Source organism: Meriones unguiculatus (genome assembly GCF_030254825.1).
Source record: "Meriones unguiculatus strain TT.TT164.6M chromosome X unlocalized genomic scaffold, Bangor_MerUng_6.1 ChrX_unordered_Scaffold_30, whole genome shotgun sequence".
Classification (NCBI taxonomy): domain Eukaryota; kingdom Metazoa; phylum Chordata; class Mammalia; order Rodentia; family Muridae; genus Meriones; species Meriones unguiculatus.
Window position 1 is genome coordinate 13,663,393 of NW_026843706.1, and position 72,089 is coordinate 13,735,481.

General features: G+C 40.1%; 1 protein-coding gene and 1 pseudogene across 1 annotated transcript; both read right to left on the bottom strand.

The window, feature by feature from the left end:
- Window positions 1-17,259: 17,259 nt before the first annotated feature.
- On the bottom strand, window positions 17,260-18,802 carry LOC132651525 (heat shock transcription factor, X-linked member 3-like). Its single transcript, XM_060376778.1, has 2 exons — window positions 18,281-18,802; window positions 17,260-17,856 (listed from the first exon to the last, which is right to left on the bottom strand). Exons 1-2 carry the CDS (start codon window positions 18,800-18,802, stop codon window positions 17,260-17,262), a joined length of 1,119 nt encoding a protein of 372 aa, XP_060232761.1.
- A 9,375-nt stretch (window positions 18,803-28,177) lies between these two features.
- On the bottom strand, window positions 28,178-28,899 carry LOC110543761 (melanoma-associated antigen 10-like; annotated as a pseudogene).
- Window positions 28,900-72,089: the final 43,190 nt, after the last annotated feature.

Below are 72,089 nucleotides of genomic sequence, written 5' to 3' on the forward strand. Positions count from 1 at the left end.
ATCAGTTCTCATTAGGATTGGCTGCACTTTGTGGCCTAGTAAGACTGCCTCCCCCCAATTAGGGGGAAGTGATCAAAGAGCCTGCCACTGAGTTCATGTCAGAGACAGCCACAAGCAATCGTTTCAATCTTCTTGTATATGTTGAGGTTTGCTTTGTGCCCAACTGTTTGGTGAATTTCTGGAGACGGTTCCATGAGGTACTGAGAAGAAAGTATACTCTTTTGTGTTTGGGTGAAAGGTTTTATCAACATCTATTAATTCAATTTGATTTAAGACCTCTGTAAATGCCATTATTTTTCTGTTTAGCTTCTGTCTCAAAGATCTATCCCTTGGCAAGTGTTGAGTGTTAAAGTCTCCCACTATTTAGGTGTAGGGATCAATGTGTGGTTTAAGCTTCAGTAATGTTTCTTTGACAAATGCAGGAGCTCTTGTGTTTGGTGCATAGATGTTTAGGATTGTGATGTCCTCCTGGTGGAATTTTTCCTTTGATGAGAGTGAAGTGACCCTCTCCATGTCTTTTGATTAATTTTGGTTGAATGTCTATTTTATTATATGTTAGAATGTCTACTCCAGTTTGCTTCTTCTGTCCTTTTGGAAATCAATTTACCAGCCTGTTACTCTGTGGTAGTGTCTATTTTTTTTTCAGAGGTATGTTTCTTGAATGCAGCAGAATGTTGGATCCTGTTTCCTCAACCAATATATTAGTCTGTGTTTTTTTATTGGAGAGTTGAGACCATTGATGTTAATAGACATTAGTGACTAGTGATTGTTAGTTCCTTTTATTGTGGAGTTGATGGTAATTGTGTTTGTGTTTTGTTTTCATTTGCTTTTTTGATGTGATTGTGTCTTTATCCTGTGTTTCCTTGGGTGTAGTTGATCTCTTTGTGTTGAAGTTTTCCTTCTAGTATCTTCTGTAGGGCTGCATTGTTGCATATATATTGTTTAAGTTTAGTTCTGTAGTGGAGTATTTTGTTTTTTCCGTCTATGTTGATTGATAGTTTTGCTGGATATAGTAGTTTAGGTTGGCATCTGTGATCTGTAAGCTTCTGCTTGATAACCATTCAGGCCCTTCTGGCTTTCATAGTCTCTCTTGAAAAGTCTGGTGTGACTCTGATAGGGTTGCCTTTATATGTTACTTGGCCTTTTTCCTTTGCTGATTTTAATATTTTCTTTGTTCTTTAGATTTAGTGCTTTGATTATTATGTGGCAGAGGAGTTTCTTTACTGCTGTAGTGTATTTGGTGTTCTGTAGGCCTTTTGTGTGTTTGTGGGCATCTCTTTCTTAAGATTGAGGAAATTTTCTTCTATGATTTTCAATGAAATATTTTCTGGACCTTGGAGCCTGGAATCTTCTTTTTCGTCTATTCCTATTATTCTTATGTTTCATCTTTTCATGGTGTCCTTGATTTCTTGGATGTTTTGTATTTGTAACTTTTCAGATTTTATTTTTTTTCTTTGAGAGATGTATCAATTTCTGCAATTGTATCTTCAGCACTTGAAATTTTCTCTTCCACCTCTTGTACTCTGTTGGTGATGCTTACCTTGGTGGCTCCTGACCTCTTCTCTAAGTTCTCCAACTCCCGTGTTTTCTCTGTTTGTGTTTTCTTTATTGATTCTAATTTTGTTTTCATATCTTGTATCATTTCCTTCAACTGTTTGAATGTGGATTCCTGTCATCCATGATGGCCTCTATTTTTTTGTTCATTTCTTCTTTACGTACCTCTATATGTGCCTCAATTTTTTTATTTCCTCTTTATGTGCCTCGAATAACTGCATAATTGTAATTTAAGATTATTTTCCTGTGTTTCAGCTCAAATAGAATATATGTTGATTTTTGGAGATTCTGGTGAAGCCATGATGTCCTGGTTCTTGTTGCCTGTATTCTCATGTTAGCCTCTAGCTATCTGGTTGTTTGTAGCCTTGTCTGGAGCCTGTACTACAGACTGGATAGGTTTGCTGTCTCTGCTGGCACACTGTTTGTTACCCAGGTAGCTGGTGCACAGTTGGAAAGGTCTCTGTGTCTATAGCTACTCCAGAGTCCAAAGGGCTTCCTTAAGAAGGTAGAAGATGTCCAATCCCCATCCGGAAAGGCAAAGAGGATGGACATCAGAAGAAGAAGAAAACAGGAAACAACCTAGGAACCTACCACAGAGGGCCTCTGAAAGCCTCTGCCCTTCAGACTATCAAAGCAGATGCTGAGCCTGATGGGCAACTGTTGGGCAGAGTGAATGGAATTTTAGGTAAGAACTGGGAAATAGTAAGAGCTGGAGAGGACAGGGTCTCCACAAGGAGAGTAACAGAACAAGAAAATTTGAGCACAGGGAACTTCCCAGAGACTCATACTCCAACCAAGGACTATTCATGGAGATAACCCAGAACCCCTGCACAGATGTAGCCCAGGGCAGTTCAGAGTCCAATTGGGTTACATAGTAATGTGAAGAGGGACTGCCTCTGACATAATCTGATTGGCCTGCTCTTTGATCACCTCCCTCTGGGGGGGAGCAGCCTTACCAGGCCATAGTAGAGGACAATGCAGCCACTTTTGATGTGAACTGACAGACTAAGATCAGAAAGGAGAGGAAAACCTCCCCTATTAGTGGACTTGGGGAGTGGCATGCAAGCAGAGGGAGGAGGGAGGGTGGGATTGGGAGGGGAGGAGGGAGGGGCTTATGGGGGGATGCAGAATGAATAAAGTGTAATTGATGAAAAATTAAAAAAAAAAGAAGGTAGAAGATGGGATTTGGCTTCCAGACCTGGCTCAGGTATGCTGGGCTCATTGGCTGTGCTGGCAGCATTGTTTCTGACCCAGATGTGCTAGGCTGCTGGGGCACATGCAGAAAGATCTCAGAGCCTAGAGCTTCTTCAGTGCCCCACAGGCCTCCTTGGGGGGGGGCAATGGAACTTGGGTCAGGTGAGAAGATCAGCTCCACTGGGTTCTCTGTCTGTGCTGGGCTTGTTGTTTCTGGCTTATGTGAGCCAGGCTGCTGGGGCACTGGAGAATAGATCTCTTTGCCTAAAGATGCTCCAGTGTCCTACTGGCTTCCTTAAGATGGTGGGGAATTAATCCTGCGGCCCACACCTACCTCAGCTCTGCTGTGTTTACTGTGTGTGCTGTGCTGGCTGATTCTGACTTGGGTAAACCAGTCAAGAGAAGAGTTAGCAGAATGGAGCTGTGCCTCCCCCACAGTACCAGAATGTATCCTCTTCACTGAGCAGTGAGAGTGAGTGCCACTAGCGGCTATGACCAGCAAGGTGTCCACAGGATGTTAAGTGTGGTCTCCAGGGTTTGGAAACAGGAGCCTCTAGTACCCAGAAAGTGTCCAAAGGACTGTGCGAGTTGGCACCTTGGTTTGGAGTCTCCCCCACAGAAAAGAAACGTATTCACTTCACAGGCAGTGAGAGTGAGCACCCAAGGTCAGAGCTGCCCTTCTCTGGTTCCAGGAAGATATCCACAGTAAGTGGGCATGGGCTGTAGGTAGCCTAAGGCTGAGGGGTCAGATCCTTGTGAACCCCTCAGCTGCCTGTCCTGGAATGTATCCACAGATAGTGTGTTTAGGAGGGTGGGTGGCCTAAGGCTTTAGGGCAGAAGACCCATGTGCAAGGTGCTTGTCCCAGGAAAGTATCCACTGATGGTTTTGATGGTTGACATAGGGTTATGGGGTCAGAACAGATGCTCTAATTTTTTATTGTTAGTACTCATAGCAATATACATGATGTTTCTTTCCTGTTCTTTGCCATGTAGGTTAGAACCATTTGTCCCAGTAACTAAGATGAAGGTATATTTGGAAGATCACCAAAGTGGTCAATTCCCTAATTCAAAATGTGGACCTTCCCCAACACCTGGATTTTCTGCCCTCATGGATAAACCCCACAGTTCGCTACTCTTCTCAGTTACCTTCACAGATTCCATATCATTGGGGATGTCTAGTCTTCAAGCCAAACACTATTTTTACAGATGTAGATGTTATTAAGTGGATAGTGTATGGTGCTTCCTTCACTCTATCCCATCTAACTCCATCAGCTTAACAAGAAAATCCATATAATCTTAGTGAGTTTCCTTCAATTGTGCAAATGTCTGTACAATCCTCTAACTCAGACAAGTAGCTGAATATAGGCCAGCTTCCATAGCCATGGAATGGCTGGCTCCAGGTGTGCCAAGAACTCAGAAGCCACAGAAGCAGGCTGATGCAGAGACACCACTGGGGCCATTTTTCAAATATGTCCATAGATAGCCCTTCTCTGAAAAGGTGACATAACTAGTTCCAGGCATTCTACATATGATGTCCAAATATAATGCAGCTGAACAATACTTTGCACTGCTCATTGCGATATCCTTAGCATGGCTCAGTTGTCAGTCATCACTTGACAACACATTCTCTCACATACTGTGGTTCAACATAGCTCCACAGAACACAGGAAATTAATTTCCAGTCCCCAGTAGGAGCCATGATGTCTTCCCAGAATTGCATACAGGGCAGAGTCTTATGGACCACTAGAGTAGATAAAATATGTTGCTTATCCTGTATTATATATGGATACATCCATCATATAGATAGGAGGGATTTCTGAAGTAAGTTGGCTATCTGGAATGCCTCTGGTCCATTCATCAAACAGGCTTGCCCACAGAGATCTCATTACAGAATTGATGCTTATAATTCCCAGTCCTAACCTTGTACCCTGAACTTACTTCATTTCTTCCTCTTTTCTTTTCCTATTGTACTAGACTCTGAATATGTGGCTGGGTAGCAGGGAGCCTAGAGATTACCGAGTTGGTCATTGATATATTGTTTCTATCTGGATCCTTGCAATGTTCTTCACTCACTGAGATTTTCCTATCTGTTCTGTTACCCAGGCTCTTGTATATTGTTTTTTACAGAATTTATGTTACTCAAAGAAAATGTTATTCAAAGAAAAGGATGTTCTATTGAGATTTCGGATTGTAAATCACCTGTACGGGGACCCAAGATGGCGGGACGAGCTCACACTGTATCTGAGGGGCAGAGGATCTGAAACTCTAAAATTGGTGAATGGAGAGGCAACTGAAGCCAAAACATCTACACTGAGTCTTCCTGGGTGAGAGGGGACAAACTGTGAGCTGAGAAAATATGAATCCAGGTCACCTGCAAACTTCTCAGGTGACTGAGGGTGGCAAATTTTCAATCCCCCTGCACTTCCTCCTTGTTGGGCCTCCCTCCTGCTTCCTTGGAGGAGGTGGCCCACAGTGCCTGCACCTCCTAGCACAGAAATCTCTGCTTGGTATCTGAGACAGAAAAGACAAGCCTCCCAGTCCCTCAGTGGCAGATTGCCAGCTAGACGGGCCACCCAGGTCAGCCATCAAACCCAGGTGTACAGAAAGCTATAGGGGTCCCGGAGACTTTCAGCAAGTATCTGTACTAGCGGCCTAGCAGTTCTGCTGCTGTGACTGGATTCCCAATGAACCCTTATACCAGCCTCCAAGTTCTGTGACTGCATCACCACTGAGCTGACAGATCTCCTACACTCGCATTTGTCCCAGTAGGCCAAAATCTGAGAGAAGAGAACAGTGGGAAACCCTGTGCCTTCCAATTAGATCTGCTAGAGAGTGAGTGCACCTTTAAGTGAGTGCATGCAGAGCCCCAGATCCAGGGTAGCTCTACGGCAGCAGCCAGATATCAGAACCCCCACTCACAGCCCCACTGTGGGCAACACAGGGATTCTTGGGACAGCATTCTCAACATTGAATCCCCTACTCTGCTGGTCTACCAGTGGAGTCCAGGCAAACAACTCCTGGAGCCCATACAGATCTGAATACCTGAAGAGCAGTATGACAGGCCTGTAGACCACTGAGGTATTCAGGGAATCTGCGCGTGTGCATTGCACCAGCAAATAGCACCAGAGACTGCACCACTACCTGTGCGGAGCTTTACCCCTACTGCCACACATTCCCAGCATCTACACACTCTAGCACCCTGTACTTCAAGGCACACTTCCACACACATGCAGACACTTGCTCTCCCACATTTGTGCACCCACCCCTGCGGATCTTCCTCACTTAGGTAGAGCTGAAACACCAACGCACACTCTCAAACCAGTGGACCTCTCTCATCTTCCTGAAGAATACTCCAGACCCCAGAGAAAGACGGATCCAGTCTGAAGTATAGACTCCAGGAACAAACAGAGAAGGTTATGAATAAGCAGATGGCTAAAGGCCAGCATAAGAACACATTGAACAAAACTCAGGACATCATGGCTTCACCAGCAACCCCCAAAATCAGTGGACACTCCAATTCATCGGAAACATAGAGAAATGATTTAAAGCTTTGCTTATCCAGTTATTAGAGGCACATAAAGAGTAAACGAACAGATTTGAATGTGTAATGAGAGTCTGTCGTCTTAACATCTGTATCATAAAATGTTTCTCACTGCAGGAATTTAACAAAACTTTCTCTGTCACTCTCCTCTTGTTACTTCCAGCTGGCTTTGTCGATTAGGATTGCTCGCAGAGGACCTTGCCATTCCTGGTGTTTACAGCATTAAGATGTATTCTTGGGGCAGTCTTTTTAGTTCCCACGGCGCATTTTTATGACCCATGTATTTAGCATTATGGCAAAACTCCAGTCACTTACTCCTTTGTAGCCAGCATTGCTGTTGTCCTGCCTCATTCCCTGTTTGTCTTTAATGTTTTCCATCAACCTGGAAATGTTCTGTTGAAACCCACAAGTGGTAGAGCCTTGATTTCCAGACTCGGCTTCTCTGAGGGACTCAGGAGAGGGCTCTTCTCATCTGAGCCCTGCTTGTTGTCATGGAGGCCAACAAGTGGTCTGGGATGGGGAAATGTGTGAGACTGGGGGAATATGATGCTAACTGGAAGCCTGAGCTTTTAGAAATTTCCATTTTTAAATACATCTGAGCACTACTTTAATGTGCAGTATGAAGCCGGAGTCTGATTATGTGTTAATGTCCTTCAAAAATAATAATGTATTTATTCAATTATTTTAAATGGTATCTTTTCATATGCTAAATTTTGTACTTATGTATGCATCCATGTTTGAATACATTATACACACACTCTCATGTAGAATGTTATTTCTGAGCATTATCCCACCACTCTTTTCCATTGCTGTCTTGTGCTGGAACTCTTAAGAGAACATAATGTGAAGATTGTCTCGAGGATTAAACATGGGCTATAGCAGTGTACTGAGTGTGTCTGGCACACGGTGCTGATGAAAATTAACTATCAGTATTTTCTTTTAATAGAGTGTCATGTAAACATTAAATTATGTCTTGACAGTTCATCTAGTAAAACAAGAACATGCTTACAATGTATCATCAGTGGAAGAGGAAAAGATATAAAATTTTATGTAAATTTTATGATACAAATTAAGAAAAGAATCCTAATCAACATAAAAACCAAGACGATGTACACCAATGTTATTGGGATTATCTTTAGATTATTTTCTGCACTCCTTTGAGATCAACACCTATTTTGAAAATTTTAAAGATATCATATTAAAAGAATGTAATCATGGCTGGAAAAAAAAAAGAGTAAACGAACAAATCTCTAAAAGAAATAGCCACACAAATGGAGGCAAATAAAGTGAAAATGAACAAAACTCTAAAAGAAATAGCCACACAAATGGAGGAAAATAAAAAGGAAACGAACAAAGCTCTCAAAGAAATACAGACAAATACAGCCAAACAAATAAAGGCAGAAGTAGAGGCACAATTAATGGCAAATAGAGAGAAAATGAACAAAAAAATAGAGGCCGTCATAGAAAGACAGAAATCCAAATTCAAACAGATGAAGGAAATGGTGCAAGGCATGAAAATAGAATTAGAATCAATAAAGAAAACACAGAAAGAGAAAAACCTGGAGCTGGAAAACTTAGAGAAAAGACCGGCAACCACAAAGGTAAGCATCACCAATAGAATACAAGAGAAGGAAGAGAGAATCTCAGGTGCTGAAGATAAACTTGCAGAAATTGATACTTCTCTCAAAGAAAAGGTAAGATTGAAAAAGTTCCAAACAGAAAACATTCAAGAAATCAAGGATGCCATGAAAAAATGAAATCTAAGAATGATAGGAAGATGTACCACAACTACACAATGGAATATTACTCAGCAATGAAAAATAAGGAAATCATGAAATTTGCAGGTAAATGATGGGATCTAAAAAGGATCATCCTGAGTGAGCTATCCCAGAAGCAGAATGACACACACGATATATACTCACTCATATAGATATATAATATAGGATAAACCTACTAAAATCTGTACACCTAAAGAAACTAATCAAGAGGGAGGACTCTGGCTAAAATGCTCAATCCCCACTCCAAAAGGCAAAGAGGATGGACACCAGAAGAAGAAGAAAACAGGAAACAAGTTAGGAGCCTCCCACAGAAGGCCTCTGAAAGGCTCTGCCCTGCAGACTATCAAAACAGATGTTGAGACTTATGGCCAAACTTTGGGCAGAATGCAGGGAATCTTATGAAAGAAGTAGGAAATAATAGTTAGATCTGGAGAGGACAGGAAGTCCACAAGGAGAGCAAAAGAACAAAAAATTTGAGCACAGGGGTCTTTCCTGAGACTCATACTCCAACCAAGTACCATGCATGGAGATAACCTAGAACCCCTGCACAGATGTAGCCCATGGCAGTTCAGTGTCCAAATGGGTTCCAACAGGGACTGTATCTGACATGAACTGATTGGCCTGCTCTTTGATTACCTCCCCCTGAGGGGGGAGCAGCCTTACCAGTCTGCAGAGGAAGACAGTGCAGCCACTCCTGATGAGACCTAACAGACTAGGATCAGAAGGAAGAAAAAGAAACCCTCCCCTACCAGTGGACTTGGGGAGGGGAGTGTGTGGAGAAAGGGGAGGAAGGGAGCAATTGGGAGGGGAGGAGGGAGGGAACTAGAGGGGGGATACAAAGTAAATAAAGCATAATTTTTAAAAAAAAGAATGATAGGAAGAGATGAAAAAGAAGATTCCAGGCTCCAAGGTACAGAAAATATGTTCAAGAAAATCATAGAAGAAAATTTTCCCAACTTAAAGAAAGAGATATCCATAAACATACAGGAGGTCTACAGTACGCCAAACGGACTAGACCAGAGATAAAACTCCTCATGTCATGTCATAGTCAAAACACTAAATTTACAAAACAAAGAAAAAATATTAAAAGCAGCAAGGGAAAATGGTCAAGTAACATATAAAGGTAGACCTATCAGAACCACACCATATTTCTCAACAGAAACTATGAAAGCCAGAAGGACCTGGGCAGTTGTCATACAGACTTTAAGAGATCACAGATGCCAACCCAGACTATTATATTCAGCAAAGCATTCAATCAACATAGATGGAGAAAACAAAATATTCTTTAACAAAACAAACTTAATCAACATCTACACAGCAACCCAGCTATACAGAAGATACTAGAAGAAAAACTCCAGTCCAAAGAAATCAACTACACTCAATAAAACATAGGATATAAATAACATCACAACAAAAAATTAAAAGAAAAAAAGCAATGAAATACAGTATCAACACCAACTCAACAATATAAGAAACTAACATTCATTGGTCACTATTACCTATCAACATTAATGGACTTAACTCTCCAATAAAAAGACACAGACTAACAGAATGGTTGCAGAAACAGGATCCAACATTCTCTTGCATCCAAGAAACCCACCTCTGCAACAAAGATAAACACTACCTAAGAGTAAAGGGCTGGAAAAATGTTTTTCAAGCAAATGGACCCAGAAAACAAGATAGGGTAGCTATCCTAATATCTAATAAAGTCGACTTTCTACAAAAATTACTCAGAAAAGATGAGGAGGGGCACTGCATTCTCATCAAAGGAAAAATCCACCAGAAGGACATCACAAATCTGAACTATGCCAGAAATACAAGAGGTCCTACATTTTTAAATGAAACATTATTAAAACTTAAATCACACATCAATTCCAGTACCTTAAAAGTGGAAAATTTCAACACTCCACTCTCACCAAGAGACAGATCATCTAGACAGAAACTATATAGGAAAATACTGTCACTTACAGAGGTCCTGAATCAAATGGACCTAACAGATGTCAGCAGAAATTTTCACCCAAATTCAAATGAGTATACCTTCTTTTCAGCACCTCATGGAACCTTCTCCAAAATAGACCATATAGTTGGTCACAAAGCAAGCCTCAACAGATACAAGAAGATTGAAATAATCCCTTGTATCCTATCTGATCACCATGGACTAAAGCTGGACCTCAACAACAACAGAAATAGCAGAAACCCTACTCACTCATGGAAACTGAACAACTCACTGCTCAGTGACAGCTTGGTTAAGGGAGAAATAAAGAATGAAATTCAAGACTTCTTAAAATTCAATGAAAATGAAGGCACAACTTACCCAAAATTATGGGACACAGTGAAAGTAGTACTAAGAGGAAAATTCATAGCACGAAGTGCCTTCAAAAAGAAATTTGAAATATCTTATACAAGCAAATTAATGGCTCACCTGAAAACCCTAGAAAAAAAGAAACAGCCATACCCAATAGGAATAGAGGACTATAAATAATAAAATTCGGGGCTGAAATCAATAAATTAGAAACAAATAAGACAACTCAAAGAATCAATGAAACCAAGAAATGGTTCTTTGAGAAAATTAACAAGATAGCCAAACCCTTAGCCAATCTAACTAAAAGGCAGAGAGAAACTATCCAAATCAGCAAAATCAGAAACAAAAAGGGGCATAGCAATAGACACTGAAGAAATTCAAACAATCATTAGGTCTTACTATAAAAGTCTATATGCCACAAAAATTGAAAATCTAAATGAAATGGACAATTTTGTGATAGATTCCACTTAATAAAATTAAATCAATATAAACTGAATAGTCCTATGGTCCCCAAAGAAATAGAAACAGTAACCAAAATCTCCCTTCCAAAACAAGCCTAGGGCCAGATGGTTTCAGCAGAATTCTACCAGACCTTCAAAGAAATGCTAACTCCAATTCTATTCAAAATATTCCACAAAATAGAAACAGAAGGAACATTACCAAACTCATTCTATGAAGCCATAGTCACCTTTATACGTAAACCACACAAAGACACATCAAAAATGAGAACTTCAGACCTATCTCTCTTATGAACATTGATGCAGAAATACTCAATAAAATACTTCCAAACTGAATGAATACAAGATCACATAAAAGATATCATCCAACATGACCAGTTAGGCTTCATCCCAGGCACGAAGGGGTGGTTCAATATACGGAAATCCATCTACGTAATCCACCATATAAACAAATTGAAGGAGAAAAACCACATGATCATCTCTCCTTGGATGCTGAAAAGGTATTTGACAAAATCCAACACCCATTCATGTTTAAAGTTTTGGAGAAATACACCAAGCCTATAGCCAACATCAAAGTAAACAGAAAGAAACTTAAATCAATCCCACTTAAAAAAGAGACAAGGGAAGGCTGCCCAATCTCTCCAGAGCTCTTCAAAAAAGTACTTGAAATCCTAGCTAGAGCAATAAGACAACTAAGAGAGATCAAGTGGATACAAACAGGAAGAAACAGTCGAAGTATCACTATTTGCAGATGATATGTTAGTATACATGAGTGACCCCCAAAATTCAACCAGAGAACTCCTTCAGCTGAGAAACACCTTCAGCAAAGTAACTATATATAAAATTAACTCAAAAAAATCAGAAGCCCACCTGCATACCAAAGACAAATAGGCCGAGAAAGAAATTAGGAAACAACACACTTTACAATAGCCACTAAAAACATAAAGTACCTTGGTGTGATTCTTACCAATCAAGTGAAATACCTGTTCACAAAAAGGTTCAAGTCTCTGAAGAAAGAAATTGAAGAAGATATCAGAAGTTGGAAAGATCTCCCATGCTCATGCATCAGTAAGATTAACATACTGAAAATGGCCATCCTGTCAAAAGCAATCTACATATTCAATGCAGTTCTCATTAAAATATCAACACAATTTTTACAGACCTTGAAAGAAAAATTCTCAACTTCATATGAAAAAACAAAGAAACAAAGAAAAAAAAAAAAACAACTCAGAATTGTCAAAACGATTCTCTATAACAACAGATCATCTGGAGGTATCTCCATTCTTGATCTCAAGCTGCACTACAGAGCAATAGTAATAAAGACTGCATGATACTGGCATAGAAACAGAATGATGGATCAATAGTATCGAATAGAAGAGCCAGATATACACCCATACACCTACATCGGATACTTGATTTTTGACAAAGAAACCAAAACCATACAATGGAAAAAAAAAAAGACAGCAGCTTCAACAAATGGTGCTGAACTAACTGGATGTCTACATGCAGAAAAATGCAAATAGATCCATATTTTTCACCCTGCAAAAAGCTAAACTCCAAGTGGATCAAAGACCACAACATAAAACCAGACACACTAAATCAGTTAGAAGAAAAAGTGGGGAACAGCCTAGAATTCGTTGGCAGAGGAGATAACATCCCGAACAGAAGAGCAACAGCTTAGGCTCTAAGGTCAACAATTAATAAATTGGATCTCCCCTATCAGAGGACTTGGGGAGGGGCATGCATGCAGAGGTTAGAGGAAGGTTGGGATAGGGGCAGGAGGAGTACAAAGTGAATAAAGTATAATTAATAAATAATTTAAAAAATTTCCTATACTGTATAAAAAAATAAATTAGATCTCAGGAAAATGAAAAGAGTCTGTAAAGCAAAGGACAGTATCATCAATAAAAAAATGACAGCCTACAGACTGGGAAAGGATCTTCATCAACCTTATATCTGACAGAGGGCTAATATCCAGAATATATAAAAAACTCAAGAATTTAAACAGCAACAAAACAAGTAATCCAATTAAAAATGGGTACAGAGATAAACAGGGAATGACAGAAAAACACTGAAAGAAATGCTCAATATCCTTAGTCATTAGGGAAACGCAAACCAAAACGACCCAGAAATTTCCCGTTACACCCTTCTGAATGGCTAAGATAAAAAACTCAAGTGAGAATACATGCTGCAAAGGATGTGGCGAAAGGGAAACCCTACTCCGCTGCTGGAGGGAATGTAAATTTGTACAACCACTTTGGAAATCAATCTGGTGCTTTCTCAGACAATTAGGAATAACTCTTCCTCAAGATCCAGCTATACCACTCCTAGGCATACATCCAATATATGTTCAAGTACACAACAAGGACATTTGATCAACCATGTTTGTAGCAGCTTTATTCGTTATAGCCAGAACCTGGAAACAACCCATATGTCCCTCAATGGAAGAATGGATACAGTCATTGTGGTACATCAACACAATGGAATACTACTCAGCAATTAAAAACAAGGAAATCATGAAATTTGCAGGCAAATGGTGAGACCTAGAAAAGATCATCCTCAGTGAGGTATCACAGAAGCAGAAAGACACACACCGTATATACTGACTTGTAACTGGATATTATCCATATAACAGAGGATAAACATACAAAAATCTGTACACTTAAAGAAGCTAAGCAAGAAGAAGGATCCTGGGTAAGATGATCAATTCTTACTCAGAAAAACAATTGGGATGGACATTGGAAGAAGGAGAAAACAGGAAATAGGACAGGATCTTTCTGCAAAAGGCCTCTGAAAGATTCTACCCAGCAGTGTATCAAAGCAGATGCTGAGACTCATAACCAAACTTTGGGCAGAGTGCAGAGAACATTATGAAAGAATGGGGAGATTGTAAGACCTGGAGAGGACAGGAGCTTCACAAGTGAACAACAGGACCAAAAAATATGGGCCCAGTGGTGTTTTCTGAGACTGATACTCTAACCAAGGACCATTCATGGATTTAACCTATAACCCCTGGTCAAATTTAGCCTGTGGCAGCTCTGTGTTCAAGTTGGTTCCCTAAAAAGGGGAACAGGGACTGTCTCTCATATGAACTCTGTGGTTGGCTCTTTGATCACCTCCCCCTGAGTGGAGCAGCCTTGTACAGTGGAGGACAATGCAGCCAGTCCTGAAGATACCTGATAAGCTAGGGTCAGATGGAAGGGGAGGAGGACCTCCCTTATCAGTGGACTTTGAGAGGGGTATGGGGGAAGATGAGGAAGGGAGGGTGAGATTGGGAGAGAATGAGGGAGGGGTTACAGCTGGGATACTAATTGAATAAACTAATTAATATAAAAAATAAAAATTTAATAAAATAAGAAAACCATCTGTAATTTTTGAGAATGTAAAAAATTTATAAACTTTTACTTTAGGTCAATGTCCTTGTTATCTTCTTATTATAAGGGATGCATATTTACACAATAATACATATTAATAGTGTGCATATCAGTTCTAATGGAAAGCATAAACAACCTCCTTGTCCACCTGTATGAGATGGTTTTACTAATTTTGGCACATGAACCCTTTCTTTCTACTGGGTTTCCTCATCTAACCTTACTAGAAGAGAAGATTCCTAGTCTTACTGCAACTTGATATACCATGTCTGCTTGATACCCATGGGAGTCTTGCCCTTTTCTGAAGAGAAGTGAAGGAGGAGTGAATGGGGGTTGTGTAAAAGGGGAGGTGGGGGTTAGGACCACGAGGAGAGAAGGTAGGGGAAACCAGTTTGGATTAGATAGATAGATAGATAGATAGATAGATAGATAGATAGATAGATAGATACAACCTCTACACAGTAAAAGAAAACAGTACCATGAATGCTTTAGAATTCCACAATATGGTGACAAAACTGAGATAGACCTACAAATGCTATTATGGGAAGAGGGACATTCATTTTAATAAATGTTGAAGGCAAGTTAAAGATGATCAATCTATGTTAAAATGACATATTTTTATAGCAAAAGTTGTATGAAAATGGCAGAAATAAGGAAGGTCTAAAGTAATAAATATCAGATTAACCATTGTGATCTTAGAGGAAGGGATTGAAATCTGAAAGAGACAATTATAATATATTTATATTCTTAGGCTGTTTTACAACTAGAATAAACTACTTTTTGCATCCAAAATGCTTAAATAAACCTAGCTTTAAAAAAAGTAGTTGCCTATTAGGTGAGGTTAACAGAGGAACACCAATTGAGATTTGAAGCCTCAACACAAGAAAATATTCTTTGAGTGCATACAGTTATGAGATTGACATGCTTTCTACTACATTATGGAAGCACCTAAGGCACATACATTTCCATACGATTTAGTAGGGACCTTCTCTCTCAAGCTTACCAGGATCCATAGGGCTTTCATCTCATTGTTCCATGGGAAAATAAGGCTGCCACATCTGCTGTTGAGGGGACAGTGAATACATGTCAAGTATACTGTTCTCAAATGCCTGGATTAGGCACTGGAGAGATGGCTCAGTGGTTAAGAGCCATGGTTGCTCTTCCAGAGAACCTGAGTTCAATTCCCATCCCCAGGGGTTCAAATGCTCGAATATGACAAATATATCATAAGAAAATGACTCATGCTTCCTCCTAACAACTCCTCAATTGTTACTTGTCACCTTTTTCCCAGATAGGAAAGTAGAAGGTATGCCTGGGAACTGGGACTCTAACACAAATTGTTACATAATATTCTTCAAAAAGCAACTGTTACAGTTTGTGAGGCAACAGCTCCTGGCACTGTTTCTGAGACAAGACATGCCTTGACCTTCTCTGAGTTCTGTAGCGTATGCTTTGTAATTTTTTGTTTGTTTGATTTTGGAACAGGATGTCATCCGTACAAGGCTATGTGGACCAGGCTAGCCTCGACCTTCTGATCCTTCTGCTTATCCTTCTCAATTGCGGGAATTACAGGCATTCACTACCATGCCTGGATTTGAGCAGAGACTTTTAATTCCTAAATTATCCACCTCATCCGAAAGTATCATGGAAAAACTAACAGAAAATGCCCAGTATTTTCAGGCAATGGCAGTTTCCCTTACTGCTCTCTGCATTCATCCTATGAGAAGCTGACAATTTTCTCCTTCAGATGATTCCTCACCTGTGAGTCTGACTATGTTCCTCATGACCCTTCTTACCAGAACACCAGAACAGCTGCATTAGTCACTCTGACAGCCAGCAACTTCCCATAAGGCAGGTTCCAGACAGGACACAATGAAAGCATGATGAAATATGCTTTCTCTTCAAATTGGAGCTGGCATGCCCAGGAAAACAAAGATGGTAGTGTTTTTAGGAATTGAGGTTCAGTAGGTGGTTGCTACACAGCTCTCACGTCAGGGGGCATTGGGGTCTGATCACATAAAGAGGCACCTCCATCTGCTTGTATACTCAGTTCCCAGGTGATAATAAGACACTCCGTCAAAACCTATTTCAGCTGTATACATGCCCAGTCAAAGACTACTTCCTGATCACTGAGATGCAGAATGGGTGGGCTTCTTGGAAGAGATGACCAGGTATACCATATCAGTCTAGACAGGTTTCTGAAATTACATCCCTGACCCGGAGCCATGGCTTTCCAGTGGTATAACTGTGAGTTATAGCAGAGGCAGGAAACCTCTACAGGGAGCAATAGTATTCAGTGTCCCAGGGAGGGCAAGGCATCCTTTCTAGTCTCCAGAGGAGACAACAAGGAGGTCAGACAAAAAGGCATGGTGTAAAGGTGGAAGGACAGGCACAGGGGCATGAACAGGAGATGGGGTGCTGTATCTTTTAACAGGGGCTTTACTGTGTGGAAGGTGTGTCTTGGCTCATGAAGGATATACAGAGCAAACATTTTTCACCTTAAAAATCTTAACTCTAGCTCTGATTCCTTTTTCTTTTGCAAAGTTTTAATGTCTGTCCTCCTTATATGTCAGGCCCTTTCCCATGGGCAAGTGCTGAGAGGACCAGCCTGCATCTCAGGGGCCAGGGTACAGCAGTGTCTATCACTTAGCAGACAGGCAGCTAGTTTGAAGTGTGTTCATACACGGCTTAGGGATGCTTGGTAGTGACCCTCAGCTGATGCTCAGAAACTTCCTGGCAACATATGCTGGGGGTGGGGACCCAGGAGAATGGCATCTCCTGCTCCCAGATACCTGAGTAGTGAGAGGTGACACCATCAGGTCTGTAGCCACACCCTTCTGCACCCAGTTTCCTGAGGGCATTAAAATGCTGCTGCTGTCCATGAAAGGGCAAGGCTGACCCAAAGGTGTGTGGATGTGAGGCCTTTGGAATAGTACAGAGTGTTAGATAACATAGCACACAGACTCCAGGGCCAAGTTTAAGATGTTTATTTACCATCACAAGAATTGTTTTTGGTAAGAACTAGAATTGGTTCATTTCCGGGAAAAACAGTGACTTTTTCTTAGTCTTCAATTCCTGTGAGTTCACGAACTATATTTGTTCTGAACAGCGCACAGATAATGCATGTATTCTCTGAGGCTTGTTCCTCATCTTCCTCTTCTTCCTCTGCCTCCATTTCCTCCTCATCGTACTCACTTAGGAAAATCTCTGAAATGGCAGCTTTCAGGATGGAATAACAAATGTTGTACACAGACCTCAAAAACCCATATATGAGGTACCCTAAGGAGCTTCTGCGTGCATACCCAGCCTCTTCGGTGTTCACAGGAGCGGATGGAGAAACTGTATCATTATCAGAAGTGACATTTGTACTCGGACCACTTGTCTCCTGAGGTGGGCAGCTGTCTCGGGCACTTACAGGGATGTTGCTATTTTTGCGTGTATTAGAAGGCCCTGTGGCAGCCCCCTGATGGGACCTCTTGCCATCTCCCTTGGACTTATGTAACTGAGAGGAAGGTCTATCGTTCTTCTTTGGGCTTGGGCCTGCACTTGTGATTGGAGATCGTGCCTTCCTTACCGCACTTGCATCAGTTGATTTGCTGCTCACAATATTCTCCAGGAGCTCTGGCTTGTCTCTCTGGAAGTTGACGTTGCCATAGATCTAAAACAAAATAGACTAGGTTAGCCAGTTTGAAATGCGGCTACACTGACCCACCACATTCTACTGGTCTTTATGAGGAAATGACTGAAGTGGCTCTTGAGAGGTGCTATGTGCGGCAGTGGGACCCCAGTACAGAGAAATGACTCCAAGGTAAAGGTGGTGACACATGTATGTGACACTAACTGCCTGCCTTCCTACCCGCCCGCCCGCCCCGCCCGCCCGCCTGCCCGCCTGCCCGCCTTCCTGACTGCTGGCATCTAAGGGGCAGTCCAGAGTTCACTGTCAAGGTCTTTTACTTTTACCCTTCAGTAAACAACATCCTCTGCTAAATGAAGAGCTTGAAACACATGATTCATGGGGTGTGCAGAAAGGAAGATGTTCTCGTCACCAAACGTGGGAGACAAAGAACAAGTTTGTACTTTACCATCATTTTCTTGTTTTCTCCAGAGCTGCGCGCAGAATCCTTTGGGCGAATGTTTTTGAATCCGTAGAAGTTGAGCTGGCGAATAAAATTCTTCAAGGTGTTTGTCTTAAAAATCTTCCTTGCGCCCCTGCGGTGAAGAACCTCTCTTTTAAACAGGTTTATCTGAATAGTGATGGTGTCTCCTTCTTCACTCCAATTCACAGACTTGAAGGCCTTGTTATGCACGATGATCCACAGCTTCCTGTGAAAGGGCAGATTCAGGAGGTCGGTGCCACGCTCTTCATTTGCTGTAGGTTGCCGTTCAGATTGGAGTCTTCCTTGCGAGGCTGCATGCTGTGCCCTGCCACGATTGCCTCGCCTCCCGGAACCTCTTCTTGGATATGCCCTTGGCTCAGATGAAGAATTAGGTTGGATCTCTTCTCCTGGCTCTTGCCTAGCAGGTAGGCTCACCCTGATGGCATAGTCCTCACCCACACTCTGACTAAGCACCAGGCGAACTATGAATTGCAGACCCCGAAACATCCCACAGGACAGTCCAAACAGTGTGAGTATCTGCTAGACAGGTCCCACTAATACTGGCCACTGAGTTCTAGTGTCAGGGGCAACCATCTGCTGAAGTCATCACCCTCTTTGTTTGTCATGTGATGTCACAATGGGCCCACAGCCAGTCTGGACAGGGAGATCTTACCTTGTTTGGAGATGTGGAAAAATTGAAAGATAAAAGATAAACCTTTTTGTTTTAAGTCAAAAATTTGTATGAATTTGTTCCAGTTTCTAGATCAGTCTCCTGTGTGCCTACAAACACATTCTGTTAGGGATATCTTTGCATCAGCTGAAAAACAAAACCCCTTTCTTCTCCTATGTTTGAAGGAAAGATGGAAGTTAACTCTTTATTCTCTGCTCTACTCAAGTACCTATCCTCAGTTAGTTCAAGCTCGAGTAACTTAAAGACTGATTATGACAAATAAGCTCCTAGGTAACTGTGCCTCCAGTAAAGTGTGTTCTACCCTTGTTTGATATCTTCCCACTAGCTCCTAAACATCTTTTATTGGTCTCTTCACGTTGCTTCTTCTGGTTTCTTGGATCTGATCAGATTGACCCAAATAAAGAACATGGTTGTCTCCAGAGTATGACTCTTCACAAGCATGATAATGCATGAGTGATTCCACATGATCCTCAGTGGTAATTTTACTCCAAACTCTGTTATGTAACTGATTGAGTAGCTCCTGAGGTGTGCTTTGAATTTACATATAGAATTCTGCTTGCCTCTCAGTATCAGTCTTTTGTGGATGACAAGAGAAATGCCAGCAGTTTCTACTTCTTTCCTACAGAATTCATATTTATGGCCCAAGACATGTCCATTTTTTAATGCCTGGCATGCATATTGGTGCAACACACTTTGCCAATGACTGTTGCAGAGCTTTTACCTAAGGGTGCAAATAAAGGCAGCCATGAATGTTTGGATGAAATGGCAAATAAAGGCAGCCATGAATGTTTGGATGAAATGGGAACCTGGATGAGCTGAAGATCCTTTCAACAGCCAAGTGTGACTTATGTGGAGGTCGGAAGGCACAAGAGTAATGTTAACACAATTATTCGGACCAGAGCCTGTGTTCTAGCATGCCTTAACAAGTAAGAATTGGACATCCATTCTCAATAGGCCAATCAATGAGAAAAGTTAAGAAGAGCAAGGAGACATACTCATAGTGGCCACTGAAAAAAGAGACAAAGAGATCCAGTGACTATGTCTCCAAGTGTGTTATCAGAATCTTAAAATGAAGGAAAGGTTTTGATAGAAAGCAAAAGTCTGTAAAACTAATCAGCCGTGTCTACCTATGTGTTTTGTTTGTTTGTTTGTTTGTTTGTTTATGATTCCTCAAATCTTGCTTTTCCTTGGAGTTAGTTTTCAGAAGAAAATATACCACAGTTTCCCCTGCAGCAATTAACTTATTTTACAGACATGATGTTTGCCTGTTTTCCACTCTGTTTCCTTTGCCATATATGGCATTTTGGAGTGAGAGACCAGGGCACTTTGATCACTATTCCATCTGGCTGTCATGTTCCGTTGATGTCCGCTATGTGTTTTACTTCGGGCTTCTATTGCTGTGATTAAACACCATGCTCAAAAATCAAGTTGGGGAGGAAATGGTTTATTTGGCTTACTGCCGGGGCCAGCCTGGCAGAGTCGAACGGTTCTTGAGTCGGGAGTGAGGATTACTATTAATAAAATAAACACACTGCACACAGGAAACTTTTTAAAGGTCCAGACTCGACAGCTTTTGCAAAAGGCAGACTGCTGCAGCAAGCAGCAAGTCTCAAGACTCTGCCTCCTCCTCTGCCTCCAGCCTTTTGACCACTTTATTATTTGAGGAGTTACTTTAGCCAGTAAAACATCTCAGAACAATAGATTAATTTGCACAAGGAGCCTGAGGAAGAGGTGTGACCCTCACAAGCTATCCTACCTGTTGTCACAAACAAAAGGAAATGGACTTGCAAGTTCTCCTCTGCCATTAGTAAAGGCCTGCTAAAAGCCATCTCTCCGCCGAGATTTAAATATCAAAGCAGGCCGCTGAGTCACGGCTCCCGACATGTCCCCCTTTTTTATATTATTAAAATTGGCCATAACTTAATAGTTATGGAGCAGAAGATTGTGCCTGTCTTAGGTTGTTTCTCTCGAAAGGTATATATTTTTTATTTATGTCCCCATTTTTGGGTTAATATTTGTACACGAATTTTTATACACCCCAGAGAAAACTTACCCGTCTTTGACTACCAACCTCTGTTAGGGTGGATGATCTTGTGCAGATTAGCTCAGCTTTGACATACCAAAAGGCCTTCAGGCAGATAACAAGCCAAGTCCAAAGTAACACTCCAAAAGTGACTAGCAGGTGACTCCCTGTGTAAATTACCAAACCTGAGAAACATTTAGAGGAACCACAGTAAAAGGCTGTTGAGTAAACAGAACCATTTGAAAGCTTAACATCTCAAAGCAGCAAAACAAAAGGAGAATTTACTTAGGCAGTTACAGGCCCCCCCAAGAGTTCCTGAAGCAAGTCTGTTTTGCTCTGCTGAAAACCAGAGCCAGATTAAAGTTTCACAGTTAGTTTTTTCTTGATTTTGTTGAAGTTTGTAGCAAAACAGTCAAGTCCAGTTTATTATATAAGAGGTTTTTCTTCATGATGTCTTCTCCCAGGAGCAGAATGAAACAAAAGCGGGGTCAGGAGCTCAGGTATAACGCAGCTTTTCAGTCTAGGTCAGGGCAGAGTTTATGGTTGTCTGCAGCAGGAACATCTTCTTCCTGGGAAACAACTCCTGCAGGTCTCACCAGCCTTTCTGGGATCCACCTGGCTCCTTCTGTGTCCTGTGGAAAAACACAAATATGCCCTCTTCCCCATATTAATACAGGGTCGGGGCCCTGCCATAATCCAGTAATTGGATCTTTCCATTTTACTTGGGCAAAATTATCTTTGGTATAAGGATGCCACAGTTGATCAGCTGCAGAACGGCCTTGTGTATCCACATTTAAAAAATTTAAAATAAAGAGAGCATGATTAATATTTGGGGATATGACTCCCCCCTTTTTTATTTTTTGCAATTGGTTCTTAAGAGATCCATGGGCTCGTTTTGGCCCTGGAGGTTATAAGGAATTTTCGATTTATGATTTATATTAATGGAAGGTATACAAATTGCAGCAAGATATTTTAAGCAATGACATAACATGTTTGGTGGCTTCTCTGGTAAAATATTAAATTGTTTTTTTAAGCTCTTGCTATTTTGATGATGTAATGTATGAGAATTTTGAGCCAATTTTTGTTGAGTTAATCCAACCAAACGTGTGGCTAGATCTGTTAAATTATTTCCTAAAGTTAAAGGTCCAGGAAGCCCTGAATGAGCTCTAATATGCCCTATGTAACAAGGCTGCACACGGCTCCAAATACTTTGTTGAATCTCTCTAAATAGATTTTGTATTTGTTTATTAGCTGTATTAACATATGTTACAGTCTCTAGGACTTGTAAAGCTTTAGCTATATAGTGGCTATCAGTATACAAGTTGAAAGAGGTAGAAGCCAAATTTTTAAAGACTGCAGCAACAGCTCGTAATTCTACAACTTGAGCTGAGGCTGGCAATGTTTGCAAAACAAAAGTTTGTCCCTCTAGTACATAAACAGCTTTTTCATTTGAAGATCCATCAGTGAATACTGTTGGACCTTGAGGTAATGGCTTTTGTTTAATTATTTTAGGAAATACAAAAGCATGTTCATTGGCAAATTGAAGTAATTTATGTTTTGGATAATGATTATCAATACGTCCTAAATAATGAGCAAAAGCTATCGCCCAACAATCTACATTTTGAAATAACCAATCTACTTGCTGTTTGGTAAAAGGGACTCCAATTAAGGAGGGCTCTCTATCAAAATATTTATGAGATTCTGTGCGAGACATTTGAACTAAACTAGCCACTCCTTCATAATATGGTGTCAGAACTCGAACAGGAGACACAGGCAGGTGTAACCATAATAATGGTCCTCCTTGCCACAATATAGCAGTTGGAGTATGAACAGTAGCCAAAATATATGTACTCCATTTTTTTGAATAATCGATATATTGAACATGTTGTTTTTTAATAGCTAATTCTATCTTTTGTAAAGCATCACGAGCTTTTTTGGTAAGTTTTCTTTTTGACAAAGGATTAACCTCTCTTTTTAAAATGTCAAAAAGTGGTTTTAGTTTTCCTGTTGTTAATTTTAAATGGGGTCTTAGCCAATTTATGTCGTAACAAACAAAGCCCAGTTGGTTATTTTAGTTGAAGTTTTAATAAATTGGCGGACCCTTACCAGAAAGAACTGACAAATACCTTGCAGCCAGAGAGCTTTGAATTTTAGCTGTTATTAACCTAATTATTTGGATGAGTACTATTGTCTGTAACTTAGTGCCCCAATCCTTGGCTTTTTTCCTATTTTCTCCTTTCTTTTTAACAGGTCTCAAGGCTGCTTGGCAAGCACTGTTGGCATTTTTATAAGCCAATTGTTTTACTAATAACAATCCAGACTTTTTATCACTTATAAGTCTGTTTGCTGCTTGCATTAATCTTGCCACAAAATCTTGAAATAATTTATTAGGTCCCTGACAGATTTTAGACAAATCCTCCACCTGTCTACCTACTTGTGGAAGCTTATTCCAGGCCCTCCGGGCAGCAGTATTGACCTGAGCATAAACGGCCACATCAAAATCCAATTGTTGTCCTATTTTCTTGTAGATTCCTTCTCCAGCAAGCATGTCATAAGTTATAGGAATTTGTTGAGCTCGATTAAGTTTAGCTGTAGCTTGACAATGCTCTGTAAAATCTGACTTCCATAATAGATTATCTCCTCCTGATAAGCATGCTCTTGCTAACTGTTTCCAGTCCCCTGGGCAGAGAGCCTCAGTAGACATGGATTTCAGCAGAGCCAGGGTAAAAGGCGCTGTAGGACCGTATTGGGAACGTGCAGATTTTAATTCTCTTATCTGTTTAAAAGGTATAGGAGCATGGACTCTCACCATATTACCTTGTCCATCGGGTTGCTCTAGAACTGGAAAACTATAAAACTCAGATACGTCTTCTCCATTCTGCCTGGCTTCTTGTAAAGAAGCTTGTAAAGCAGATACAGATGTTCGTACAGTGGACAAAGGGAAAGGTCCCCGTGTCTTCTGGGCCATTGAAACTGTAGCATTCCCAGGAGGAGGGCCTAAGCCTTCCACCAAAGATGGAGTTGGAGTACGAGATTGAGCCTCATTTTCCCTAGTAGTTAATGCTCCAATTTTTTTGTTTATTTCCTCCAAGCCATACTCCAGTCTTTTAATTTCTTTTTGCCAAGGCTTACGCTTTTTAACATGTATAGCCTGAATTGGAGGGTATCTCTCAGAATAGTGCTGATCTGGTTTTTTTAGCTCTGCAACCTCATTAGGTTGCAAGTCTTCCTCAAAGTTTCCTTCTGGCAAGAAATTATTGTCATCAGAAGGACAATATAACTCCTCTGGAGGAGCTGATGGTATAATAACATTTTCTCTTGAAGCCTGGCCATCTTTCTAACCTCCTTCTCTCTGAGCCTGAAAGTTTAGCTTTCTCAGTTTCCTGTTGCTTATACAGACTACCTTTAATTAAGTTCCATAAAGAAAACACTAGGCTAATGCCTTGTCCCATTTTTATTCTGGGATTTACTCACTGCTCCCCTTCTATTTAATGTGAGCTCGCCAGCCAAACAGCGGTGTCCTTCACTGATTCCCTGTATCTCAAGCCCCACGTTGGGCGCCAATCTGCCGGGGCCAGCCTGGCAGAGTCGAACGGTTCTTGAGTCGGGAGTGAGGATTACTATTAATAAAATAAACACACTGCACACAGGAAACTTTTTAAAGGTCCAGACTCGACAGCTTTTGCAAAAGGCAGACTGCTGCAGCAAGCAGCAAGTCTCAAGACTCTGCCTCCTCCTCTGCCTCCAGCCTTTTGACCACTTTATTATTTGAGGAGTTACTTTAGCCAGTAAAACATCTCAGAACAATAGGTTAATTTGCACAAGGAGCCTGAGGAAGAGGTGTGACCCTCACAAGCTATCCTACCTGTTGTCACAAACAAAAGGAGATGGACTTGCAAGTTCTCCTCTGCCATTAGTAAAGGCCTGCTAAAAGCCATCTCTGCGCCGAGATTTAAATATCAAAGCAGGCCGCTGAGTCACGGCTCCCGACAGCTTACACTTCTATATTACCATACACCATCAAAGGAAGTCAGGACAGGAACTCAAAATGGGCAGCAACCTGGAGGCAAGAGCTGATGCAGATGCCATGGAGAGATACTACTTACTGGCTTGCTTCCCATGGTTTGCTCAGCCTACTTTTTTGTAGAACCCAGAACCACCAGCCCAGGATTATCATCACCCACAATGAATTGTCCCTACTCCATTAAGCACTAATTTAAAAAATGCCTTACAGTCTTGCCTATAACCCAGTCTTCTGAAAGCATTTTCTTCGTTGAGATTCCCTCCTCTCAAATGATGTTAGCTTATATCTAGTAGATATATAATTATCCAGCAGAGTTTGGTCCCTCAAACCACCATTATTCCAATCTCTCTTTCAAAGTCTTCTGCTAAGTTATAAATCTGTCCAGAAAGGCAAAATCCTTCAGGCCAACAAAACAGTCTCTCACTGTCAGGATAATAGACCTGGAACCAGAAAATTATCCACCAAGTCACAGTGTATTCCTAGCTCACCAGCAAGACAAAATGTGGATGTCTAAATCTCAGCCCAGTGTGAGCATCTCAGATAATTGTATACTGTACTGACAATAAAGGTGAGCTGTGGCAAAGGCAGGAGACTTCTGCAGGGAGAAGCAATGGTCAGTGTTGCAGGGAGGAGAAGTCAACCTATTTTCCAGAGACAGTAGAAAGGTCAGTCAAGAGGAAAAGCAGTGGGGATGGATGAGTAGGCAAAAGACACATGACCCAAGAAAGGGACATTAATGAAGGTAAGTACTGGAACTTGGACAGAACACCCACATCTGGATACTCAGCTATCCAGGACCCAGACACAGACAATCCCCAAATAATATTTGACTCATGCAGTAACCTTTTAAAATTATTTATTATTTTTAAATTTTAAATAGTGTATTTGAAAAGAAGGTTAATACACATATGAGTTTGTTTTGTATGCACTTAGTATGTAAATCACAGCTTAGCATAGTTCTGGAAGCTAGGAGAAACACTCTGAGGTTTAAATTTTAATTCAATATTTATTTGCTATTTGTGTAGACTATCATTTTTTAATTGAAAATAGATTCATCTCTCATTCAGTACATGTGAGCCCATGTGAGCCCTGCTTAGTTGATTTGGTGGGTCATATTCTCTTGGTAACCTCTATCCCCTTTGTCTCCTACAACTTTCCCTTCCCATTTTTTCTGGGGGTTCCCAGAGCTCTGAGGGGAGGAACCTAGTAAAGAATTCCAATTTACTCTCTCTCTCTCTCTCATTTTCTCTCTTTCTCTCTCTTGTCTTCCTTCCCTTCTTTTCTCCCTCTCTCTCTCTGAATAATTTCTAGCTGTGAGTCTCTGCACTCACTCCCATCTCTTGCTGTAGGAAGCCTCTCTGAAGCCTCTCTGATACTGACTGGAAACCGCACTGATCTATGAGTATAGCAGACTGTCATTAGGAATTATGTCATTGATTTTGTTTGTGTTTAGACCAGTAGTGTTTGATTCTACCCTAGGTCTCTGGGCTATCCACTCTCCAGTTCCTGCCTATCCAGATAATATAGGGTATGGGCTCTCTCTCCTGAAATGGGTCTTAAGTTAAACCAGATGTTGGTTGGCCATTTCCACAAGTTTGCACCACCAGTGCCACTTGCAGTGATCCAGCACATCTTGAAGGCAGGATAGAATGTATGTTGAAAGTTTTGTGGCTGAGTTGGTGTCCAAGTTTTTCTTTCTGTAGCCTGCATAGTACTTTCCCACACCTAAGAGAGCAGAAAGTAGGAGTGATGGCTCCATGCAGGCAACACCTTGACCTCTATATATTCAATGTGCTATGTGATGTTGTCCTTGGCAATGGGATCCTGCTATCAGTTTGCCAAGGGCAATTCTCTGTCCTAGCATCAGCCTGGGTTGTTTGGGGATCTCCACAGGAACCCCTCAACCAAAAGATCAAACAAATGCAACCCAGTCCCATCATTGAAGCCTTGCCTGGCTCCCAAAGAATGCCAGTTCAGACTCTGTATCCTTCATCACTAGGAGTCCTCACTATGGCCACAATAATAGATTCCAAGAAGTTTCCACTACACTAGATCTCCATCCCCCACCCCCCACAAATGTTCCCCAGTTCCAGCTATCTCTCCTTCCATCCCCCTCCTATTCCTGTCCTCATCTACACCCAGCCTACCTGCAAATTTTATTCTAGTACCCTTTCCCAGTGAGGATCATGTGACCCGATCCTCATCCCTAGAGTCTTCCTCTTTACCTAAGGTTTCTGGGTCTGTGGATTGTAGCTTGATTATCATTTACTTAACAGCTAATATCCACTTATAAGTGAGTGGGTGTTTTGCCTACATGTGTACCTTCTGAGTGCCTGGACCCCATGGTCAGAAATGGGGATCAGATCCCCAGGAACAAGACTTACAGGCCTTGTGAGCTGCCATGTAGATATGACTCTCAAATTGCTCTGGTTTACAGAATTGACATTGGGCTGCTTGCCCCAGGAGACCCTTTGCAAACCTCTTATTATAGTGTTCATGGTCTGAAAGAGCCCCTAGCTGTATTGACAGTGTTGTAGATACTGCCTTCACCCTGTCTACAGAAAATGATAGCCTTGACTTCTGTTATGTTCTACCTTTCCACAGATAAAGAGAGATCTGGCTAACACAGGACTTTGCAAAGAATAGGTGCTCAGTGAAGGTTTAGGGGTAAGAAATTCCACTTACTTTTTTTGGTTTTAATTTTAATTAGTTGGCCAGAATGAAAGACTAACCATTGTAAGACAATAAAAAATTATTTTTGTTGTTCAAGTTAATGCTAAGTTCTTTCCCATTGCCCAAGAAATTCTAATTTCAATGTCACCGGTGTTGTATGACATGTTACAAATTCAGACAGAAGTTTTTCTCATTTGTTTTTAAAATAATAGAATTCTCCAACAATGTGTACATTACTAAAGACTTAAAACTAATGGATCTTGTAGTACGAGTATTAACATTTTGGAACACCAAGAAAACCGAAGTCACCCAGACAGGAGGAATGGAATGGTTCACATTCTCCTCCCACCAGCTCTCAGATGAGGGTATGGTACTTAGATCACTGACTCTGCCTGACCTGATGTTGGATGGGAACTGCCAGTGCACTATAATGTGTGCTGGTCAGAGCAGTAGTACCATCTGCTGGGTGACCTAGGCCCAGGTCCTTTGAACCTCCTCTCTCAAAGTCTTGGCATATTTTTCAGGGTAGGCTTTGAGATCAGTCTTAGTAATGCTGGAGAAAAATCTCCAAAACTTTCATCTTGGTGGTTTTGGCATGGGTCCTTGGGTCCCATCAGAGCTCATGGCTAGAATCACTGCCTGGCACCTGCCTGTATGCCAGGTACCCTTCCTGCACAAAATGCTCATTGATGAGTCTCCTGGGTTCTTTATATATGTGAGGAACCCTCTCATCTCACAACCCTATGTTATTCACCATTTTCCAGATCACCCCCTCACTGACACAGTTTTCCTCCATGAAAATGACTCCCAGTACAACTACTAGGAGGCCTGTCATGGGCTACCCTGGACATCACTCAGCATCCCATCATAGATGATCCCAAAGACAATGTTAAGAATATAGGAGTTGACAAATGGGTCCACTTCTATCATGTTAATGCCAAAGACCAGTTTTAAGCACTCAGAAAATCTAAATATCAGAGTATAGTAATCCTCATATGTACTGATAATACTTTCCAGCATTTCTGCCTTGGTAGTGAGCGCCTTCATTTCATATTTGAAAAGCAGAAAGTGCACCAAGTCAAACACCTTTATTTTAGTGCATTGTGCAATACTGACACTGGGTCTTCCAGGTCCTCTGCTTCGTTGCTGGAAGCCTCATCAGATGGGCCCTCAGAAATGAAGACTATTCCCATGGGTGAGAGAAAGTGCTATGAGGACTATGGCAAGAATTTGGTGTTCCACGATCATACACCTCCTTTGAGATGGTGTTGATTTTCTCCTCTTTTGCCACAGCCATGGTGGTTTTGGCATTGCTTAACTCCCTTTCGGCCAGAGACTCTCTGGGAGGTTGTATAACAAGCGTTATGGGGATCATCCATTATGGTTTTCCTTGGTGATAACAAGCAAGACAATTTCCCAGTCACAACAAGGAGGATTCACAGACCTGGTGAGGAAAGGGAGAGGGTGCATGGACTCTGTTGGCAGCCATTCTTTCACAATCCTCAAAATTCATGTTATTGGATATCTCTTGAGTGGTGCTCTAGGGTCACAAGGACTCTTAGCAGTTTTCGAACCTTAAAATCACAAAAGAGGAAGTAACTCAGCTCTTTGGAGTGCATCCAAGTCGAAGAGCATGACCATCAAAATATTTAGGGCCAGAAAATGTGGAGTGTCTATATTCTAGGCTGTTTGTTTCCTTGATATATACTTGCAGTAGGCACCTCCCTGGAACTTCTGAAGCTGCATAGCTTTGCATTTATAGGAACTGAAGACAGTGTCAGATCAAGACTTTCATCTCCTGCCTCCTGGAACTGCTTTAAGAGATAATGACAACATTCCACTGCTGCAAACTGCTGGTTTAAAACTGAGTTCCCATTCTTCATAGGCTGAGGTGGACTCTGGAGAATAATCCTACTAAGGTAAATGGTGCCTTCTATGCTCACTCTGGGCTCTCAGGTTTCCCCTGTGAAGGCCTGGACACCATCCTTCTGCTGAACTTTAGCAAACTCCTGGGAACTCACCTCTCTGAAAGAGAATAAAATCTTCCACGTGTCCTGAGATAGGAGACCTGCCCAATACTCACGTTGATAGGTGACAAGGACTGAGCTGCTTCCACTGATGGTCCAAGGCTAGTTTCTTTAAGCCAAGAGCCTATTTCTGTGAGACAAAAGGAAGAGGGAATGAGGTGAGGGAACTCATCTATACTCCCTGGGTTTTCTCACAGCTGACAGGACAGTAGGCAGGGGACAACTCTTATGTGTTTCGGTGATAGGACCCCGTCAGTCCTCACCTTGAGACCTGATATTCCCCAGATCTTCCTTCTGATGACACCAGTAAAACTGTCCTTTACCAGGTCTTTCAGCTCCCTGAAACCAGTGACCTGAAAACAAGACAGGGTGCTCAGACTGACAGCCATACCCAGGACTGTGGGGGTCACATATGCAAGGAGTGTTTGTAGGGCCCACAACAGGGGTTTCCTTCACTCATCCAACTGGGGGTGATTACTTGGACCTTGCAAGATCCTGAGAACTGTGTTTTCTTTTCTTTTTTTCTCCCTTTCCCTCTCTTTACTATACGGTTTCTTTCTATCTTAATTTTTTATTGTTATCATTTATTACAATTTATTCAATTTGTATCCCAGCTTATGGCCCCCTTTCTCATCTCCTCACAATCCCTCCCTCCCTCTTCTTCCTGCTATGCCCCTCCCCTAGTCCACTGAGAGGTGAGGTCTTCCTCCCCTTCTATTTGACCCCAACCTATCAGGTCTCATCAGGACTGGTTGCATTGTCTTCCCTCTATTTCCTGGCAAGGGTATATAACCCAGGTAAAGGTGATCAGAGAGCCTGTGACTGAATTCATGCCAAAGAAAGCTCCTGCTCCCCTCATGAGGGAACTCACTTGGAGAATGAGTCTATGGGCTACATCTGAGCATGGGTTTTAGTTTCTCTCCATGCATTGTCCTTGGTTGGGGGTATAAGTATCTACAGGGCTCCCATGGCTCAGGTTTTTTGTTTTTGTTTTTTTTTTTTTTTTAGCTCTGTTGGTCTCCTTTTGAAGATCCTGATCACTCCCAGGTCTTTCTCTCTCCCCCCTTTTTCATAAAATTCCCTGCACTCTGCCTGCCCAAAGTTTGGCTATGAGTCTCAACCTCTGCTTGGATACCTCCATCAGTAGAGTTTTTCAGAAGCCCTCTGTGATAGGCTCCTGTTGTGTTCCATCTTCTCCGGCTTCCAAGGTCTATCGCGTTTATCCTTCTGAATGAGGACTGAGCATCTTCCCTGGGGTCTTCCTTGTTGTTTAACTTCTTTAGGAGTATAGATTTTAGTATGTTTATCCTATATTATATGTCTAATATCCACTTATGAGTTAGTATATACCATGTGTTTCTTTCTGCTTTTGGGTTAGCTCACTCAAGATGATCTTTTGTAGTTCCCACCATTAGCCTGCAAATTTCATGATTTCCTTGTTTTTACTTGCTGAGAAGTATTCCATTGTGTAAATGTACCACACTTTCTATATCCATTCCTCCATTGAGGGACATCTAAGTTGTTTACAGCTTCTGGCTATTACAAATAGAACTGCTACAAACATGGTTGAGCAAATTTCCTTGTTGTATAGTTGAGCATACTTTGGATATATGCATAGGAGTGGTATAGCTGGATCTTGAGGTAGCACTATTCCTAATTTTCTGAGAAAGCACCAGATTGATTTCCAAAGTGGTTGTACAACTTTACATTACCACCAGCAATAGAGGAGGGTTCCTCTTTCTCCACATCCTCTCCAGCATGTGTTGTCACTTGAGCTTTTGATCTCAGCCATTCTGATGGGTGTAAGATGAAATCTCAGGGTTGTTTTTTTGTTTCTTTGTTTGTTTTGTTTTTTGTTATTTTTATTGGCATATCCCTCATGACTAAGGATGTTAGACATTTCTTTAAGTGTTTCTTTGCCATTTCATATTCCTCTTTTTAGAATTCTTGGTTTAGCACTGTACCCCATTTTTAATTGGATTACTTGCTTTGTTGGTGTTTAACTTCTTGAGTTCTTTATATATTCTGGATATTAGCCCTCTGTCAGATATAGGGTTGGTGAAGATCCTTGTTCTGACAACAGTATCCTTTGCTTTACAGAAGCTTTTCAGTTTCATGAGGGGACCCCTGTTTTTAACTAAGGTCACTCACTCTGGTCAAGTTCCTCATCTCCTTGACATCTGTGCAGGTGTCATATCCATTCATGTCTACATCAGTTCTTTTGGGATGTTCACATGACCTGGGTTCATCTCTGCTGAGATTTGGGTTTCCTAAGTCCATCTCAGGTTCATTCATCTTACTTGTCATTCCTGACATCTTTCCTCATGTCAAGATGACACAATACCTCATCTTCAAAGACTTTCCTGCCTAAGGTAGAAGTAAGCATGCCACTTAGTGCTTCTGAGTGTCTGCCTTAGAACACAACCAGTCTGTAAGGTCCCTTCTTTCTGTACTTTGTATGCATACAGTCCCCAGAAGGCCATATCTGAAATTTAGCTGATCTTGGGACTCCTCCATCTTTTTGGCACACATGGCTCCCTCTTCTAACCTGATATCACCTATAGGAGTAACATCATCACCTCCTAGAGAGGCCCTACTACAAATCATGACACATAAAGGGGAGGCAAACACAGACCCCACACAACCATGAATTTTCAGGCAACTTAGTAGAGATGGCTAGGTATTATGACATCCCTTGTTTAAGGAGGGATTGTGCTTTTTCACACCTTTAGTTCTTACGATGGTAACTCATTTAGATTGCTTACAAATGCTGGACACATCCTTTGGTAACCTTTATGTGGCTCTCTCTGCTGCTCTGTTAATATCCTGCACTAGATAGGCTCACCTTCCTTGGAGAAAAGATAGACATGATAATAAAGCACAAAAGCGCGTGCGTGGGGGCGCGCGCGCACACACACACACACACACACGGATGGAAGTTCAAAAGGCTTGAAAGAGCAGAACTGACAGCAATGACAAAGCTGTATTATGTGCAGACTGACTATCTTGGATGTACTATCTCAGTGAACCCTTGGATTTTTACCTTGATTGCTAATGTATCCAAGCACCTCTTTTCTTCGTGGACCTCGGGAAAAGGCTTTGACCTTAGATCAACTGAAGTCAAAGTGGGCCACTCCCCTGACGAGACTAGCCACATCTAGTACAGAACTACTTACCAATGTGCAACTGAATTATATAATGAAGCATCTCTTCAATTTGTCTGCATGGTCTCACCATATTACTTAATGGAGCTCTAGCGTTCTCTACTCCAACTACTTCTGAAAAATGATCCAAATCAAAGTCCCTTTGGATGATGGAGTCTCATTCCTATCAGCTAACCCCAACCCATTTGGTGCAGAATGGACAACAGATGAGTAACAATTTGGGGTTCATCAGCATAGGCATAAAGTCTCATCTTGATTCCAAGAGTATTTGGAGAGGTTATGGAGAGCACAATAATCTTTTAAAAATATTTTATTAACTCTTCTATAATTTTATACAATGCATTTTAATCATATTCAATTTCTCCCCCCCCAATCCTCCTAGTTCCCATCCCTTTTATACCCAGAAATCCCTGTACTCTCATTTTTAACCCATTGAGTCTAATTTGTAATGTCTATGTATTCTTGGGATTGTGGTAATCCACTGAAGCATGATAAACTGACCAGGGCCTGCACCATTAAAGAAAACAAATTCTGTTCAGGAAGTTGTCTCCTGTGCCAATGAGTTCTAGGCTCTTCCCCACTTTTTCTTCTAACAGGTTTACTGTGTTCATTTTTATATTGAGGTCTTTGATCTACATGGATTTTAGTTTTGTGCATCGTGATAAGTGTGAATCAATTTGCATTTTCTACATTGTAGACATCCAGTTAGAACAGCACCATTTATTGATGCAATCTTTTTTCCATTGTAGGTTTTGACATCTTTGTGAAAAATAAGTGTGTGGGTTTATTTCTGGGTCTTCTATTTGATTCCCTTGATTTACCATTTTTTTATATGCCAGTACCATGCAGTTTTTATTACTGTTTCTCTATAGTACAGCTTGAGATCAGGGATGGAGACACCTCCAGAAGATCTTTCACTGTAGAGGATTGTTTTAGGGATTCTGAGTTTCTTGTTAGGCTCTAAGACCAACAATCAATAAATGGGACCTCATGAAACTGAAAACTTCTGTAAAGCAAAGGACAATGTCATCAGAACAAAACGAAAGCCTACATATTGAGAAAGGAACTTCACTAACCCTATATCTGACAGAGGGCTAAGATCCAGAATATATAAAGAACTCAAGAAGTTAAACAGGACCAAATCAAGTAACCCAATTAAAAAATGGGGAACAGAGCTAAAGAGAATTCTCAATAGAGGAAAATTGAATGGCAGAGAAACACTTAAAGAAGTGTTCAACATCCTTAGTCATCGGGAAATGCAAATCAAAACTACCCTGAGATTTCACTTTACACCCATCAGAATGGCTAAAATCAAAAGCTCAAGTGACAACACTTGCTGGAGAGGATGTGGTGAAAGGGGAACCCTCCTCCATTGCAAGTGGTAATGTAAACTTGTACAAACACTTTGGAAATCAATCTGGCACTTTCTCAGACAGTTAGGAATAGTGCTTCCTCAAGATCCAGCTCCTAGGCATATATCCAAAGTATGCTCAACTAATATAACAAGGACATTTGCTCAACCATGTTTGTAGCACCTTTATTTGTAATAGCCAGAAGCTGGAAACAACCCAGATGTCCCTCAGTTGAGGAATAGATACAGAAATTATAGTACATTTATTTACACAATGGAATACTACTCAACAATTAAAAACAAGGAAATCATGAAATTTGCAAGCAAATGGTGGGATCTAGAGAAGATCATCCTGAATGAGATATCCCAGAAGCAGAAATACAAACATGGTATATACTCACTTATAAGTGGATATTAGACATATAATATAGAATAGTCTTACTAAAATCTGTACACCTAAGAAGCTAATCAGGAAGGAGGACCCTGAGTAAGATGCTCAATCTTCATTCAGAAAGGCAAACAAAATGGTCATCAGAAGAGAGAGAAAACGGAGAAGAAGACAGGAGCCTACCACAGAGGGTTTCTTAAAGACTCTACCCAGCAGTGTTTCAAAACATATACTGAGACTCATAGCCAGAGTGCAGGGGGCAGAGTGCAAGGGAATCGTATGAAAAAAGGGGGAGATAGAAAGACCTGGAAGGAACAGGAACTCCACAAGGAGAGCAACAGAACCAAAATATCTGGGCACAGGGGTCTTTTGTGAGACTCATATTCCAACCAAGGACCATACATGGAGGTAACCTAGAAACCCTGCACAGATGTAGGCCATGGCAGCTCAGTGTCCAAGAGGGTTCCCCAGTAATAGGAACACGGACTGTCTCTGACATGAATTCAAGGGCTGGCTCTTTGATCCCCTCCCCCTGAGGAGGGAGCAGCCTTACCAGTCCACAGAGGAAGACAATGCAGCCAGTCCTGATGAGACCTGATAGACTAGGGTCAGATGGAAGGGGTGGAGGACCTCCCTTATCATTGGACTGGGGGAGGGGCATAGGACAAGAAGAGCAGGGTAGGGTGGGATTGGAAGGGGATGGAGAATGGGGCTACAGCTGAGATACAAAGTGAATAAACTGTAATTAATATGAAAAAATAAAAATTAAAAAAAAGGAAACGAATTCTCTCCCAGGAGCTATCAAATACCAATATCTCCTCAGCCAGTGGTAGACTTATATTCCCTGCTTTATAATGGGATTTTGTCTAACTTGAAGTTCAGTCCTCTTGATTTGGGGTCACTTCATTCACTTGGGACAAAATAGGTAGAGCTGAATTATTGGGGTGCCTCCATCTAGATCAGGGTTGCAAAAGTCAAACCATAGCTCTCTCCAGGAACCGCACATGGTCCAGCTGATCCTCTTCCTAATTTGAATCCCAGAATACTTTTTATTTGTATACATGTTTTGACTACATGTGTATTTATATGCAATACACGTGTGCACACAGAAGTCAGAAAAAGACAACAGATTGCCTGGAACTGGAGTTGTTAACACCAGGTGCAGGCTGGGGAGAAAAACGTTTTAGAGCAGAAAGTGCTCTTAACTACTGAGCTTTCTCTCCATCCCCCAACTCCCGGGGGGGGGGGACCAGAAAGAGGTAATTCCTTCATGTTACCGTTACCTCCCCTTATGTTGCAGGTGGGTCCAATAGGTATAAAGCTGAATTGTTTGGAGCTTCTACAATTCACCCTCACCTCTCACCTTGACTAAAAGCAAAAGTGTCCTTTCTTTTACAAGCTGCTCAGGAAATACCAACTCTCACATTCCTAATTTTTCTCCAACAGTGAACCTGCATTATCTGGGGACCAGCTATGCAGAAAGAAGACTCTGTAGGCCATCCTGAACTCCCCTAGCTCTGAAAGTAAGGTTGCCTTTAAGCTCCAGAAATAAAATGATTTATTTCTGCAAATCACTGTATGTAGATATAAGTGTGGGGCAGCGGAGCAGTAGTAAAAAGAAGGGTTCCTGTTTGTTGTAGCTCAAAGGGGTGCAACTGGATTACTTAGAGTCCATCATACGGAGTTGGACATCTGCAGTCCAGCAGCAGCTCACAGTTCAGTCAGAAACTGACCAAGTACTCCCTCCTCCAGCAACCTCTGAAAATGCCATCCATAAAGTATGCACAGGCTAAAAGTGGGGATTGGCAAGCGGCTGATTCTGGTTTTTTACATTTTTTATATTAATCACAGGTTATTTACTTTGTATCCCAGCTGTAGCCCCCTCCCTCATTCTCTCCCAATCCCACCCTCCCTCCCTCATCTCCTTCCTGCTCCTTTCCAAGTCCAATGATAGGGGAGGTCCCTCCCCTTCCATCTGACCCTAGCTTATCAGGTATATTCAGGACTGGCTGCAATGTCCTCCTCTGTGGCCTAGCAAGACTGCTCCTCCCTTGTTGGGGTGGGGGGTGTTCAAAAAGCCAGGCATTGACTTCATGTCAGAAATAGTCCCTGTTCACCTTACTAGGAAACCCACTTGGATAAAGAGCTATCATGGGCTACATCCGAGCAGGGGTACTAGGTTATATCCATCCTCCATTGCTGGTAGGAATGTAAATTTGTACAACTACTTTGGAAATCAATCTGGTGCTTTCTCAGACAAGTAGGAATAGTGCTTCCTCAAGATCCAGCAATACCACTCCTAGGCATATATCCAAAAGAAGTTCAAGTACACGACAAGGACATTTTCTCAACTATGTTTATAGCAGCTTTATTTGTAATAGCCAGAAGCTCGAAACAACCCAGATATCCCTCAGTTGAGGAATGTATATAGAAATTGTGGTACATTTACACAATGGAATACTACTCAGCAATTAAAAACAAGGAAATCATGAAATTTGCAGGCAAATGGTGAAAACTAGAAAAGATCATCCTGAGTGAGGTATCCCAGAAGGAGAATGGCACACATGGTAAATATTCACTTATAAGTGGGTACTAGACTTATAAAATAGGATAACCATACTAAAATCTGTACACCTAAAGAAGATAAACAAGAAAGAGGACACAGGGTAAGATTATCAATCCTCACTTATAAAGACAAGTGGGATCGACACTGGAAGAAGGAGAAAACAAGTAACAGGACAGGAGCCTACCACACAGGGCCTCTGAAAGACTCTCCCTAGCAGTGTATCAAAGCAGATGCTGAGACTCATGGCCAAACCTTCAGCAGAGTTCAGGGAATCATATCAAAGAAGGGGTAGTTAGTATGACCTAGAGAGGACAAGCGCTCCACAAGGACCAAATATATCAAGGCACAAGGGTCTTTTATAAGGGGCTGATTTTTATAAGAGCCCACAGTTTGCTGCTCAGTTGATAACAGAGGTGAAGCTGCTTTCTTTATCTGTGGACCCTGTATTGTGAAAGGGGCTTTTCAGTCTACTCTGAGCACTCACCTGGACCCTGAAAGATTGGTGAAGGTATCACCCCTCCAGGAACATGAAAAAATTGTTTTAAGTTCTCCCTGAGCCACTATGCCTCCCATTTAAGAGGTTCTCAGAAATGAGGGATCACATGACATTTTAAAATACAGATGAAGGCTGACAGTGGTTTGCAGAAGCTGGTTCCTAGATGGTCAGGCCCACCCTGGCTGGATAAAGGTCTGATTCTTTCAACTTCCCCCTTCCCCTGTTTGGTGTAGTGATCACCATAGGGACACAGTTATAATATTTTGGGACAAGTTCTCTGGACTGGGGCTTCCCAGGTCTACTCTCAGTTCTCACATGCTCCCTGGAGGTGATGTAAGCCTCTTTCTGGGAACCTCTTTTTTAATTAAATTTTTATTCTTCATATCAATTAGAGTTTATTCACTTTGTATCCCAGCTGTAGCCCTCCCTCATTCCTTCCCAATCCCACCTTCCCTTCCTCATCTCCTCCCATTCACTCTCCAAGTCCACTGATAGGGGAGGTCCTCCTCCCCTTCCATCTGATCCTAGCTTATCAGGTCTCATCAGGACTGGCTGCATTGTCCTCCTCTGCAGACAGGCAAGGCTACTCCCTCTTTCAGGGGGAGGTGATCAAAGAGCCAGCCACTGAGTTCATGTGAGAGTCAGCCCCTGGCCCCATTACTATGGAACCCACTTGGACACTGAGCTGCCATTGACTACATCTGTGCATTGGTTCTATCTCCATGAATGGTCCTTGGTTGGAGTATCAGTCTGAGAAAAGACCCCTGTGCCCAGATATTTTGGTTCTGTTGCTCTCCTTGTGGAGCTCCTGTCCTCTCCATGTCCCACTATCTCCCGCTTCTTTCATAGGATTCCCTGCACTCTGCCCAAAGTTTGGTTATGAGTCTCAGCATATGCTTTGATATACTGCTGGGCAGAGTCTTTCAGAGGCCCTCTGCGGTAGGCTCTTGTCCTCTTTCTTGTTTTCTCCTTCTTTCAATGTCTCTCCCATTTGTTTTTCTGAGTAAGGATTGATCATCTTACCCAGGGACCCCTTTCTTGCTTAGCTTCTTTAAGTGTACAGATTTTAGTATGTTTATCTTATATTACAGGTCTAGTATCCACTTATAAGTGAGTGTATGTCCTGTGGGTCTTTCTGTTTCTGGGATACATCACTCAGGGTGATCTTTTCTAGGTCTCACCATTTGCCTGCAAATTTCATGGTTTCCCTGTTTTTAATTGCTGAGTAGTATTCCATTGTGTAAATATACCACAATTTCTGTATCCATTCCTCTGTTGAGGGTCATCTGGAACCTCATAGCCCCACAGTCATACCCATCAAGGAGCTCATGCCAGCTAGCATGTTCCACTTGATGCCCTGCAAACCAGGGGCTAAATCTATATTATTTTTGGTTGATATATCCAGGATGCGTCATTACTGCCCACCCTAAGCTCTCATATAGACTCAGAAAGTATGCTGAGGCCCTCACTCTTTGAGGAACCTCACAAAATGGAGCTGAGGTCTCAAAGTCTCTGTATGTAAATGCAGAAGCTTGGATACAGGCTCATACCCAGAAGTCTGCCCACATTTGGTTCAAGACCTACTAGCAGCTATGCAGACCACAGGGATGAAGCTGAATTTTCCGGGGACCACTTATTCTGAAAGGTTTTTAAATCTGACCTAAACTCTCACCTCAACCAGCACAACACTTCCAGAAAGCTCACAAAATGGCACTGAGATCCCAAAGCCCCTGGATATGGAAGGCTGGGGAGGTGCACTATCTCACAAGTCAGTAGTGAGCTATCTTTAACTTCAAGAAACATCACCAACTTCTCTGAGGTGGCTTTGTCTCCAAATATTGAAGGCTGGGAAGGGGCTCTTTCCCACAAGTCAGCCTAGAGGTACCTTTCAAACTCAAGGAACCTCATAAAATGGCCCCAGGTCCCTCAATTTCCCAATATTGAAATTTGGGTACAGGATTATTCCACCAAGTCATTCCCCATTTGGTTCAGGAACCCAAAATGAAACAAAATGAAATTCAATGGTAGACTCATGTGTATGAACACTACAGATCACTAATTACTAGTAAATATGCACAAGTGGAGTTCTCTCTAAAACAATGGGGTCTGGGAAAACTGCATATCCATATGCATGAAGCAAATTTTGAAATGGAAGTTTTGGTTTCTTTAAAAACTCAGTTATGTTATATAAATATGATTTTGTTTTAATCCCAAGTGTGGGATTTTAGTTTGAGCCTTAGTTTATCAACAGCTAATAATTGCTTCCTCCTGTGGTCTTTGCCATCTGGTAATGGCCTGCCTCAGATATGGACATGGTCTAGGGCTCTGAGGGATATAAATAGAAGAGCCCAGAAAGAGAAAGTGTGGCAGTTTGGAGAGACCAGAGACAGATGGTGTGGCAGTTTGGAGAGACCAGAAACATCAGAGAGATACTTCAATGCTCAGCATCTTGGAGGATATAGATGGAGGAGACTGCTTGCTGCATTTGCTGTTGACAGAGATTGGTATACCACCCCCCCCCACACACACACACAAAGAACCCATTCATTCTAAACAGCCAGGAGAAGTAAAGGGGCCTGCTCCTCCTTTCCCCAGTAACCTTTATCCTACCTAGGGTTAACAGGTTGATTGAAGGGAAGTAGAGGCTTAAATACCCCAAATAAAACAGTTTAAAAATGAGTGCAACAAACTTTTATTCATATTATATTCATCTACATTCATGTCCATTTACATAGATACACATGCTGTTTTTTTCTCCGGGAAGAAAAAAAAATGGAATGAGAAATGAAGATTCTGCTTATGTGACTGTGGGATCTGGCAAAATCTGGACTCTGCACACCTAGACAGCAGATCAGAAACTCACATTTTAAAACTTTAAAAATATATTGTTTCTACTTCGATGTATAAATTGAACATATTAACGAGTTTTGGTGTGATGCTTCAACAAATACACACAGCACCCACTAATCAAATTCAGCTTCCTTTCATTCAGCATTTCCCCATCCTGGTCAAATCTCTAGCAATGATTAGTATACACTTAGGTATATTTCTTTTAGCTTCCATATGTGATAGAGAAAATGTGCTACTTATCTTTCTTTGTCTAGATTAGCTCACTTAATGCAATGTCCTCTAAATTGAACCTATCATGCTAGGATTTCATTTTCTTTGTGAATGAATAATACATTGTGCTTAAATAGTATATTTGTTTATCCCCCTTTCCACTGTTGGATACCTACGTTTATTTTATTTCTTTATTAATTACACTTTATTCACTTTGTATCCCCCCTGTGGTTCCCTCCCTCCTCCCATCCCAATCCCTCCCTTCCTCCACCCTCTGCATGCATGCCCCTCCCCAAGTCCACTGATAGGGGAGGTCTTCTATTCCTTCCTCATCAGGAGTGGCTTCTTCTGTGGCCTGGTAATACTGCTTCCCCCTCCTTGGGGGGGGGGTAATTAAAGAACAGGCCAATCAGTTCATGTCAGAGACAGTCCCTGTTCCTATTACAATGGAACCCACTTGGATACTGAACTGCCATTGGCTACATCTGTGCAGGGGTCTTAGGTTATCTCCGTGCATGGTCCTTGTTTGGAGTATCAGTCTCAGGAAAGACCCCTGTGCTCAAATATTTTGGTTCTGTTGTTCTCCTTGTGGAGATCCTGTCTTCTACAGATCTTAACTGTTTCCCACTTCTTTCATAAGATTCCCTGCACTATGCTCAAAAGTTGCCCATAAGTCTCAGCATCTGCACTGATAGTCTACAGGGCAGAGCCTTTCAGAGGTCCTCTGTGGCAGGCTCCTGATTTGTTCCCTCTTTTCACCTTCTTCTGATGGGGCTATTTTTTAGAAGTATCTACTTACAGAAAAGTCCTGTGTTATGGTGGTAAGGTAGAATTGTTTCTCTAAAAACCTCAGTATTTTTTTCTCTAAGGCTTTCAAATGATTAGATGAATTCCAGTCCCATCATGAAAATTAACTAACTGAAAATATGAGTCATACTTACAATCATTTCAGTAATACCTGTACTAGTTTGCTGAGCACCCAACCAAGTACTAGAGCTTTGCCAAGGTGAAACATAATACTAACCAGTACGTGTGCCTCTGTCCATATTTAAGTGCAATTCAAATGAATATTGTGCTTATATGACCAAAAATCATCACCATTTTTACCACAAAGAGAAAAAATTATTCTGCATTAGATTCTATCTTAAACAGGCTTTTCATAACAAAATGCCATAGATGTATAGGAAAAGCAGAAATTTGTTTCCTCACAGGTCTGGTGGCAAAAAGTCTGCAAAGTCTGGCATAGAGAGTTTCCAGTGAAAAACTGGGTCCCATAGCTCCTTCCATTATGTGTTCTTATGTCTTTAGTTTGGGTATATAAAAATAAACAGGAAATGGAAAAAATTTCTTGGGTTTCATCTTATCAGGACACTAATCCTACCAGTTCAAGAACCCAAACTCAGAGTGCATTTCAACGAAACCTTTTCCCTGGAGTCCTTATCTCTAAATACTGTGTTCCAGGAGATTGGACTTCTACTTGTGGATTTGTGGAACAACATAAGTGTTCAGTCCATACAGTCCATTCTCATGCCCATCTCACATCCAAATACATTCATTACATCTAAAGAGCCACAAATATATTAATTCACTCTAAAGCTGAAAATCTGAAACCTTACCAAAATATTATCTTAGTAGGGTTTAAATGAAACCTGAAGTATGACTTACCTGTTATATTAGACACCTTATGTGCTTTCAACATGCATTTATAGATCAAACTGGAAAAATAAAAAGGTAGGAAGGGTTGGTGGATCTCAAAATAGTGTGAAAATCATAAAAGCTAATTCCACTGAATCTTACTGCTTAAGAATAATACTCTTGTTCAATGTTCTATCCTCCATGTCTCATGGGGAGGCATTTTCCACATTATGACTCTAGAAAAAGGTTATGGCCCATGGGACTCTTGTCATAACCTTTTTCCTAAAACACTGGAGACAAACCCTAATCCTTCCTCTAAGTCAAAGAGGTTTGCATTGTGTGAAAATTAGGATACGGTACACACTGGTGGCCAAAGAAGAAAACAGGAAACAGGACAGGAACCTACCACAGAGGGCCTCTGAAAGACTCTACCCAGCAGTATATCAAAGAAGATGCTGAGACTCATAACCAAACTTTGGGCAGAGTTCAGGGAATCTTAGGAAAGAAGGGGGAGATAGTAAGACCTGGTAAGGACAAGGAGAGCAACAGAACCAAAAAATCTGGGCAAAGGGTTCTTTTCTGAGACTGATGCTCCAACCAAGGACCATTTATGGTCATAACCTAGAACTCCTGCACAGATGTAGCCCATGGCAGCTCAGTGTCCAAGTAGGTTCCCTAGTAAGGGGAACAGTGACTGTCTCTGACAGGAACTCAGTGGCTGGCTCTTTGATCACCTTCCCCTGAGGGGGGAACAGCCTTACCAGACCAGAGAGGAAGACAATGCAGCCAGTCTTGATGAAACCTGATAAGCTAGGATCAGATGAAAGGAAAGGGGAGAAGTACCTCCCTGTCAGTGGACTTGGAGAGGGGCATGAGAGATGAGGGAGGGAGGGTTTGATTGGGAGGAAATGAAGGATGGGGCTATAGCTGGGATACAAAATGAACAAACTGTAATTAATATAAAAATTAAAATTTAATTTAAAAATTAGGATAAAATATCCTTTCTCTTGGGTCTGTAATGTTACTATTGTCATTTGGCAAATGCATATGAGAAACACACTGAGATACTCTCATCTTTTTAATACTAGAAAGGCTAAAACTAAAAGGACTAGCCATACCAAGTTCTAGGAAGAATGATGGAGTGCTTAGATACATTCAGCACATATATGAAATATGATAACTACATTTTAAAAATATCATTTTGTAATTTTCTTTGAAAAATGTAAGCACATACCTAGGAATGTACATGGTTATAGAAGTTCTAGTCTTTGTGTGTCCTAGCTACTTCCATAAATCCTCTTTAGCTTTAAACTACAAAATGCTATAAGGAAACTTTTAATGGTAGAAGATATATATTTGCTGTTTTGACTATTTTGAATACAATAATTGCTACCAACAGTCAGTCTTCGGAAACACATTAGTATTTCCATGTATCTTCACTGTGGTGATGGTCTTACTGATGTACATAGAGACAAAGTAAAAAAAAAAAAAAGACTGGAGAAGAAGGGGATGAAGAGATGGCTTAGTGGTTAAGAGTACTGTCTGCTGTTCAAGATGTCCTGAGTTCAATTCATGGCATCAACATGGCTCACAACCACCTATGGTGTGATCTGATACTCTCTTCTGGTATACAGGTATACCTACAGGTAGAGCACTCATACATATACATACATACTTAATAAGTAAGTAAGTAAATCTTTGAGCCCAGTGCAGTAGTGGTATATGCCTTTAATCTCTGCACTTGGGAGGCAGAGGCAGGTGGATCTCTGTGAGCTTAAGGCCAGCCTGGTCTACAGAGTGAGATTCCAGGATAGTCAGAACTACAGAGGGAAATCCTGTCTTGAAAAACAAAACAAAACAAACAAACAAAAAATATAGAAGAACTGAGGAAAAATATACAGGAAAGAAAAAATTGAAATATCACTGACTCTAATCTTATTGTATAAATTGTGAAATTAAGTATGATAGATACAGTGACATAACTTAAATTACTGAGGTTATCATTATGAATAAGAAAAGGAAGGAAAAGAAGACCTCCCCTATGAGTAGACTTGGGGAGGGGCATGTATGCAGAGGGTGGAGGAAGGGAGGGAGTGGGATGGGAGGAGGGAGGGAACCACAGGGGGGATACAAAGTGATTAAGGTGTAATTAATAAAGAATTAAAAAAAGAATAAGAAAATATAATCTCAAATGTATTATTTTAATGTTAAATCAATTATAGATATAAGTCTTTAGGTAATTTAAAAGTACAGGGAAAAAAGTGGATGCAACATTACATGTAATCAAAAGAAAACTAGAAAGTTATATCACCATCACACAAAGGTGAGTTCAAAACAAAACAATAACAATCAGGGACAAAGAAAAACACAGTGATAAAGAAGATACTTTTCCAATTAAACAATTCTACCACATATTGCTGCACTTAGCTCAATGCATTAGAATACATGAAGGGCCTGCTAGTAAAACTGGCCAGAAATTTATCCAATCACTAGTGAGAGTGACAACTGCAAAAGTCCAGTGTCAGAGCTGCTTAATCAAGCAGGCAGATAACATTAGAGGACTTAGGATCCATCTACACAGCATTACCAACCTATTTAGCTTGCTCAGCTACCACATGTCACATATTTTTGTGACAGTTACATGAAAGGTTCACCAAGACAGATCATACTCTGGCACATCAAACACACTATTAAAATACAGAGAAATAAAAGTCATAATGTCATGGTCATGTATTGGAGTGCGATTAAACTGAAAGTATGTAACAGAAAGCAAAATGTGGGCAGACACTTGTGAATCAAATAACATACATCTGCCTTCCTCACATATCAAAGAAACAGCTTCAGAATAAAACTTAAATGCTTTGACTTACATTAAAATGAAATGCAATTTATCTGTTGTGAAATGAAGCAGTCTAAAACACATAAATTTGTACCTATAAATGTACATACTATAAATTATTTTATACTGATGACCTAAGAATAAGCCTTAGTAATGAGGAGCTAAAGACATTATTTTAAATGTAAAGCGATCAGGAAACAAAAAATAAATAAATAAAAGTTAGCATAGAAATCAGAGCTTCTGCAAAAAGAAACTAATGAAGAAAAGCAAATCAATAAAATCCTGATTCAATGAAAATACCAGTAGACATGATGTAGGCCTTACCATACCACTGCCCAGGACAAAGAAAAAAATTACCAACCTCAGAAATGGAAAATGGCCCTTTCTATTGATTTTATGAACATTAAAAGGGCAATAAATCTTACAAAGACATCATCAATAATGTCTATTAAATAAATAGAAATAAGTAACTTTTCTATTGAAGAGAGATGACACTAGTCTAAGATTATTTCTTTGACACATTCTGCAAAAGATTCAAATTTAACTTATCATGAGTTCAGAGGCTCTTAAGAAAAGTAGAAATAACACAATAATTCATTCCATTAGTCCAGGATTTTTTTTTCTTTGAGAAACCATCAGATTGATTTCCAAAGTGATTGTACAAGTTTACATCCCCACCAGCAAAGAAAGAGGGTTCCCCTTTCTCCACATCCTCTCCAGCATGTGTTGTCACTTGATCTTTTGATTTTAGCCATTCTGATGGGTGTAAGGTGAAATCTCAGGGTAGTTTTGATTTGCATTTCCCTGATGACTAAGAACATTGATCACTTCTTTAAGTGTGTCTCTGCCATTTGATCTTCCTCTATTGAGAATTCTCTGTTTAGCTCTGAATTCCATTTTTAACGGGTCATTTGTTATGTTGTTGCTTAATTTCTTGAGTTTTTTTATATATATTGTGGATATTAGCCCTCTTTTGGATGTAGGGTTAGTGAAGATCTTTTCCCAGTTTGTAGGCTGTCATCTTGTTCTGTTGACAGTGCCCTTTGCTATACAGAAACTTTTTCCTGCCTTTCTTCTCTGCAACCTCCTATGCCTCCTCAAATAAGAGGTTGAAAGCTTCTTTGTCTTTCATTATTACTGTTACACATACACACGTGTGTGTGTGTATGTAAAATTAAATAAATACAACCTGCTGAATCTGTTTTTGTTGTTTGTGTTCATATGTTTTCAAGGCTGAATACTATGCATTCACCAATCCACAAGGAAGAGCTCATCATCAAGAGAAGCTAAGTCTCCTTGCAGTCAATAGTTGCTTGTAGTTCTTTGTCTAGGAGTAAGCCCCTGTGAAAACTTCCTCTTCCCATTTTAACAGCTCCAAATCCTCAGATGTGAGTATATAACATAAAGTGACCACAGAAACAATGAGGAAAGTATAAAGAGATTATAGATGTGAAAAACTTGGAAGGGGAATAGCAGGTAATATAAAATGGGGAATGGAATAATGAGGAGGGAACACCAAGTGGGGAGGAAGGAGGAATGTCAGTATAAAAGGAGAAGGGAGGGATTAGAGACAAATAACACCAAAGTTGTTTGAATAAGCTTCAAAATAATATTTTTTATTTGCCTAAAATTATTCACAAACACTCCAGTACCACACAACAGAAACTTCCTTTTGGAGGGTTGGTCAGGTGATCCAAATGATTCCTCAAACTGTACACTTTATTGATGTAGCACTTGATTGTCTTTGTCTTTCAGTAGTTCAGTGTGGGTCCATATTACGGAAGACACTACACACTTAAAACACACATCCATATGATTCACGCTAGATCTGACCTGAAAACTTTATTCTTACAATCTAGCTTTCATAATACAAGGTGCTAAAGGATGGAAAGAATTAAACAGTACTAGACAACTGTAACACCTATGAATCATGACAAATACCAGTAAAACATGTATGGATATGTAGTAAGTGGCACTTATACATGTTGGAGGCAACAAACAGCTGTCTAAATGGACTTAATGCCTAATAAACAAGAGGGAAATCATGCCTGATACTGGAAACCTATCCAGATCTCCAGGACTAATGAGACTATGGATGTTTGTAAAGTATATGCTATTGACACTTTGGTAGACTAACATTACTACATTAAATCTTCTCCTTTTACCTGTAGATAAGTGTAGCTACAACCCCTCATATTCCTGAGAGCTATGATAGAAAAAATATCAAAAAATGATTCTTAATGATATTCTTATATACTCAGAGATTTGTGCTTAGTCCAAATATCATCAGAAAGGCTTCCTCTTGCACCTGAGGCAATGAGCATGGCTGAGGAAATATTTCTAGAGTAGAATTATGAGGAAGAATTTGTAGAGTAGGATGTTGGGCATATGCCAAGAAGCGCATCCCAGAGTGGCTGACCCACTTTGCATTTCTATTAACAGTGACTGAGGGTTACTCTTTTTTCACAACCTTGTCAGTGTTTTTTTTGCCAATTGTTTTCTTAATCTCAGACATTCTGAATGAGATAGGACAAAATCTCAAAGTCATTTTCATTCCCATTTTCCTAATTGCTAGGGGTTATGAACAATTCTTAGTCATTTTTATTTCTTTATTGAGAAATTGTTGCTCAGATCTATAGCCCATTTTAGTTGGGTCTTTGTTTAGTTCTTTTTTTAGTTCTTTATACATTGTGAATATTAATCATTTATTTATATATATGTGTGTGTGTAGGTATGAATACAGATATGTGTGTATGTGCATATAAAAATATTGATAAGAAGAGGCCATCTGTTTGAAAGGAAGGAAGGGGGTCATTGTAGAGTTTGAAGGAAGAATAGGAAAGGGACAACTATGTTTTAATTTACAAAATTTATAAAAAGACAGAAAATAACTAATTTCCCATTGATTCCAGTCTTCACATCTTTTCCTGGACTATAAAAAGTCTACTCTTTGGGGGGAAGGGGAATGGAAGTCTGGGAGGATAAAATTCCCAAGTGCAGAATATTTTGGAAGTTATCATTAATAGAAAACTGATGTGCTAATTACAAGTAATCATATTTGTGAATCAAAGCCAGCACCAAGATGCCAGACAACTACTTAGCGTTTAAGAATGCATGTTTAATACTTCCAGGAAACATATTGCTTTGCCTTTTACTTTTCTCTTTGTTCATAACAACTTTTTTTAATAAGCAGTAATTAAGAAATGCCTAAAGTCTATTTATAGGTGAGAAAATATAGAAGTTGTTATAACTATACAAGAATAAACTACTCAAAAATAAGAAAGGAAATAATCTTTTCAATATTTTAACTTACTTTTTATATGTGTACTTTATCTGCTTCACTTTCTCACTCATCCACCCAAACTTTCTGTGGTCTCCTCCCTCTCACCCTCTCTAATTATAATTCATGTCTACTTTTAAACATGTGTATGTTTTCAAAACTTATACTAATAGATATATATCCAAACTAATAAATACATTTAGTGGTACTTATATGTCCTTTTTTTTCTACTTACTTTTTTGTTTTATTTTTTCATTGAAAATAGATTTATATATTATATATTGATTACAGTTTCCCTTCCCTCTACTCCTCTAGTTCCTTCCCTCCTCTCCTCCCATCTTTACCCACCCCTTTTCTGTCTCTTGTTAGAAATAAACAGGCTTCTAAGGGATAATAATAGGATAGGATAGGATAGGATAGGATAGGATAGGATAGGATAGGATAGGATACGATATGATACGATACGATACAATAGGATACGATAGGATACAACACGATACGATACGATATGGTATGGTATGGTGTGATATTTTATGATATGATATTTAAAAAACAAATGCATCTGAATAGGACAAAATAAGCAAAAGAAGGGAATAAATCCAAAAAGGTTCAAGAAACGGATATAGACACAGAAACTCACTCATTCACACACTCAAGAATCTCATAAATAGATTAAACTGGAAGCTATAATATATATATATATATGTATATATATATATATATATATAATATATATACATATATATATACCATGGGCCTGTAGAGTAATCAAAAGAGAAAAATATTTTTCTTCTGGTCTTCCATTTCCTCTGTCTCTTGCTGTATTTCTTTCTTCTCCTCCAAAGTGTTCCCTGAGACCTGAGGGAAATTTTTTAATTGTTATTTTTTAGACTAGTAATATTTGCTTTTACTCTAGGTCCCTGGACTCTAATTTCAAGTTTTTGGCCACACAAGCTGTGAAAGGTATGAGTTCCATCTCTGGAGTGGGCCTTAAGTCAAATGAGATATTGTTTGGTTACTCCCACAAGTTTTGTGCAACCACTGCCCTTGTTCTCAATGCCTGAGAGAGTGTCTTCCATCTCTTATATTCTATTGTTGATGTTCATAAGGCTATTTTAAGGTTTATTTTTTGTGATTTAGCTACATCTCAATTCTTAGGGCCTACTGTGGTTAGGATAGCTGGGCTCTAGTGAAGACATACAGTCCAGGCTGTTATTGAATTTTTATGTTGGTGTCTAGGCATCTGAGTTGGGGAAGATTGTAATTCTAAGTGTTGATACCTGGTTTTGTCTTTATTGGGTAGATGTTTTGTTTATTGGGTTTCTGTTGCCCTTTCTGACTCATAGGAGTGTGTAGTGTTAGGAAATTCTTCTGGAATTTCTGATGTGGCTGCTGGGGATTCCTGGTATATTGTGTTTCTAACTGTTGGAGGCTGACACAGGAATAGAGATAGACTAAAATTTGGGGCTGACGAGTGCTAAAAGGAGGGAGGGAAGCACATTGTTCTACCACTTCCTTCTTAATTCCCTGGGAATGGGGGCAGAAGGTGAGGAGAGAACACAACAGGTAGTTTGCTACAGAGTTGGGAATGAGACTGGAACACTGACTTTGGAGAAGAGGGAGAGTGAAGATCAAAACTGTGCCTACCTGCGTCTATGACCTACTTGCTCCTCCGGCAGGCTTAGCTTGCAGGTTCCCAGGAAAAAAATGCAGGCTTGGATGCTGGGATAGTAGGATAAGTGAGAAGGAGAGTTGGCGGAGAAGATCTGTGTGACCCATTAGAGATGGGGACAGAGAGGAGGGAGGTGCTACAGCAGGTAGTCTCCTACAGACTTAAGGGTGAGACTGAGAGATTGGATTTGGAGAACAGGAGGAAGAGGTGAAGATCCACAGGTAGGCTACTTGCTTCCCTTGCAAAAAAAAAAAAAAAAAAAAAAAAAGTAGATATCTGGGGAATGCTTGCTGGAGTTGGGGGCTGGAACAAAAAGATTAGTGTAAGGAGTTTGGCGTGGAAGTTCAGCATGATCCACTAAGGGTTGAGGTACATAGGGAGGGAAGGCTACAGCAGGTATTTTACTGCAGAGCTAGGGGTAAGACTGGTTATTGGATTTAGAGCAGAGAAGGGAGAGGTGAAGATCTACAGTTAGCCTACTTCCTTCCCAGGCCGGAGTCATAATGCTTGATCAGTCATTTAGCCAATTTCTATAGCCTTTTTATGACTATCACAGCGCATATACCACAGACAAGTGCCATCTGAACAATGAGGGCATTCGCACTTGTTAAGCGTCTCTACCTCGCAATTTAAGTTCAGCAGGGAGAAAGAAAAAGAGTGAACCCACAAGACAAAGGAAAGTGTTGAAAGAAGAAAAGAAAGACAGAAAGACAGACAGACAGAAAGAGGAAAAGGACATTAACATAAGTTTTGAAAAATTAAAGAAAAACAACAACCCTGGTATCTATCACCATAGACAAAATCTGAGCCATTTAGACCATTCATATATTTAGTCCATGGTTTCTACCATAGCTAAACAGTTACTACAATTGCATGTGGGAAAGGTGATATACAGTTATCCGGCCTTAAGACCTTTTAAGGTCATAACACAACCTTTTCTGTTGAATTCTATCACCTGGAACATGAGTGTATGAGGTATGCATAGAATGGTGAAATTGCCTTAAATGTTAGTAATTATCACCTTTAAGTGTTTGGCATTTAATTTTGTCCCACAATACAATTACTCACCAGGTGAATCTCTGCTCTTAACCAGAAATTCATTGTATTGGTTTTACCTGTATTTGGTCATACACCTTTCTTAATTTTTTCTTGGCTACATGGCACTATATAGCTGATTGAGTAAGTCTGTTATTTACAATTTCTTTGGATATAATGAATCCTCCATGAACAGAAAAAGTAAGAAAATACGTGATGAGTTGCTGCTTTCAGGTCTCACCTTGAATGACTATGAGGCTACTGGGTTCATTGTGTTCATTGCTGCTTCTGAACTATATATAGAGAGAGTGGAATTTGGCTCCTAACATCTGTTCTTCTTATGGCAGAAGATTACGAAAGGAAAGGATCTATCCTTGTGATGGTTGACTAAGACTGTCCTATCAGGCCTGAGGTATTTGGAGAAGGCAGACCTCCTGCCTGCTATCAGAAGTGTTTAGTAGGCCCTGACTTCAGTGTTACACAAGTCTTTTCACCTGTTTAGGTCCCCTATCAGTGAAGAAGAGGTACTAACTACTACATTCCAGAGGAAATTTTTTTAGTCCATTTTTTTGATGTTGTTATTTTTTGTTGTTGTTGTTCTGCTTAAATACCTATTCTGGGTCAGGCTCTTTGGACAAAATTGTAATATAGATAAAAATGAAGTGAACTGACCACATCCTTTTAAGCTCATGTTAGGGATGATGCATAATAAGGAAATAAATGATGTGGCCAAAGCAAACCTCTCCAGGGATGTGGTACCTGAGTTGAGACCTAAATGGTAAGAAGGCACTAACCCCAAAAATAGCACAGGGAAAAAAAATTAATCAGAGAGAGTATAAAAAGAAGAAAATCTTTCATGATTTCCTTGTTTTTATAAGCTGAGTAGTAGTCCATTGTGTAAATCTACCACAATTTCAATATCCATTCCTCAACTGAGGGACATCTGGGTTGTTTCCAGATTCTGCCTATCACGACTAAAACCGCTACGAACATGGTTGAGCAAATATCCTTGTTGTATACATGAGCATATTTTGCATATATTCCCAGAAGTGGTATAACTGGATCTTGAGGTAGTACTATTCCTAATTTTCTGAAAAAAAAAAAAAAAAAAAAAAAAAAAGATTGATTTCCAAAGTGGTTGAACAAGTTTGCACTCCCACCAGCAATGGAAGAGGGTTCCCCTTTCTCTATAACCTCTCCAGCATGTGTTGTCACTTGAGTTTTAAATATTAGACATTCTGATGGGTGTAAGATGAAATCTCAGAGTCAATTTGATTTTCATTTCCCTGATGACTAAGGACATTGAGTATTTCTTTAAGGGTTTAACTGCCATTTGATATTTCTCTATTGAGAATTCTACTACTCAGCAATTTTAGAAAAAGAAATCATGAAATTTGTAGGCAAAGGGTGGGAACAAGAAAAGATCATCCTGAGTGAGGTATCCAAGAAGCAGAAAGACACACATGGTATATACTCACTTATAAGTGGATATTAGACATATAATATAGGATAAACATACTAAAATCTGTACACCTAAAGAATCAAAGCAAGAATGAGCATCCTGGGTAAGATGCTGAGTCCTCATTCAGAAAGGCGAATGGCTGGACATTGCAAGAGGGAGAAAACAGGGAACAGAACAGGAGCATAGCAGAGAGGACCTCTGAAATACTCTAACCAGTAGGGTATTAAAGCAGATGCTGAGACTCATAGTCAAACTTTGGGCAGAGTGCAGGGAACCTTATGAAAGAAGTGGGAGGTAAAAAGACCTGGAGAAGACAGGAGCTCCACAAGGAGAGCAACAGAACCAAAAAATATGAGCACAGGGGTCTTTTCTGAGACTGATACTCCAACCAAGGACCATTCATGGAGATAACCTAGAAGCCCTGCACAGATGTAGCCCAAGGCAACTCAGCCTCCAAGTGTGTACCCTAGTAAGGGGAACAGGGGCTGTCTCTGACATGAACTCAATGGCTGGCTCTTTGCTCACCTCCCCCTGATAGGGGAGCAGCCTTACCAGGCCACAGAGGAAGACAATGTAGACAGTCCTGATGAGACCTGATAGGGAAGGGAAGGAGGACTTCCCCTATCAGTGGACTGGGGAAGGGTCATGGGAGGAGAAAAGTGAAGGAGGTTGGGATTGGGAGGGAATGGGGGATGGGGCTACAGCTGGGAAACAAAGTGAATAAACTGTAATAATTAAAAAAAAAAGACAAAATTATCTCAGGGCTTTAGTAAATGACCCAATGAAATCTTGGTGAAAGTTGAGACTTCAGAAACATAAGGGCCTCCAAAAGGCCATGGAAAAGTATATGAATTTTATTTGAAGTATGATAGGAAGTCATTGAACATTTTTCATTTATTATTTGCTTTTGTGTGTGTGTGTGTGTGTGTTTGTGCACTTGTGTGCACGTGTATTTGAATATATGTCACATGTGCACAGGTGCCCACACAGGCCAAAAGAGAGCATCAAATATCCTAGAGCTGGAATTACAGGTGGCTGTGAGATACTCAATTTTGGTGCTGGGAATTGAAATTGGATCCTCTGGAAGATCTGTAAGTGGTCTTAACTTACAGATTAGCTCTTTCTAGTCCCAACACTAGAAGCATTTAAGCACAGGAAAAAGTAAGTTGCTTTAGCAACTTAAGGATTCTTTGGTCACTTTGAGAAAAATAGATTGGAAGAACCAAGAGCTAACACAGGGATAGTCCAAACACAGTATGTCTTAAATGCATTATGGTTGAATGAAGTGCTTGGCCCATGTCTTTTTGTTAAATAGTTCACCTTATTTTTCTTCTCTTCACCCACTTCATTATTCAATTTCCATCTTACCCCACTCATTACAACTGTGAATGATACCTAGTCCTTGGAAATTCTGGACAAAAAAAAATCTAAGGTAGACTGGAGTAACATAAGGACTAAAGAAAATGGATAGGTGGTTACTATGGCCCATACAGATGATTCTCCTAAAATTCCTAATGCCCCACAGAATGTGTGACACAAAGCACTATCTCAGATATTGTCTGGACAAAAGAATGAATGAACTGAATGAATCAAAGCCACTGTATCTACAAAATAAGAAATATAGAATCCTGTTTATTTAGAAATGAAGGTTTGCAAACACTGGGTTAGAGACAATGGCATAAAAAAGACTTCGAATCATCCTTTCTATAAAGTAGGTCCCACTTAAAGAAAATGGTATTCCCATATTTAGTAACAAACAGAAAGGGAATGTTTGAAAGTAATTTAGGAAAATAATTTGCATGGACACTGAACACATACTTGTTAATGATATGATGATCATGGAGGAGTTAGGGTACTTGTATATAAATTTCTGACATACTCTACAATTCAAAATCCCTTTATATGACATTTCTCCATTTTGGTAAATAAAGCCATTTTCTGTCCATCTCCCCAAGTAAGAAATGGATAATTATTTGGAACTTCTTTCTCTCCTCTTGCTCTGTTTTCTCATTCTTTACTGCTTGTTCCTCCTCCTCTTCCTCTTCCCTTTCTTCCTCTTTTCTTCTGATGAATCTCTAAGTTCTCTCAATTACACCTCTTAAACTATGTCAGGCTTACTTACTTTTCACTGTGGCAGCTGACACCATCGCAGGTAAAGCTGTTGGTGTACTTTTTTTTTTCTTTATTAATTACACTTTACTCACTTTTTATCCCCGCCGTGGTTCCCTCCCTCCTCCCATCCCAGTCCTTCCCTTCCTCCATCCTCTGCATGCATGCCCCTCCCCAAGTCCACTGAAAGGGGAGGACTTCTTTTTCTTCCTTCTGATCCTAGTCGATTAAGTCTCATCAGGAGTGGCTGCCTTGTCCTCTTCTGTGGCCTGGTAATGCTGCTTCCCCCTCAGGGGGAGGTAATTAAAGAGCAGGCCAATCAGTTTATGTCAGAGACAGTCCCTGTTCCTATTACAATGGAACCCACTTGGACACTGAACTGCCATGGGCTACATCTGTGCAGGGGTCTTAGGTTATCTCCATGCATTTTTTAAAATTCTTATTTATATTTCTTTTATGTTTTGTTCTCTACTCCATCCCAATCCCTTCCAATACACCAACACTAGGTAGGAGAGATAAAGGGTTAATGGGAGAGGGTGTGCAGTTTTCTTAGATGCTTCATGCTGATTAGGGTCATCGAGTTCCTTGGAGCCTGTCCAATCCTAGTTTTAGGAGATCTCCAATTTCTTGTCTCACAACAACCAGGAGCAGCCTTGTTCTTTCTCAGAGACCCCACACTCTCTGCTCTGGTATTTATTCTCTCACCAGAGTCTTCAGATTTAAACTATCTGAAGCTGGCGAAGAGCTTCTCTCAGAACCCACCTGAGGGAATTAGTCTGCTGCTGCAGACCATCTGAATCAGTCCCATATCCCCACACCTGGGACAAAAACAAAAACATGTTTACATCCACCACACAAAGCCATTGGTATCTCCTGCCTGTACCTCTGAATTGATTTATGTTTGTAAACAAATAAGTTGCACATTTCTGGCATCCATTTGTATCAGTCATAGACCTTTTAAGTGTCACATGATTTTTGTCTTACTTAAATTCCTCCAATGACTACTTGTTTGCCTTCATTTCATATGCTCTTTGAATCTATTATTTTCTTCTACCAGGCTAGAGTGTCTTCAGATTCATCTGCAAGCTGAGGTTTCAAATACTTGACTCTTTCTGTCTAATATGCTTTTACATCTCTCCACTTTCATTATTGCCCAGAAGGAAATATGAGTTTTGGAAGAGGCTGGTCAATGGAGTGAAACAGGCATAGTCCCTCAATATTTTCCCTCATGAGGAATCAAGCCACAAACAGCAGTGTATCAAAGCAGATGCTGAGACTCATAACCAAACGTTGGGCAGAATGCAGGGAATCATATGAAAGAAGGGGAAGTTAGTATGACCTAGAGAGGACAGGAGGTCCACAAGGACCAAATAGATCAGGGTACAGAGGTCTTCTATGAGACAGTTTCTCCAACCAAGGACCGTGTATGGATGTAACCTAGAATCCCTGCTCAGATGTAACCCATGGTAGCTCAGTATCCAATAGGATTCCCTAATAAGAGGAACAAGAACTATGTCTGACACAAACTCAATGGCTGGCTCTTTGACCTTCCCCCCACCCCACGAGTAGCAGCCTTGCTAGGCCACAGAGGAGGATATTGCAGCCAGTCCCGAAGATACCTGCTAAGCTAAGGTCAGATGGAAGGGTAGGAGGACCTCCCTTATCAGTGGACTTAGAAAGGGGCAGAGAGGACATGAGGGAGGGTGGGATTGGGAGGGAATGAGGGAGGGGGCTATGGCTGGGATACAAGACAAATAACCTGTGATTAATATAAAAAAATAAAAATTATTTAAAAAATAGGAAATCATAAGTGTGATTGTTTACTGGTCCAACACAGTGCAGAATTTATATATACACCTTCTTTACAAGAGATTAAGAAATTCCAAACAAGGGTGAATTTTTTTTAGAAGAATACAATGGGCTTGGAGAATGTATGTTTTCATGTATGTGGTTCATAGAACAGATTCTACTTTTCTGTAAATGACTATTATTACTATTGAAAAAAATCTCATTTCTGGCTAGCCCAAAACTCACAATGTAGAGCAGTCTGTTTTGAACCTTGCAACAGTCCTTCATCCTCAGCCTCCTGAAATGATACTACAGGTATGTGCCATCATACCCAGCTTGTGAATGATATTAGGATCAAACTAGAGGACCATAGTTGGAAACAATTTTCTTTTCGTTCAAGTTTAGTCAAGTTGATGAAAGTATTGAAAGGGGGTCAGAAGACCTTGTTTCTTTTTTGGTGGTTCTGGAATTTCAGCAGATAAGGGATCATGCAGAATCTTCCTTATTAGAAAGAAGCATAGTAAAGAAATCCACATGGACTAGAATTGTGAGATAGGTTTTAAGGCTTTAGTTAAATTTCCTTTAGTTAAATTTCTCAGTGTATGGATTGAGGGAAGGTATAGCTCAGTAATAGTGAGCCAGCTTAGCTTAAGTGAGGCCCTACGTTTTCTCCTCAACAGTGCCTAATGAGAAAAAATAAACATAGGAAAAAAAGAAATGTCAGGAGTTGTGGTTCACAAAGAATCTTCCAGGCAAGCCAGAGCCATATAGGTAGACCTTGTCTTAAAAACAAACAAAAGCAAACTAAAAAAATGTTTTGTTCACATAGGTGAATGGTAACATGTGTTTAGGACAAGCAAGTCCTTAGGCAAAAATCATGATAGCCAAGCAAAGGGGCAGACTTGAGTGACAGAGTGACAGAGAGACAGAGTGACAGAGTACCTGGCTTAGTACTTGGTTAGAAACCAAGTCTAGTTTTCTTGATTACCAAAGAAATAAAATTAAATTAAAAGCCTATAATCTTGGACTCAAAAGATGGAAGCATGAGGATTGCAATGAGTTTGAAGGCATCCTGGGCTACATAGTGAGTAACAGGCTAGCCCAGGCTACATAACAATAATCTTATCTGGAAAAAAATCAAAACCCAAAACTCAAAACCAATCAAGAAAGTGTCTGTGTGTGTGTGAGTGTGTATATGTGTGTGTGAGACACACACAGAGACAGAGACAGAGAAAGAGAGAGACTGTGTTGTTCCTCTCTTCTTTATCCAGATATGAAGCCAAAAGAAATGGATATGAAGCCTAAAGAATGATCTCGAATGGAATGAACACCGTCCTCATCAGAACACTGGCAGCAGCCTACATTGACTTTTTTATGTGCCCCACGGTGGTCTTTGAGGCCCCTTAGTGTACACCATACATGGAACTGAAATGAGGGTGTCACGTGGTTTGTAAAAAAAAAAGGGTCATGGGGAAGATGCTGGCAGGGAATACTGGTAGTGCTTTGATCACTTAGTGAAGGCTCTGCCTTGGGCTAACTGCTTTTTTGGCTGACTGTTTCTTTTGGTATTCTTGACTTTTGTTCAGTGATCCTTAAGCCAAATCTTTATGCACTACTATTGGATCCATGTTCAGTTTTGAGGCCATTATTTTCTTAAAACTAGGATCTGCATATGGTTTTCTGTTGAACAAGAGCTTGAAATCATTTCCCAGGGAATATGAATTTTTCCTTTGCAAAAGCTTCAAGGCTTGCCTTATAGCAAGCCAACATCTCAGACCCAGCTGTACTCCTGTACTTAATTCTTGTAAATAGGTTGGTCTCAGTTGATCTAGTGTTTCCTTTTTCTCCAGCTGAAGACTCTGGGGGATGGGAGAAGCAACCTAAGCCAAAATTGTCAGTGCAAACCATAGCTGTAAGTAAAGGGACAGAATTGTTCCGTCTGATTTATTCCTAAGCAATCATTTGAGTCAGAACAGCACTACAAAATGCAGACCTGGGTTAAAGGCATTTGAGAAAAATACAAGCACAATCCATATTATCTGTGCTTTCAAAGGCTGTGCTAGGGCAGGAACTATTCCTGATAACACAGTTTATGAGCAATGCAGACTCCGCTAGTCTCTCTGGTAATCCAGTTGCCTTGGAAACACAGTGATACAAGGAATGACACACACACACACACACAGAGAGAGAGAGAGAGAGAGAGAGAGCGCTAAATGGTTGTTGCTTATCCCTCTTAAAGGAAACGCTTCACTCCTTAGGGTTTTGAAAATTCAGGTGCTTTTTTAAATCTTGATCTCACTGACTAGCATGTGATATTCTTATGAAGACAGCTAGCAGTGGATCTAAAGCTTGCTGTAACTGGCATAGAGCCATATCTGATCCTGGCTTAGAATTTTTGAAGATTTTACTTGAATTATGTATAAGGATGCAGATGTTCTGTGTGTGGGTGTGTGACCATGAGTTCAAGTGTGTGAAGCAGCCAAGTGGTGCCTAATCCTCTGGATCTAGAGTTACGGTTGGCTGTGGACCACAGCCATGGGTTCTGAATCAAATGTAGGTCCTTTTCAAGACCAGAAAACACTCTAAACCACTGAGCCATCTTTCCAGCCTCAGTGGTTTGGCATTTTGCTACTGCACAATAAGCTATTAACTTTTGAAATCATCCCAGTCTTTGCAAAATACTAGAAGACACAGCAATTAAAATCACACAGTATGTGGATGTATCCATGTTGATGCAGTCTATAGAAACTGAGTTATGCCTTTAAATATCTTCAGAAAGTCCTTCTCTTCTCACAAATATCCACGAATGTGTTAATGAAACAAGTTTCAATCTCTACTATTTTGCCTCAATTTACCCACTCTTCAGAGTTCTTATCCATCCCCAAGGGGGGGGGGGAGGGAACTGTTGTGCATAACTAGTATTGTTAACTGAGACTGTGCAGAGGGAGAATTCATTATTCTCTAATTTTTAAAACACACACTTATCTCAGTTCCTTTTCCAGTCGCAAAAGCAACAAAAACAACTTCAAGGAGAAAAGGTTTATTTCAGCCCATTGTTCCACGTTACAATCTATTATGATAGGGAAGTTGTGGCAGTAGGAGCTGGAATACGCATCCGGTAATGTTGCATCTTCAGCACAAAGCAGAGAATGATGAATACTTGCTAGTACACAGCTGGCTTTCTTCATTTTGTATAGTCCAGGACCCCCAGCACAGAGAATGGTCATGCACAATTAAGATGAATCTTATCATGCCAATTAACTTAATCAAGATAGTTTCCTCATAGATGTTCACAAAGACTCATTTCCTAGGTGTTTTTAGCTTCTTTCTAGTTGACAGTAATAACAACCTCAAATGCATGAATCCTCCAACCTTTTTGCCTCTATCTGGGCTGATATTGACTGAAGTAAACAGAATAAGAACTCAAAAAAATTCTAAGAACTGAGCTCAAAAAATATTCTGAAATTATGGGAAGAAAATATCAAGGTAGACGTGGGCAGATGGGAGGCATTAGGGAAGTGCTTGCAATATTAGGTGATGGGGTAACAAGCTCATTAAATAGCCAATATTTTTATTTATCTTTATAGAATAATTAATTCTCTGAAATTTTCATGAATATATACAGTGTATTTTGATCTTATTTCCCTAAATACCTTCTCTCAACTCCACCACTAAGCTCTCCATCCAAACACCATGTGTTTGGTATTATTAGCCTCCTGAGTCCATTTAGTGCTGACTCATATGTGACTGGGTGTGGAAACTAGCCACTAGGCTATGGGTAACCAGAAAGCAGCCACAGGCAGAGAGAAAAATGACTCTCCCTCAGCAGATATCAACTGCCAATAACCTCTATGTTACGGGTGGGGGCTCACAAACCCAACCTCTATGCATCCTGGAATGTTGATTGGCTTAATCTGTGCAGGTCTTGAGCAAACAAGCACAGCTGCTGTGAGTTGACTTGCACATTAGCCATGTCAAGGCCAGAAAAACGGTTTTATAGCTGTGCTCCTCATCATCTGGGTCGTAACATTCTTTCTGCTCGTTCTTCGCTGAGGTTTCTTGAGCCTTGGACACAGGAGGATTGATATAGATGATCTATCTCTGCCTGAGCTCTTCCAGTCATTTATTCTGAGCATTTTAACAAATTGTGAGTCCTTGAACCCACTGCAAAAAGTAGTTTCTCTGACAAAGGATGCAAAGAGCATCAATCTATGAATATAAACATAAATGTTTAGAAGGTAGTTTGACAATATAATCTTTCACCAAAACAAAACCAAAACGTTCTCCTGTAAGGCTGGTGATTTCCCTAAATAACCACTGTTTTTGAGCATGTTTACAGAACCATGTGTGAATCCCTTCCAGTGAAGCAGGCCTCTTATCCAATTAAGAACAAAATGCTTCAGGCATGGTGGCCCACACTTTTAAGCCCATTATTGAGGGAGGCAAAAGCAGATGCATCTCTGTGAGTTTGAGGCCAGCCTGCTCTACAAAATGAGCCCAGGACAGCCAAGGCTACACAGAGAACCCCCCTGTCCCAAAACAAAACAAAAACCCAAATTTTACAAAAGAAAAAAGTTTTGTCACTATTGCAACAGTGGGCACATCTTGCTTGGGCAGTAAGTATTGTAGCATGAGAGATCCAGTTCTGGGTAAAACCATCTGTTTTTCCTTCCTCATCCAGCCATATAGCATCTGACAGTACTATGAATGCTAGCCAGAAGGAAAAAAAGTTTCTCTGTCTGTTTGAGATTGATTTATTTCTCTGGGTCCTGTAACCAAAGTGTGTGGTTTCTTCAGCAATAGGACCTTATGATAAAGTTATAGTGGCCAACCAAGGAGGGCAAGCCTGTGTAATTTGGGGTTCCTATGAGGCCTCCTTGAGCAATAACTCATAGGAAGGTAACTCATGCCTGGAACTGTTATTTTCAGTAAATAGCCCATGTCTTCCGGGAGCAGCATTGTCCACTTGTGCAAGGTACAGCTGATCAAACTTTTAAAAATATGTTATTTAAAAAACTGACCTTAAAAAATTAACAGATTTTAACCAAAGAATGGATAAATAAAACGTGGTACATTTGCATTAGCCCCTGCTGGGCTACCTTATCTAGCCTCAATAGGAGAAAATGTGCATAGTCAGACCGCAACTTGATATGCCAGGGCTGGCTGAAATCTATGAGAGGCCTGCCCTTTTCTGAAGAAAAAGGAAAAAGGAGTAGATGGGAAGAAAGAGGTTAGGGGAGGACTGGGAGAAGAGGAGAGAGGGGAAACTGAAGTCCATATATAAAGTTAACTCATTCATTCGTTTTTTAAAAAAAGAAGGGACTAAAACAGTGATCTTTAGAGACCATAAAAGCAATGGACGTCAGGAAATTAAAGGAGGCCAAATACAGAGGGAGGAATTACTTCTATAGCATAGCAGGATAAATATACCTGACAGCAATTCACCAAGTATTTAAATGTGATTAAAACACAGCTTTTCTGAGCAGTGGTGGTACATTCCTTTAATCCAAGCACTCAGGAGGCAGAGACTGGTGGATTTCTAAGTTTAAGGTCAGCCTGATCTACAGAACAAGTTCCAGGACAGCCAGCCAGGGCCATACAGAGAAACCATTCTCAAAATAAATAAATAAATAAAAAGACACAGATTCCAGCACAGAAACATTATAAGTGTTTGAGAAGTCAGGATGTTATTACCCTGCCTTGATCATTATTACTATATGAAATATAAGAAGCTATAATACTATACCTCTAAATATGACTAGTTGTGGCTTTCTGTAATGACCTCTGTGTGCTCTAACTAGAAGCTTCTTTGATAAGGGATGAAAGCTATACTTTCCTAATGATCATAATACAATTAGTAATTGTCCTGGCTTGGTAAAGCAGCGGTAGTGGGTTCCTTTCTAATATTCATGACCTCCATAATCACGGGTGGTTGGCTAAGTTTCTAGGGCAAGCATGATTTCCCTCCTTTTGAGTGGATCTTAAGTTCAATTAGACAACTATTTTGTACCACCAAGATATTAGTACCACCATTACACCTTTAGGGATATCTTGTCATGCTAGTCATTGTTGTGGTTTATAGGCTTCAAAGTTGGGCAGGACTATTAGTTGTTTCCCACCACTGGCAGCTTACAAAGTACATTGTATTCTCTGTTATTTTGTAGAAGGATATTCTGTCTTTTATCATTTCCAGATCTATATTTTTATCAGTTTGAAACCTCATATTCAACTAGACAAAGCCAAGCTTCACTTATTCCAACAGTTATATTCTAGATTATACTGTGTGAGTGAGCACTGTCCCACAGCTGAGAATATATTTTAAAGGAATATTTATTTCTTACTCCCATCCCATCACTCTATCTCTTTCTTATCACATCATATATTTTTTTAACTTTTTCATTTTTAATGTATTTTCATTTTTTACAATGTATTCATTTTATATCCCAACTGTAGCCCCCTCCCTCAACTCCTCTCAGTCCCAACCTCCTTGCTTCTTCTCCCCTTCCCCTTCTCTTAGTCCACTGAAAGGGGGAAGTCCTCCTCCTCTGCCATCTGCCCATAGCTTATAATTTCTCATCAGGACTGCCGGGATCCTCTTCCTCTGTGGCCTGGCAGGACCACATCATCAGGGGCAAGTGATCAAAGAGCCAGCCACTGAGTTCATGACAGAGGCAGCCCCTGCTCCCCTTACTCTGGAACCCAAATGGAGACTGAGCTGCCAGTTGGCTATTATATTATCACTTCACTAAATACTACACATAGTATCAATAGATAGATGTATCTTTCCAAGTGTTGTCAGTGCTGAAAGCTAGGAGTAGCAGGTAAACAAAACAAAAAGAATGAGTATTTGACCTATTTTCAACAGTGTGTCTAACATTGGAGACAAATATTTAAACAGAGAAGGCTAGGACCCTCCCATGCTCATGAATAGGTAAGGTTAATAGTATGAAAATGCACGAGGTCAATCCTCTGATTGAACACCATCAAACCTCCTTTTAGTTGAGCATTAATTCCTTTTTGTACATCTAAGGCATGAGCTACATTGGCTAAAAGGTTATTCAGGGTCTGAGCAGTCTGCCCAGTATGACTCATGGCTAATGCCGTGGTGGTAGCTCCAACAGCCGCCAATGAGATGGCAGTAACAATGGCAGCTGTAATTCCAGGATCCCTTTTCTGTCTGAAGAGAGTCATAGCGTGAGGGCATCAACGGGCACAGGCACCCTGCGAGGCATGCAAGTAACCAGCTAGTAAATTTACTAGCATTCCAGCATTGGGCAAAAAAGCAAGTATCATTACCACAATTACTTGGCTCTATCTGGCTAATAATGAATAAAAATGGGGGATATAAACAAACAGGTGTGGGCTTATAGGAAATATTATGAGAAGCCTTAACCCCCTCGTTGGAACATCCTGCATCAGTTCTAGAACTAGCAGTGGTGGTGTCCGAGGTCTGAATAGGTTCAGGAGACCATTGCCCCCAGGGGCGAGATGTGCTCCATGTAAATTGATACCCTATGGCAAATCGCTCAATTTGGCTGTCAATGAAAGTATGCTGGACTTTGAGTCACTAGCATACAACATGAGAATTTTCCCTGTGCTGCAAATCTGTCTAAACAATTGTCTAGCTATATTTTAGGTAATTGGACTGGAGAATTCGATACTACGATGGAGCAGCTGAGAGTGGCCATTGTCATGGTAAATTCTACCAGAGTGGACGCAGGACTAGCCACAGGATTATCATCATGGATTGCTGCAGCCATGAATCATCTGAAGGAATGGGCGGGCATGGGAGCATTAGCAGGCCTTCTGGTGTTGGTCACCTTGGTTTGCCTGTGGTATATATTAGATTAGAGTCTCACAACAGCGTAATGCAGCCATGACCATTCAGGCCTTTACAGCCATTGAAGCAGGACAGTCTCCCCAAGCATGGTTGGCTACCATATAAAGCCAAAATGTTACGCTCAGGATGCGAGGCTAAGCCCTGCACTCAGGGTCAGCCGCTTTGGACCCAGAGAAGAGCATGTCTGATTGCATGCAGGTTGATGCCCCAGGTCCCGCCTCTGAGAAAAAGGTATCAGACGGGTCTGATGCTCTTTGGGTGGATGACACCTAAATGAACATCGGTACAAAGTCCCAATTTATTTCTAATATCAGAGATCAGACCTCTACTCTTGCCTGATGCGTCCAAAACAAAAAGGGGGAACTGTAGAGAGCTGTGTAATGCCGCGCCTGAAAGATGGAGCTGGTTTCCACCTTCCACCTTCCCAATGGTGAGTGTTCTCTGTCACAAACAACTCCACATTTGGCTAAGGCTGAGGATCTGGCTTGATTCCGTGTATGTGGACCTATCTGCATTGCCCACGTGGCATGCTGAGGTTGGCTACCCAGAGGCTATTTAAAGTGGGCTGGCTTTACCCAGGGTCAGATGATTGTTCAAGGTTCCTGAATAAAGTGCATTGAAAAAAAAATAGTATGAAAATGACCATCCTACCAAAAATAATCTACAGATTCAATGCAATTCTCATTAACATTTCAGCACAATTCTTTACAGAAGTTGGATAAAATAATCTCATACTATATATCAAAACAGAAAAGCCCCAGGATATTCAAAACAATCCTGAAAAATAAAAACACTACTAGAGTTATCATCATTCCTGATATCACATTGCAATGATTTAAAAAAAAAAAAACAAACATGACACTGTCATAAAAACAGACTTTGGAATACTCTGCTCTAAGTGGGACATTTTTATCACACCTCTCCTTTGAAGGTTAAAAAAAAAGTAAGGGCCAGAGAAGTTGGATGTCTTCAGTAAAACATTATTTTCCAGACATGTAATACACACATGTACTGAGAGAAGCCGTGGGTGTAAGTACAAGACCTCTATAAGATTAAGCTACCTCAAATCCCAGTATTGACGGGGTAAAGTTCATAAAATCCCACCCCCAGCTGAGTAGCTATATGGCTTCTGGGTGAAGGAGAGCAAGTTTTCTTCAAGGACATAGCCCTCAAGAGGCTACCATTGCTCCAATAATTAACCCTATAGTCATGCACATACACGCACACTAAATGGACTCTATGGATTTAAAAAAAAAAAACAGAGCATATTAAAATATTGTGGGAAAGTGGTGTGAGAATAAGTGTAGAATTGCAGAAGAGGGAAATGGAAAATGGATTTAATCAAAACACATTATATGAATGCATAAAATACCAAATAAATCACAAATGTCACTTGCTAATAGTGTTATATTTTACATGCCTTTGGTTTTGGTTTACTAAGAAAGAGATGTCATAAGTTATGAATACCTTTGTGTACATGTCTTCATGCGGTTTTATCTATTTCTTCATGTATTTTGAACATATGATATAAGGTACACAAAAGTTATGGTTTGATATATTCGCTTGATGAATTATTCAAAATCTTTAGCTAGCCTTTGTAATACATTTCCTCAGAAATTTACTGTGCTTGTTATTGATATAGCTATTTTAACTTTTGCCACAACATGTTAATTTTACATATCCTTCCCTGTCTTTTAATTTAAACTCTTTGTATATTATTTTTTCATTTTACATGTGTCTGTTATAGGAAACACAAAATTGCATCTTTCTTCTTTATCTAATTTAGAAACACAAAATTGCATCTTTCTTCTTTATCTAATTTGACAGTCTCTGTCTATATTTGTCATACTTAAATTTTATATTTAGTGTGGTTATTATGGTTAAGTTTAAATCTAACAACTTCCAGTTTTCTGTTCGTCCCTTTTGTTTCTAGGCTCTCTATCTCTCCCCGTTTTTTGTACTATTTGAATGAATTTGATATTGTTGTTGTATTTGATTATTTTTTTACTACTCTAGCTAATTTTTATTTTAGAGCTAACTTTAGGATTGATTGTTTATGTCTCTGTAACCTATCTTGAGTTTCAGATCACTTTATTTTTGAATCATACTTTTCCCAGGTATAGGAATGCATGCTGACAAGGTCTTTTCCTTCAGTGCTGTTAAGATGTAATCTCATTGTGCAGAAAGGGGAACCCTCCTTCATTACTGGTGGGAATGTAAAGTTGTACAACCACTTTAGAAATCAACCTGGCACTTTCTCAGAAAATTTGGAATAGTGTTACCTCAAGATCCAGCTATACAACTCCTAGGCATATATACAAAGTATGCTCAACTATACAACAAGGACATTTGCTCAACCATGTTTGTAGCAGCTCTATTCACAATAGCCAGAAGCTGTAAACAACCTAGATGTCCCTCAACAAAAGAATAGATACAGAAATTGTGGTACATTTACACAATGGATTACTACTTGAGTAATAAAAACAAGAAAACATGAAAATTGCAGGCAAATCGTGGGAACTAGAAAAGATCATCTAGAGTTAGGTAGCCCAAACGCAGAAAGACACACATGGTATATACTCACTCATAAGTGGATTTTAGACATATAATATAGTATATACATACTAAAACCTATACTCCTAAAGAAGCTAAACAACAAGGAAGACCCTAGGGAAGATGTACAATCCTTATTCAGAAGGACAAACGCAATAGACGTTGGAAGCAGGAGAAGATAGAAACAACAGGAGCCTACCACAGAGGGACTCTGAAGAACTCTACTGATGGAGGTATCCAAGCAGAGGCTGAGACTCATAGCCAAACTTTGGGCAAAAGGCATGGAATTTTATGAAAGAAGGGGGAGATAGAAAGACCTGGAGGGGACAGGAGCTCCAAAAGGAGACCAAGAGGGAGAAAAAAAAATGAGCCCTGGGAGCCCTGCAGAGACTGATACCCCAACCAAGGACCATGCATGGAGAGGACCTAAAATCCCTGCTCAGATGTAGCCCATAGACTCAGTATCCAAGTGGTGTCCCTACTAAGGCTAGCAGGGCATTTCTCTGGCATGAACTCAGTGACAAGCTCTCTGATCACCTCTCCCTGGGGGATGCAGCCTTGCCAGGCAACAGAGGGAAGACAGTGCAACCAGTCCTGATGAGACCTGAGAGGCTGGGGTCAAATAGAAAGGGAGGAAGACCTCATCTATCAGGGGACTAGGGGAGGAGCAAAGCGGGAGAAGAGGGAGGGAGGGAGGGATTCTGAGGAGAAAAGGGATGGGGTCATAAACTGGGATACAAATTGAATAAATTGTAATAAATGATAATAACAAAAAGAAGAAATAAACGTCATCTAATGCTTTTTTCTGATAAAAGCCTTATACTTCCATATCTTTATTTCTCAAAGTGGAAAATGAATGTCTTCATCTCCTTTTTTAGAGTCTTCTTTTTATTAGTTTAAAAGAAAGAATTTTTCTATGATGCAACTTGCTATAATTTTCGTGTTTTGAGATTTTTGAATTAATGGTTTTATTTTATATAAAATATGATGAAAGTTCTCTAGCATTTAGATAACCTTTCTGCTGACTTCCTATTTACTCCGTGTGTGTGTGTGTGCATGTGCGTGTTACATGTTCTTCTGATATTTTAAACTTCTTTTTCTACTCAGATTTTCGTTTTAGATGTTTTTGTTGCTGCAATCTCAAGTTCACCTTAGTTTTTCTGCAATATATATCTTGTTTATTTTATACAGTACATTTTAAATTTTATATGTTGTATTTTTGGTTAATTGTTTTGTTTTGTTTTTGAGACAGGATTTCACTGTGTAGCCTTGGCTGTCCCATACTCACTTTGTAGATCAGGCTGTCCTCAAACTTTCAAAGATTCACCTGCCTCTACCTCCCAAGTGCTGAGAATAAAGGCATGTGCCACCTCACCCAACTATATGTTGTAATTTTTATTTGAAAAAAAAATAAATTATTTATTTTGCCTTCATGGAAATAAACATGTATCCATTGACATTTATTTGTGTTTCATGTTTATGAAATATAATCATAATAATTGTTTTCATCTTCTTGTCTATAAAATCTGATATTTGTGTTTGGTTTCAATGATTGTTTTCTTTCTTAGTTATTATTTGTATTTTTCTGGTTCAAATGTGGTTACATTTTTATTGTTGTGATAAACACCACAACCAAGGCAATTTATAGAAGAAACAGTTTATTTGGGCTTATGATTACAAAGAAAGCCATCAGCATCATGGTAGAGAAGCATGGTAGTAGACAGACATGGAAACTGGGCATCAGCTCTATATTCATATCTCAAGTGACAAAAAGGAAGCTGAGAAACCATACTAGAAACAGCACATAGGTTTGAAAATATCAAAACACATCCCAGTGATTCACTTCTCCCAGCAAAGCTACACCTCTGAAGCCTCTCCAAACATGCCTACCAATTGGGTATTAATTGTACCTGAATGTGAGGGGCCTCTCATTCAACTCACCACAAGGAATGAAGCCAAGCTGTATTATATATGTATGTATCTATGTATGAATGTCTGAATGTTTTATGTATGCATGCATGTATGTATGTGCTTGTTTGTTTAGTTATTTATTTCTTTGTTTGTCTATTTATTTATTTTAAGCAGGGTCTCATTTCACCCAGGTTGGTCTTTAATTCTCTATAAAGCATAGGGTAGTATTCAACTCCTAATTCTTTCTGCCTTTATGCCTCCCCACCAGTACTAGCATTATAAGCATGTGCTATCACAACCCTTTATAGGAATAAGATATTTGATTTCATTTTGTCTGTTGCTAAATTTATTTGAATTCTCACAAACATGTATGAGTTTTGGCCTAGGGTAGCTGAGCTACTTAGAGACAGTATGAACTTTGGGGATCATATTTTTAAGATTTAAAGCAGGAATAAGTCATTGCTCATTCCAGAACCAGATGTGACACAAGAGACTATTGTGTACTCTCCAAATGCCAGGTGCATTATGAATCTTTCTAGTCTGGCTGGTGGTAGGTGCAGGCTGTGCTACCAACTCTCATTCTTTGAAAGCATTCATATCCCACCTCCAATTGCTTCCTCAATATATGTGCTATGGTGAAACCATATTTGAGAAGGCCCATTTGCAGTTCTCTGAAATCCTTTGAGGTGTATGTTCCTCTTCTCAGTACTCTGAACTATGAACTCACTTTTTGTCTTCCCAGATGCTGATTTCTATCAACTCAGGGATATCACCACATTCTGTCTAAGTTTTTCTCTCCTTAAATGGCATCCCAGAAACTTTCAAAACCACATATTCAAATGCCAGAGAATTCATAGAGCTCAAAACTTTTCTGCAATCTATAGAATTAATGTGTTTGTTGACTGATGTTTAGTATCAAGAAAACTATTATTTCACATATTAACATGGGAACTGGGAAGATATATCCAGTCACTCTTACCCAGAAGTATTTAATCCAATTCGTTTAATAATCATTTGTGTTCAATTCAATTAACTATTAATTGTGTTTACTTTAATTCATTTAAAATCAAATTTGTATTTAAGTCATTATGTAAGTATTTGATATAACATCCTTAGAGAATTATAGTGTAGTGTAACTGATGTGCAGAACAGAAGAAGCCTGTCACCAGCTGAAACTGTCCCAGTTAGGCTTAATCTTTTAGATTCAAGTTCTGTGCTACTGTCGTTAGACCCAACAGCCTTTCACACAAAGTTATTTTCCTACCATCTTTTCTTTTCTTGTCTTTTGTTGTTGTTGTTGTAGGTGAGTCTGTAAAAATGAAATTGATAGTGAAAGTGTAAAACCTTATGTAAAGTTCTATGACTTTAGGATGTTCATTCTAACTATATAGAAGTTCATTGAAATGTATAGAGTTTGAGACTGGACAAGTGTTTTGAGTGGATTTCTTTTTTTTTATTTTTATTTTTTTTCTTATTAGTTACATTTTATTAACTCTGTATCCCAGCTGTGTCCCGATCCCTCAATCCCTCCCAGTCCTACCCTCCCTCCCTCATCTCCACCCTGCCCCTTTCCAAGTCCACTCTTAAACCTACTTTGTGATATTTTATTTTCGAGATAATTATCATAACATGATTTTATTTTCTTTTTTAATGAAGCCACCTGAGTTGTACCCCCTTTGTGATGCCATCATGGGCATTCAGAGAAAAGGTGCTTACAACCTGAGGCCTCTCTGCATCATTTACTTGTACCTTCAGTTTAACAATATTCTCTTGCTTCCAAGGAGTCTCAAGGATCAGCCTATTTATCAAGCCTCTCCCTGAATGTTTGAGGATTTAGATTCAATACTGAGGACAAGTCTTATCCCAAACATAAAACTTGGGGCTTTTCAACCTTCACTGCAGGCAGCTATGAGGTAGGTCTACATCATTACTCAAGCAGAGTTGTTAAAGATCTGGAAATTGAAACTATTTGTACCACTGCCAACCACAGCTCTCTAGTCTAGAAACCTCCTGGTTGCGTCTTCAACAAATGAATAATTCTCTTCCCGCATTGCATCTTCATTTATGAGTAGGGCCCAATAAACCGAATAAATAGACTGGAGCAAAGAGTAGTAATTGGCAAACTATATTGTACATGCATGTGACCCCCTCCCCCCAGCTTTTACCCTTCCCATTGTCTTATATTCCAGGAATTGGCCCTAGGGTGAATTGGTCTAGAATAAAAGAACATGGTCTTGATTAATATATAAAGAGGATTTTAGTTAGCTTCAATGCCACAGATATTTAGAGTCCTTTACTTATTATTCTGCTAGTGGCCTTAGAAAACACATGATATTTGCTGAATCAGTGTTCACAGTTTGAAAGAGCAAGTACATCTTGGGATAGCATAGCAGATGATTCTATAAAATTACGGATACATTATCTGTGCCTCAGATGAACAAAAAGTCACTCAGATAGCAAAAAGATTGTAATATAAAAAGGTGCCTTGAAGAAGATAGCAGACAAAGTGAGTCTTCTGAGTAACAATTCTTCTAAAGGTAGAAATTGTACCCAATGCATTTCACGCTGAATGAGTACTGTGTAAACAAATTTAAAAAGTAGACCTGAGCTGGGCATAATGGTTACATTATGTTATCTCAGCACTCAGGATATTGAGGCAGAAAGATTAAGAGTTTCAGTCCAGCCTGGGAAAACTCAATAAATTTGAAACCAGGCTGAGATACACAGAGAGACTTTGTCTTAAAAATAACAAATGATGAACAGATAAATAAAATGTTGCAAAAAGAATACAACCCTATACCTCAGAGAAGGCTAATATCCAGAATATATAAAGAACTTAAGGAGTTAAAAAGCATCAAATCAAGTAATCCAATTAAAAACGGGTACAGAGCTAAACTATATTCCTCTATAGAGGAATATAGAATGGCAGAGAAACACTTAAAGAAATGCTCAATGTCCTTAACCATTAGAGAGATGCAAATCAAAACGACCCTGAGATTTCACCTTACACCCATCAGAATGGCTAAGATCAAAAAGACAAGTGACAATATATGCTGGAGATGATGTGGAGAAAGGGGAACCTTCCTCCATTGTTGGTGTGAATGTAAACTTGTATGAGCACTTTGGAAGTCAATCTGGTGCTTTCTCAGAAAATTTGGAATAATGCTACCTCAAGATTCAGCTATACCACTCTTAGGCATATATCTA

Excerpts from the sequence above, each read along its gene's own strand:
- LOC132651525 (XM_060376778.1), bottom strand. The coding sequence starts at position 18,802 with ATGTTTCGGGGTCTGCAATTCATAGTTCGCCTGGTGCTTAGTCAGAGT. Across the intron at positions 17,857-18,280 it reads GAGAAAACAAGAAAATGATG|ATCTATGGCAACGTCAACTT; the intron begins GTAAAGTACAAA and ends ATTTTGTTTTAG.